We start from the raw sequence: 71,134 nt of genomic DNA, 5'->3' as shown, positions 1-71,134 counted from the left end.
TTTGGATAGGTAAGGAGTTGATTGGAAGGAAGGAGATTGTCAGGTGATCTGTGGCAGGGTGAGATCAGAGGGATTTTAATGTAGAGATAAATTAAGATACAGGGTGTTAAGGTCAAGGATGGTAGATATAGGAACAGAAATAAGCTAATAAAGTTTCAGTTATTTTAGTTTTTTATATAAAATTTATTCACACGATATACAACTAGGTTTTTCGCATTTAAACGTCTCATAATTCACAAGATAAATACTGATTATTCTTTGTTTAATATTTTTGCAGATTTAGTTTCTTTAAGGTTAATTTCAGTGATATTTTTTAATCAGAACACATGACAATCTGAGAAACTTTCCCCCTCTATCCTTTATATTTAAGTTGCGAAATCAAGTAAAGCATCACGGAGTCTCATCTTTTCAAGATTTCTATAAAAGTTTGCGTTTTTTCTTCAGTTCTTAGAATCCGTTATTCTTGTATGAAATAAGATAGATCAAAGAACAGATTTATGTAGAAAAACATTATGCTTAATTACAATTTTCCTAACAACCTAGATTAGTTATGAAGAAACATTATTTCGAAATACTGGAATCTTATTTAAATTTTCAAATTTTGTTTTAGGTTTCCACGTCTAAGGGGAGTATATCACATTTCTATAATCTGAAGGTTATAGTTCCCCGCGCTTATATACTAGGCAGTGAAGAATACTATGCTCAAACTGGGACAGCAATATCTCTCGTCTGCATTATAGAAGATGTAAGATTTTTTAACTGTTAAAAACATGATAGTGCACAGTCTGTTTTCTTATGTCCCACAATATAAAAATATCAATAATTTGAAATCCACGTAGACCTTGGAGCCACCGCAGTTTGTTTTCTGGTATCACAATAATAAGATTATTTCTTATGATACAAGACGAACAAAAGTATCATTCGATTCAGGTAAAAATATTATCAACTTTAAATTGAAATATTCATTACACTTTTCATTTGGTTTTCTTCCATTTATGTTTTGAAACGAAATGAAGAATTAACCTGACTTCTTGTTATAATGAAGGGAGTAGAACTAAGAAGACCAGTACTCGGTTATTGATCAGCAGTGCCCTACTGGAGGATGGTGGAAACTATACTTGTGGAAGCGCAAACGCTGAAAAAGGGATGGTTACGGTATATGTCTCAGATGGTAAGGAATTTCTTATGATTATTTTCGATAAAAATGTCTTTGATATATTAATAAAAAAAAGTTATTTCATTGAAGTCTTTAATCAGAACATCGTTGTTTTGCCTCCAACTCTTATCTTAGACGTGTATCTTCGCTTCCTGATGTCGGACAATGTTAGATTATATATCGAAGATTTACACCATTAGTAGCAAATATATAGACAAAGGAAAGTTACAGTTTAGGAAAGTGATCAGCTCGTTAGAGGAAAATATTTGTCAAAGCATAAAAAAATTTTCCACATTTTGTCAATTTGATAAGTTTCAGGGTATAAAAAATGCATTTGTAAATTAGCTAAAAAAAATAATAAAATGCTTTTTACAATTTTTAATTTTCTTATTTAATTCAAAGTCCTTTGTTTAGGAGAGATGAGAATGCATGTTCGGAACGGAGCTAGACTACTTTATCTTTCCATTCCAATCTTTTTTCTTCTTCTGATTTTCGATTTTTTTTGTAGATCTTTCTGTTTCAAAGCAAACAATTGAATGTTTCATTTCCATTCCTTCAAGAATCAAGAAATCCAACAAGGTCCCCCATCCCATCATTTTCTGGATCTTCCGGACGTCATTTTTACCTATAACCTTTATAAAGCTTTTCCTAACTGAGGGAAATTCTTCATCTTTTACTTTAAAAAGCAAAGGATTCAATATTAAGGACCAAAAGGATTGTTTACCATGTTTCAAAATACCAATAATTTTAACGAGAATCACCACTAAAAGATGTTCCTGATGGCCAGGAATGTTCAAGTTTGTATGTCAAATGCGTATTAAAAAAATTCAGGTTTAAAATAAAGGAATTGAGTCTTTGCCGCCACAAACTCGAATTTTTAAATCCCAATTTCTTTAAAACCAAATGTCGTAGACCGTAGATATTTCAAACTATGATTTAAGGTGGATCAAACAATGTAAGTTTGAAATATCAAAGGTATGCATCATCTGGTTATTGAGATTAAGGTATTATAAAATTGGGATTTGTGGCAAAAACTCGATTCCTTTAATGAATTTTTTATACTTTCAGTGCACTATATCTACTTGTTAGAAAATATATACTTTTTATTGTATAAAATATATTAAAATTGTTACATACCTCTGAAAAGATGTAAGTTTCCAAAGCTATACCATCCTAGCCACCGCTCGGCTCCTATTGCAGCCTGAGGTGCATCAGAAGGCATAAACTAACCTTTTAGAAGTTGGCGATTAGGAAATTCCACAATTTGGAAATTGCCACTTGGCAAATTGTCATTTGGAAGTCACCCTTGGGAAAATGCCTTTGGGAAAATACCTAACACCTCTGAAAATTTTAAATGTCCTGTATTCCAATCCGTTTCAATGCGCTTTAAGCATTCTTTCACAAAAATGTTTTCTTCTTTATTTTGGCATTCTGACATTGCCGATTTAAAGTTTTTGATTTAAGCATTGTTTACATGTATAATTGTAAATCTAAAAAATAAAAACAACGTATGTTTAGAAAAAAAGTAAAGGGATTTTTTCTACAGGAACTGAGTTTTAGCCAAAAACTCTGATTTTCTGTTCCCTATATCTTTGCAACACAATGGCGTAGACCTTTGATATTTCAAACTATGAATTATGATTGACCAAATAATTTAAGTTCGAAATATCAAAGCTTTACACCATCAGTTTGCAAAGATACAAGGATTAAAAAATTTGAGTTTGTGGCAAAAACTCACTTCTTTTTCGAGAATTATGGTATTATAAGTATCTAGAAATAGGTGAACAATCTCTTTAACAGTGATATCCTTGTCAACCCGTCTTAATATCTATTAATACGAAGAATGCTTAAATATGCATAGAAAAGTTATGAATAATTTTTTGAATGTAGTATTTTAAATTTGATGAATATAGATAAAAAATGTTTGAAATGGCTAATCGTTAGTTTGGATCCAGACTATTGTACCATATTTTGAAATATAAAATTTCTTTGAATTAATTCGTAGGCAAATTTTTCAAGGCCAGCTGATTTATGAAATTTTTCAAGTTGAAATTCATATTATATAAGTGTGTAGTAAAAATAAAAAATATTTGTTTATTTTTTCAATCTTGAGAAATATTGACACATTTTTAAAGGGCTTTTTTAAATTTGTAATGCTTATTTGTCTTTTATTAGAGATTCAAACTTTGAATAGAAGATAAATCATTCATTAACATCTAAATAAATGTAAAGGAATTAAAACTCAAATTTTCTAGACTTTGCAATCTGATGGTGTATTTGTAAAACCTTTTATATTTCAAACTTAGATTATTAAATTCAACAGAATTTTTTTCATTATTAAACTTTTTTGTCTTTGCTTAGAGATTCGAACTTTGAATAAAAGATAAGTCATTCATTAACGTTTAAATCAATTTAAATTTACTCTTTAACCATGTTTACAATATCTACAAGATTTTTTAGTCTGTGGGCTCATTACGTCAAACTAAAGTAAAATGCACGTAAGATTAAAATATATGATTTGAATAATACATCCTCTTATTGTAAAGCTATTTGAGAAATCCATTTTTTTTAAATTTCTGATATGTAACCAGATAAAATTGCTTTTTTCAAACTTGTGCATAAGATTAAAACTAGAGCAGCATCGAGGTCACAAATTTGTACCAGTCGCATAAATTTTAACTTTTACTATTGTCTAGTTTATAATTTATTATGCTGACCTATTCAAAACTTTCCCTTGATCTCTTCAACCTTGTTTTGTTGTTTTATTATCTTCAATAATTCCCCAGGGGGAAATATTCAAGAATATACTTTCTTCAATATTCAATATTAACAGAAAAATGGAAATATATTAATTGCAAATTCAATTTATCTAAAAATCTTAAATACAGTAGTAACATCCTTCTTTTTTAATCCTATTCATTTCAATATCAATATTTTATTTATCTTTTATTAAATTAGGAGTCAATTTGTTCTTTTAGTTAAATAATCTATTTTTTTAAAAACCTATATAAATCCAGACCATCTTTTGTGCGAGTGTGCACTTGTGAGACAAAATAAATCAAAACATTTTTGAAAATATTTGTCCTGAGTCAAGATATTATTAACAGCGGAAAGTGGTTAAACTAGACATGGCTAGTTGAAATTTGTACTATCCAGTAACACGTTTACCTTAAACGCTTCTCGCTACTCTGTTCGAAGATTTTTGTTGTTCTTTTTTATATAAGAAACATACAATTGTTTCTTTTGAAGAAAGCAAAATGATAAAAATATTCTATAAAACATCAAATTAAATCTAAAATCACCAGTTTTTTTAATAAAGCGTAACATTTTCTATTTAACATCCAATTCAAGATAAAATTGTTTTAAAACCCTAATTATCAACATTTTCTGTGCATACCTACTTTTCTTTCGGTGATCCTAGGGCTGCCACAATAACCACATTCACTGATATCTAGACAACTTGAATGTTTTTCATCAAAGTTTTAGACGTCTTGAATTTTAAAGCGTCGCAACGGCTTAGACTTAGGTTTTACCTCATCAACTCACTTGTACTTTTTTGTAGCCCAATTCATATACATTTTTAAACTGCAAAGCGTAAGTTTAAAAGGAGTAGTTGGCAAAATACTATTCGATTTTTCGTGAGTGCTTACATTCAGCTGATCCCTGTTCTCATGAACAGATTTTCAATATGTTCCTTTTCAAAATTTCACTTTATGGCACTTTGCTTTTCTCTCTCAGCTAAAATTTCGAATTTATTAATTTTGAATAATGATATTTAGTTTTATCCTAATTGTTGCCCCAGGTGTGTTATGTTCTTTCTTGATAAAAAGTACTTCTTAATTATTAACTTCTTCATATCATTAATCTCAAATCTCTCTTTTCTTTAATTATATAAATCTATGTAGAATTTGACAATTTAAGTATGCACGAAGAGATTTATTAACATTTCCCCCCAAAATATATGCAGTTAGTTGTAAAATATTCTGTCGTTTAGATCCAATTTCTAGGGTTGTTTCCCATAAAGCCGCTTTCTTATCAGAAAGGATTATTATATTATTGATTGGTGTAGCCTCAGATTATTTTTATCCCAAAAATATTTTTCACAAATTAAAAATGTAATAAAACTTTGTTATTTCACATTTTAAAAACCTCAAATTTTTTTTTTCAATGTAAACTCACAACAGATTTTATAAATTCACTACTTTTGAAAGATCACAAATATCATGGAAAGCATTCTTTTTTGAGGTTTCTGAGTCGACCCTCTAATGTCACTGTCATGCCATCTGATTCTTCCATTCTTATCTCTCTCTCTCTCTCCCATTTCTATTCCAGTCTCCCATTCTCTCCCATCGATTCCCATCCCTCCAGTCCAGTTCCAGTCCAGTTCTAGGAAGGAAGGTAGCACAATATTCATTTTTGACAACTTTTGGATTTGAAGTTTGATTTGCAGATATTTTTACAAACTAGTTTAACGTTACACAAAAAGCTAGTAAAATAGAACAAAATTTTAAATATTTAGACTTTGATTTTTCAAGGCAGATTTTTCTTTTTGATATTTACAATTACTAATTTTCTGTATACTTGTAATTAAAAGTTGAAAATAATTTTGTAATTTTTGAAAACAATCACCTTCACTAAATTAAGGGGAAACATTTTGTTTATTTTTCCGGGGGATTGAATATATTTAAATTAAATTAAATTATTTAAATTTATTAATTTCTTCTTTATCTTTGAAATGTTTATTAGTTGATTAGAGACGAATTCTCCAAAACAGGTCGGTAGACACTTATAGAGGCGTGTGTTATTTATTTCCGCCTGTTCATTTATTTATCAGTTTTACATTGAATTAATGATTTTGTCACTCAGCGCTATAATTTTCTTTTCAACTTTACAAATAAAAAATAATTTTGTTCCTTTTTATTTTATTTGAACTTGGTATGATAACTGTGAACAGAGTCTGAATTTAATGAATTTGAGCCAGCCACGTCTCAAATCTCCCAAAAACCAGTTTCAATTGGGCGCCGGCTTAAATCATGAAACATTGAAAACAATTTTAAGTGGAACCAACCATATTTGAGCAGTGGATTAAATTTAAGCCTCCGCGGCGCAAATTCTTTAAATTCGGCATCATGTTTGATTAAAGTTCTTTTTCATTTTTGTGAAAATATTGTTTACTTTATTATTCTTCCTCATTTCATCGCGAATTTCATAATGAACGTGCTATAAAGTAATCATCGTGCTTGTTACGCAACGTTTTCGTCACGTTCTCATTTTCCCTAGCCCCTGAATACTCTGGAGTAAAGCTGTGAAGCCCCTACAGACGGATTATAGTTACTCCTGCTTTGTTTCAAAGCTTATTTGATCTATAATAATAGCTATTGAAATAAGACACAAGCATTTACATTTTGTCCCATCGCTAAAGCTCGGTTCAAAATTGAATCTATAAGGCTTTAACCTTCTTGATAATGAGAAAATATCTTTTAACTTTATAACACTGCGAACCAAAATAACAGTGTTATAAATAGTTATTCTGTATTTCCATTCAAAGATTTTTAATACGTTGAAATAAATGTCCGCAATCATACAATGTTTGAATATTTTTGATCAAGTCAGAATCTATTCTTTAGTTTAAATGTTATGTATAGCTAGGTTTCATACCTTTTGAAATATCTAAAGTTTACAACCAGGTTGCAAAGATGTATATATTAAAGCACTCCGCTCAGTGACCAATCCAAAAGGGAGGATCACCCTTTTGGAAAGAAAGAAAGAGTATATTATTTCATATTTTACGAAGGGTTCTTTTCCATATTAGTGAGGTTTAAGGCAAAAATAAATAAGAAATATAAATTTTGATTTAGAAGAGTCTTTTTTTACGTTTTGCTTTAAAGTCTTTAAGGCTAAATGTAAGAACGAGTACTACTTAAAACATTAAAAATTAATTATATTTTCAATGTTGAGAACTATTCACAATAAAAAATAAATATATTAATGTAAATATGCAAAATTAGGCGACATTGATTATTACTCATTACTAAACATATCTCTTTTTTAATAAATTCACCATCAAATCGATTCTTTAACCATATAAATTATTTATTCTTTTTTTAATTCTTATAAAATCGGAATTTTCCATGCATGCTTCAATGGGACATCAATTATTTCTTAACTAGCGTTTTTCTCAGATCAGACATATTTACAAAAAGAATCAATAGAAAATAAATGCAGAACTCCGAATTTGCTTGAATAGTCGTATAGGAAGAAGTACGTCAACTAGCTAACATAGCTTTTACATGTTAATTGTTAATATCCTTGAAGCCCTGTTATGGGACAACTTAATCCAAACTAAAATATTGGTTTACAATGTCCAACTTCAAGTACAAAATATATAAACAATAAACTGTATACATGAAGTTCGGTAAATCACAGTCTAAAAATCTATACCTCGGTCAGTTGGATAATTTAATAATAAAAGCTTCTTTAAAAAAACAAATGATTCTGCCTTACGTACCCAAATATATAAATTTTTTCAGTTTTCAGATTTCTCAACTATTACTACAATCTTCTCAGATTGATAAAGATAAAAGTTAAAGATATGCTTATGATAAGATTAATTTTCACCAACTATTCTCATAAACTATATTGAGAGATTGTAAAATAAATACGATTAATAATATCTTCTAAAAAATGGTATTAAATAAAATTCTTCATTGCAAGGGCTGGGGAGGGAGAGATACAGGGCGGCCATGAGCCCCACAAAATGACCTCCGGAGCAGAATCACCTCAAAGCCCCGCGCAAACCGTCTCCACGCCTCTCACTACGTATCCAAGCCTCCGCCATTCTGTCTTCACGCCCTGCATTTTGGTCTCCAATAAAAGACATAATTGGTTTTACATCCACGAAACAACATTTTTTTTAAAATCTCAACATGATAAAATAGTTTTTAAAGATGCATGAATAATTTCTATTGAAAAGTCTATTTTAATTTAGATTAAGGCATCTAGTTTTGTTTTCTAAATTTCCCAAATTCCTGAACTTGTTAATGACTATTGGATATAAAGATAGGGAATTATTATATTACTAGAAATTCAAGGCGCTTCGCGCCCTTCTTTCTAGGCTTTTAGAGCGCTTCGCGCCCATCTTCTATTTAAATTGTGAACATGTTCTTTTTGTTTACATTTTAAAACAAAGAAGAAAAAAATTTTGCGGATTTTTAAATTTTTTTACAAACTTAAAAATCTTTAAAACATATTTTTTTTTATCATTCATAAACCTTCCCTGTGGTCACGTGACGTCCCCAAAAAAATTTGGGCCCGAATTAGCCGTTTTGACGTTTATTGGATACAAACAAACAGACAAGCCAAATTTATATATAGATTTTACAGGTGTATCATGAAAGAATCAAACAATATGAGCACCAATTCACCAAACAAAGTTGTTTTTGTCAAATACTTTAATTTGTGCTTTTATTGAATGCTTTGTGTAAACTTTTCATAAGAAAACTAGTTATGATTAATTGAATGAAGTAATATTTGAAATTTGTGGATTAAACGATTCTTTAAATTATTTGGATGTGAAGAGATATATTTTGATTTTTGGTTGGTTAAGCTATAAAACAATACAAGTTAAATCAAAAGTAAATACAATAAATGGAAATTAAAATGCGGGGTGTGGAGACAGAATGACGAGGCTTGGAGATGTAGGGAGAGGCACGGAGACGGTTTTGTGGAGATTGGAGGTGATTATATGTATCAGAAGGCTCCCGAGGTCATTTCGCGGGGCTCAAGGTGGCTCTGCACCCCCTCCCTCCTGGGGGAAGAACTAAAATTGAGAAAGAAATTATTTGAAACTAAAAGCTCAAGAACATGAATGGGGTTTTAATTAGCCCTTAGTTTTCAACACTCAGAAGAATATGAAGAATGAAAATTTAAAATTTTTAAGAATAGGTATGACACCTTATATTCTTTTCGGATAATATTTGTTGGGACCTCAGCTAATCTGAATTATGTTCTATCAAAATATAAGTTGGGATCTATCAAAAACAGCCGGAAAATAAAATTAAAATATGGACTATATTTACAAACGCATCAAAAAACGAGAAAATAAGTATTTGAAATTTTTCTTACAAAAAGGAGTCTTTTTAAAACTAATTTTAAGAATGCTATTGCCATCAAAAGGATTTTCTAAAATGTCGTCCTCACAATTTTTCAATGGGTTTATACCAAAATCTCAGTAATTGTAAAAATAAATAAATAGCCATGAATATTAGGGAACAGATATAAAGAGATTCATATAATTATTCAATTTAAAAACTAAAAATCTACAGGATTCCATTATCAGAAAGTTAAAAATACGCCTTTTTATAAATTCTTTCGATGTCTCCGAATGACTGGATTAAACTGTAGATAATACATTATTGGTGACAAAAACATCATATTTTCATGCTAGTTAAAATATAACCTTTCGTTTGAAACTGAAAAAATATCAAATGTTTGAATTTCATTTTCCCATTTTGGCTCACCCCTGTCCCAATGTCGGCAAGGTGGGTTGTGAGGTTATGAGGGAGGGGGGGGGGGGGCCTCACCTTTCATTTAAACCAAAGTGTTTGAGTTAAAATCAATTTGAATGAAAAACATCGAGGAGTCAAATTTCAACTCTTAAATACAAATTTTCTATCTTTGATACACTTGTCACTTCGATTTTAACGTATCCTATGAAAGGAAGGGACCGATAAAACCTGTGTCAGCGGTATTTTTCCTTAATCAGCTGATATTGACATCAGTCTTTTAAATCAGTTTCTAGAGAAATATGTTATTAAGTGCAGTGCCGATATAGAGTCATAAACATTGAGTAATGAAGGGGACAAAAGGAGGAATAGTAAAACTTTACAAGGAAGACAGATATAGCAACTACCGGGTGTTTTTCATTTTATGAATTTTTATATTTCATTTCGTTAAGAGATGGGTAAAAATTCACCAAAAAGGATAGAAAATCTTCCATTACTTCTTCAAAAGTACTGAACGATTATCTGTCTTTTTTGAGGACTTTTATCTAACGAAATGAAGAAAGAAAACATTTTATTAATACTTATTACGTTGAATACACTAAAAACAAGTTTTAATTCAGCATATGTAGAAGATATATAAACTACAAAATTAACCACACAGTTTGACAAATTTCAGATATCTTGATCCTACATATACTTATATCCCATATGGTATAACAACTCATCATTTTTATATCATTATTATTTTCCAGTTCTCTTTAGTTATCTTTTTTAAACTTTTCAGATTATGTAATCGGAAAAATGGCAAAGTTAGAGAGAAGAAATAGTACAAATGCTCATGTAAGAATGAAACATCATTTCTAATCTCTAGACATAACAAATTCAACAAATTCCTAAGTTCAATTAATGAATCACAATAAAAGGTTTAAAGGAACTGAGTTTAGCTCGAACTTTCCCATCCATGTATCTTTGCGATGTTACCTTTGATATTTCAAAATTTAGACTAAATCTAATAGAATTTATATTTGGAATATCAAAGGTCTGCAAATGGTTGCAAAGATATAGCGGTTATAAAATCAGAGTTTGTCTTAAAAACTAAGTTACTTTGCTTAAAAAATAAGAATAATAAAAATAATCTTAAAACCACACTTGGATATTGAATTATCCTTGTAATTCCATCATATAGCTTTAAATATATTTATTTCTGGCAGAACTCTACTTATATCCTTGGAATAGATATCGGCACCACCAGTGTCAAAGTGTGTCTACTCAATACACAAACAAGGGAGGTCGTAGTTAAAAACGTTAAGGTAATAAATATTGAGAGCAGAAAAAGATAATATTATAGCTATTCCTAAAAAGAGTAAAATAAACCATTATGTAAAATGAAATTAACTTCTTGTATATCATAATAAAGATTAATTGCAAAAAATCACATGTGTTTGCTTTTTCTGTTATACGATTAGATCAGATTAAATTATTTATATTTTAGGTTCGTTATATTAATCTTTGTCAATCCGGATTAAGAACCTCTTTTTTTAATTTTTAAAAATGTTATCTTTAGAAAATACTAAATTTAATAATAAATTGTTGTTAGGATACGCTGTCCAGTACTCCTAGTGAGCTAGGTGTGAGTGGGGATAAACAAGATGTTTCAAAAATATACTCTGCACTCCACTCTTGTATTTCTAGAATATCAAAAGTAATTTTTTTAAAAATTTCTATTTACAGAATAAAAACTGGTTAAAACGGTTCTAAAAACTAGCTTACTTATTTGAATAAAAACACTGTAGACAAGAATTAAAAGTAGTGTTTTTCAAACAAAAAAATGTTGAATTAAGGTTCACTAACTGTAACTGTATCTGTTTCTAAACTGTGATAGTAAGACCAATTTTATTATCACCATGAAACATTTATTTCTGGGCTTACGATGTTGAAAGGCAGTTAGTGAGTCTTATTTAGCAACTAAAGTAGATTGCAAATCTAAAATTACAATATTAGATTGGAAAGGAAACTATTTTGAATCTTTTCTAAAATCCTTAATGTATATAAAAGATTTTACTTTTCTTTCATCCACTTATTTCTTCCAAGGAATTCTTCATATATTCAAAAATATTTGTTTACGAAATCAAAAGTTCTTTACATTTATCCGAACAATATTTTTTTTTCTTAGTTTCAAGCATAAATAAAACATATATATGAATATATATAAAGATTTATTCACACACAAAGATATAAAAACATATATAAATGGTGTAGTTTAAAGGAATTGAGTTTTTGCCCCAAACTCAAATTTGCTTATACTATAGGTATACCTGTAGCATAAGAAAATGGTATAAAGCTTTGATATTTCAAACTTAGATTATTTAATTCAACAGAAGTCATAGTTTGGAATATCAAAGGATTTCACCTCCAGGTTGAAAAGTTAAGGGGATTAGAAAATCAGAGTTTGTGGCAAAGACTTAATTCCTTTGTCTAAATAATTTGAATATATAGTTTTACAAAAAAAAAAGAGAAAAATATGCAAAATTATGCAAAAATAGGCGACATTGATCATTACTCATTACATAACATATTTATATATAACATATTCCTTCAATATATAAATAATTTGTTCCTGTATTTAGAAATTCTTGTCAAACCGGAACTTTCCATGCTGGTCCAATGGGACATCAAAATATTTCATTTGTTTCTTAACTAACATTTTACTAAGATAAGAAAGATTTACAGAACAATGCAATGGAAAATAAATTTCTGCCAAACTGCATAAACTAGAAAGAAATCTAATGCAAAGCTTAGAACTTGTTTTAACAGTCTCATAGAAAGATACACATCTACTAGCTAACAAAGGAATTCAGTTTTTGGTATAAACTCTTATTTTTTACTCCCTATATCGTTGCAACCCGAAACAACATCCTTTGCTATTTCAAAATATAAATTCTGTCATAGATCAAATAGTACAAGTTAGAAATAGCAACTAAAGAAAGGACATCAGGTTTCTAAAACTACACTAGCAGCGAAAGGGCTCCCAAATCAAATAATAATAATCTGTGTACGTACCAAAGTAAAGGATGATGGAGAAAGAAAAGGCTGACAAGCAGGGAGAGTGATATAACTATAATCTATGGTTGCCAGCTATTCTCAAGTGCAGCCCCTGAACAGCTGGAATCTTGTCAGCCCTGTTCTCAGGAGAAATGAATCATGGATGGATGAATGTGCTGCCAAAGGATGGACTTTTGTACGGATACTGTTCATCTTGAACATCAATGTGGACACTTAAATTTGAGGATCAATGCTTGATCCCTTAGTTAAAGCTATTTCGTCAGGGATGGCTAACATGGAATATCGGAGAGGAATTATATTGATCCGTAAGAGATGGAGATCAGTGCTTGATCCTGAGATTCAAAACAAAAAAGTTCTGAATTCAGTCCACAACCTCTGTCATATCAATAAAAGCCATAAAACACCAACCTTTTCTAAAAGAAAGATTCCGAGATTTGATCTTTACAACCGGATCATGTCCTGGGGACAAACAAATATCTTCTAAAAGATTTTAAAATAATTTAGCTGAAACAAACTTTGTGTTTCTCTAAAGGTTTTTAAAAATCAATTTGGTTTTTGCTTTTAAGTCAGAAATTCTTTTACAATAAAAAGCTTAATGAAAGATTTAGTCAGATAAAAAAATTATTTAGTAAATATTTAGGAGTTACTTCGACGTGTGATTCATATCTCGGTTTGCGGTCAGATGCATGGAGTAGTTTACTGGAAACAAGAAGAAGGGTGGACAAGGAACTCTAAAGATCAAGTGGAAGTAGGAAAAAATAATTATAATAAAATATAATTACGAAAATTAACATTGATTCCGCCTTTTTAGGGATAATTATTGTCATGTCGTAAAATTAGAAAAAAATAATCTAATCTGAAATTTAATTATAAAGGTTGGCTCCGGAGTTTCTAGCCTGTACACTTGGCAGGACGGACGTTGTACGCCAGACTACCTTAGTACACTTCCCAAACCAAACTCCCATCTTACATTAAACAGGTTATAGGCACAAATATTATTTATTAAGTTAAAACTGAATATGTAATGTTATGTATCTGGTAAAAGTTTGTAATTTTTTCACTCTTATCATCTAGGGTTCCAAATTTATTGCATCATCAAGTCAGTTGATTTTTTTATTTAATTAATTTATACAATGTGCATCAATTAACTAAACTTTCTGCATTAACAATATCTTACATTTTTTAAATTAAACATTGCAACATCCTTTAAATGTAGATGGGACAAACTATTTTATGTATAACTATAAAGTATATTCCAAATCATTATATTCATTTCATTCATTCCAGTACTAGCCTACATTAAGTTTAATATTTAGATTGAAGGACTTTTACCTGAAGATATTTTTAGACGTTTTAGCTTTACTGTTATTTACTTCGTCTATATATGCGACTGAATCTCCTAGTGGTGAAATGTGATTATTTGATCTGTTATATCGTTATTTGCTCAACTCTCACTGCAGTTGATTAAAAATGCTTCTAAATTATCTTTTTATTTTAAAATAGTTAACGGTAATAATTGTTTTCATTTTTGGTCTTCGATTTACAAATGCATACTTTGAGGAACATACAATTGATCTCATTTCGAAATGTTAATTTAACCTAATTAAATTATATTATTATAATATCGATATACAAGCTTTTAATTAAATTTAGAGGAATGATCTCATTTAAATTTAGGAAATTATCACTTGATTTAGCAAATTTGCAAATTCATAACAGTACATAGTTATTCTCATAATTGATCTCCAACCTACATTTGGCTAATACATATTTAATTCAAAATATTTAACAGACCAGCCCTTATTTCTAGTTGTTTCGAGCCTTTCACATTATAATACAATTTCTGATACTTTTTTTTCAATTAAATTTTCGATGATATTTTACTTATATATGACCAATCTTTCTATATAGATTCGAAATGCTGTCTAATTCGATTTTTTTTCTTTTAACATTGTAGTTAATTGTTAAAGTTGAAACAAAAATCATTTGTAAAATCTAATATCTTTTTTAATAAAAACACATAAACAAATTGTGATATTTAGTAATTGAAATATTTTTCCGTTTATCGTTGAACTTAGTGTTTAAATAAGAAGTTATTTACTTCACAAAGTTGATATTCTAGATTTATTTAGAAATATTAGTTGTATTAAGATGAACCTGTTTTAGTGGATACGGTTGTGCAACTACATTTTGGTTTCTGCACAATAGAACTGAATATATAAAACAGTTTGACAGGTATGGCAAATATAAATAAAATTTGAAGAAAGTACAACATTCAAATCTAAAAATCAGCAAAAATTTGACGATTTTTAAGGGGTTTATCTTTATTTCTCATGGGGTCTAGGTCATTTTCAGGATATCTTTATGATAAATAGTAATTTTTATTCATGGACTCGACCACTTTGAATTCATTTATAACTATTTAGGTTTGGAACAATAATGGATTTTATTGTAGCGATGATTCTAGGTCTAGAATTTCCCGTCATGGCAGACCAGGTAGAAGAAAAAATTTAAGAAATTTTCCCAAAATCACATTTTAAACGGTTTCGTTTACTTCGTGCAGATTTAATTCACGATGTGACGAATAAACAGAATTTAATTTGATGGTTGGAAACTTCAATTTTGTCATCATAATTTGATAAAGATCTCTACATAGAATGCAGCAAGCTTTGGGTACTTTGATTCTATAAACATGAACTGGAATAAAGATCTTCTACAAGAGGCAGGATTTTCAACTAACCTGCTACCTCAGGTTATGCATTATCATAAGTTTTTTAAACATTCTGAACATTTTGTTAATTAAGAACTAAAAAAATACATTTTTGATTTAATATGATGCATGCAGGTAGTTAGAGCTGGAATATCAGCTGGTAACCTTGTAAAAGACTGGTTTGATGTTCCAGCTGGTACACCGGTCAGCGCAGCTATGGGAGATCTACAGTGCAGTGTGAAGTCTACTTTAGGTTAATGTATATCTATACACTATACAAATATAATCTACTTTTAAATTCAAATAAATTTTTTAATTTACTGAAGGAATTAGTCAACACCTTGCCTTTAATCTAAGATAAACTTTTACCCATTTACAGAAACCCCAGAAACTGATGCAGTTGTTAATGTCTCGACAAGCGCGCAGATGGCCTTTGTACAACCAGGAATTATTTTCTTAGAAATTTCGGCTCAGACATTATGTTCAATAAAATCAACAGTATTAGATAAATACAATTGTACAGTAAAATTACTAACGACAACCAAGTTTATGTTAAGTAATTTTAAAATTGAATTAACATTGTGTTACAAATCTGAAAACCGTTAAGGTGAAGCAAAGGCTTTTTTTCAGGGAATAGTAATTATGGAGAGAGAAAAAATCCACTAGACTGTAAATTAACCTTATGCTAATACAAATTTTAAGATTGATGCAGTTTCAATGAAAACAATCAAAGGTTAGATTTTACATTGGTCGATTTTCTAAAGAAAACTGATCACTGCAGAGGGATTTCAGCCCAAATTAATCTCCAACGAAAACCTTCATAAACCTGTAGAATATTTTCCATATTTTGAGGTGAAATTTATGAACAATCGTATTACAGTTATAAGTTATTATGTATATATTTAATACCGCTAAATATCCATAGGACCGTTATATTGCGGTAGCAGCGTCTATGACTGGAGGAAATGCTTTAGCTGCTTTTATTAAAATGATTCAGCAGTGGGTAATACAGCTTGGGGTCAACGTGACACAGGTCATAAAAACTTTCAAATATGTTTTCTATATTTTTTTTCAGAGCTGTCCATTTAGAACGTTCATCTGGGTTCAGGTATTCTAGGCAGCTGGGAATATGTTTAATTTAGGTAATAATAAAGTTGTTCTTAGTCGAAGATCTGGGAAACTGCGCTTGCAGCTGGTTTTGAGGAGAAGAATGAACCTAGTATAGATATACTTCCAACTATATTTGGAGAAAGGCATTCTCCTGAGCAGAAAGGATCAGCAGTCAATATCAACCAGGTTTCTTTAAAATCAATTATAACTTTCAAAGAACATTGGAAAGGTTGCTACAAAAAATATTTAATTTAGCGGATTTGAGTTTGATTTGAATGTGTTTCTTCAAAGGAATTAAGTCTTTACAACAAACTCAGATTTTCTAATCCCTATATCTTCGCAACCCAATAACGTAGACCTCAGATATTTCAAACTATGAATTCTGTTAGATTCAATAATATAAGTTTGAAATATCAAAGATTTCAAATATCAGGTTCATACATACAGGGATTAAAAAAGTTAGGTTTGTGGCAAAAAATCAATTCCTTTGTCTGATCGTTGTGAATCGTGCATTGAATCATCTTTGCATCAAGGAGTGTCACTTAAATTTACGCTTACATTAACTTAAAAAGATAAAGAAACTGATAAGTGATCATTTAACTCAATCTAATTCTTATATATTTATACTAATTAATTATAATTCTTTAAGTATTAAAAATATTTATAAATATTCAAAAATGCAAATATATTGTGAAAAAAGCTCTTCAAAACAACGATAATTAATTTTAGGGTAACCTAGGCCTGGGTGAGGTGACTAGATCTGTTTGTCGCGGTATAATTGCAAACCTAGCAGCTATGATGCCTCCTGAAATGCTTAAACAGCGTGGAATAACAAGGATAGTTGGATCAGGAGCTTGTCTAATAAGAAACCAGGTTATAAAGGATAATATTTAGTTCTTGTATGCATGAAGATATTTCATTAATTAAAAATTCCCATGAATGATTCCAGAGCCATTTTAATATTCTTCCAGCGTATCTTTGTTTTTCTACTTAAAATAAGGCCAGGACTTTCTTCACTATTTTTATCTAAAGGGGCTGTAATTGTTATTTCTCCTCTATGCAAAGAGAGGAGTGTCCGATTTACCCTTTGAAATTACGCTTACCATCCCTTTAATAGGTATTGAGAATTGCTAGTATATGTAACCAAACAGGGTGTAAAATCAAAACTTGAAGAGGTTGAAACACGGTACCCGTAAGTTGTATAAAGTTGACCATCTGTCTATTGGAATGTGTGCGGATTTCTGCTTTACAGGCAAATAAAACATTGCGGAAAGGTTTCCCATTCCTACAACTCTTTGGGAAATTTTAAGTCTCTAAACCTGCATTGTTCCGTAGCATTCTTTTAAAAAATCATAAATAATTCTATATTCTATTATTTGGTTCAGGTGTTACAACGTGAGATTCAGGAGCAGTATAGACTCCCTGTAATATTTGAGGACGAGGGAAATGCTTGTATCGGAGCTGCTTTAGCTGTCTCAGACAAGTAATTTTTACTGCTTTGTTTTTTAAAAGATTATTAAAGGGACAGTAAAGGAAAAATTAAAGGGGGTATAGGCTGAAAGCTAATCACTTTAGCTCTTGATCGCGACCCATGAAAGTTTTATCTGATGTTCCTGTCTCGAGAAATTGATATAAAACTGTGTTATAATTATACGAAAATTCATATACGTAAAATTTTGAAAATCTGAAACTTAAATCACGTGACCAGAACTATCACCAATGGCAGAACAGTATACTGGTCACGTGTCTCCGCCTGTATCACGTGATCACTTTACTGCACTGCCATTGGTGGAATTTCTGGTCAAGTAATACGGACGTAAAAATAATATTATGAATGAAATCTATTGAAAATAGAAACAACAAATATAAAAGTAAACCTAAATTACTATTAGCTTTCTCTGGGATATCATCTTTTTTAGATTGGTTGCTGTTTTTCTGAGCATGGTCTGTTTAAACCTACTATTTCTATACGAAATTGTATATATATGCATTTTCGTACAAGTTTGAAACAGCTTTATATCAACTCTCGAGTTAGGAACTTCAGATAGGCGTCTCAAGGGTCTCGATGAAAAGCTAAAGTGATTAGCTTTCAGCCTATACCCCCTTTCATTTTTCCTTTACTGTCCCTTTAATTCATTTGTTCAATGATTAAAAATTTTTGTTTTTCAGGTTTTACCCAACTGTGATAAAGAAAAAATAGTCCGGAATTCTTTGGACATTTTTTAGCTAGGTTAGCAGGATTCAATAAAAATTATTTCATACCACCAACAGCTTTTTTATAAAGAAATGAATATTTAGTATTCTGTAAATATACAACATACAATATTCTATGTATACTGTATAGAAATACAATATATGTACTATTTAGACAATATAAAATCACATCAGAAAAAATAACTAAGCTTAAGATATATTTTTTCATTAAGAAAATCACAATCTTAGTCATTTAATTTAGTAATTGTATATCATTCATGTAACGTCATAACTTTGGCAATTATTTTATTCTTGTTATTTTCTAATGTAAATTCATTAAATCTATTGAATTGGATTAAGATACATAAAATTAATAGTATTTTATTATAAAAATTGTATGCAAGAAAAAAACAGCAATAAAAAGTTTTAATTAAAAACTTGTAGGTTAGGTTTAATTATTATTATCTATCGAATCCATTGTCACGTTATGTTGACATTTTAATTAAAAATGTAGGTCTAAGATGAATTATCATTCACTTTCAACCCAGTTTTTACAGTTGGTTTGATTGCTGATAAAAATAGATTAAAAAGCAACTGAGTTTAGTCTAAAGGAGTTGAGTCTTTGCCACAAACTCGAATTTTTAAATCCCAATTTCTTTAAAACCAAATGTCGTAGACCGTAGATATTTCAAACTATGAATTCTAGTGGATCAAACAATATAAGTTTGAAATATGAAAGGTTTGCATCATCTGGTTGTTGAGATTTTGGTATTATAAAATTGGGATTTGTAGTAAAAACTCAATTCCTTTATCTCAAATGTTAATATTTGGTTTAGTATATCTAGCTAGGCGTTAGGGGCACTTCGCGCCCGCTTTCCTTTTAACAATTTCAGACATGAAAAAAATATTCAGATTTAAAACAAATAAACAAACAAAACAGTTTGCTTGTTGTAAAAATATCTAAAGAAAGTTTATCATATTTTTCAACAAAGAAACTCTGTTTTTGTAATCTCTATATTTTTTCAAACTTTGAGTATTAATTTTATAATTAAGGTTTGTTCAGTTAATTACACAAAACTGAATTAATGTTGTAATAATTGTTGATACTTAAGTCAAACTTTTCAGTTTGATAAGGATTCTCTACAGAACTCTGGAAGTGGATATATCTGGTTGAGTAAAAGCATTGTGTTTGCTCTAAGCCGACTCAGTCTCTTTTTCTCCGCTCTTAAAAAAAATAGTAATATAAACAAACAATTATAACGAGCGTCCGGACAAAGGAATTGAGTCTTTGCCACAAACTCTGTTTTTCTAATCCCAATACCTTTATAACCCAATGTCGTAAACCTTAGATATTTCAAACAATTAATTAAGCTAGATCAAATAATTGGGAGTTTGAAATACCAAAGGTTAACAGCATCAGGTTATAAAGATATATTTTAATTATCAAAATATTAATTGCAATTATTTTGCTGATGGTTCAATAACAATAATATGGTCTTCTTATTCAAACAGATACAAAAAAATAGTTTAGTTCTGGGACATTCTATTTAACCAAACCTAGACCCTTTCTAAAGTTCTTCGAGAATTTATCGAGTTTACATACCAAAACCCGTTTTTATGACTTGGGATATTTCTTTAACTGTCCCAGAGTTTTCATGGAATACAACAGAAAATTTAAATTTCATAAAGTATTTATTTTTAAAAAGGCATCTTATTGAATTTAAAATGACAAAATTTATTTTAAAAAGCTTATTCTAATAAAAATGCATAGTTTAAAAATAATATTTGTTATATAATGTTGGAACAAAATCTCACCTAAATACTGAGAATTGTTTGAGATAAAACTCCCCAGCATCAATTCCCTCATTTCTACTTAAAACCTACAATTATAGTTCGTTTTCTTTAGTTTAGTAAGTAAGTAAGTAAGTAATTATTATATAGATACAACTGGTGGTGTATTTTTCGACGATGAACTAACAACTTTTAGAAATAAAATTGATAGATTCATTTGTAATGTTAAAAATAAATTTAATAGGCTTTATGCTCTATGCAAAACGGGCATTTTTAAGCATCTTTTTAATTCGCGCCGATTTTTAACATCCTTAATGTTTGATTTTATCTCTTATTCTTTTTAGTCTTTTCTTTGTAAAATATTGTTTTGCTTTCTTCGATTCCTTTGCAAACCTAGCATATGTTAGAATTAAAACATTTGTTTTGCTGATATAAATCTTCAATCAAATTCTTTTAAAATTCGAAATAAAATTAAGATATTTGAAAGCTTAGATAAGTGCCGTTTATTTTCATACCATATTTTAGGGAAATTATGAGGAGGAAGCAGTTGGATTTTAATAGATTTTACTAGCTCTAGGAATATAAAACCATTTCTGTTTCTAAGAGTTGCGGTTTTAATATTTGTGGATAAAATGAAATCTATTTTAAATTGAAATAAAAATTTGATAACATTAAAAAATCCCAATTTTCTGAAGGGGAGTATGTTCAACGCCCAAAAAGCTTCCGCTGTGTGAAATATTCTAGGTAACCCCATCAATAGACGAATATCTTTCTTTTGCAATGATTCTATCTTATCAATATTTTTGTTTGAAGTTAGTATTTAAAATGTTGAACTGAATTCTAAATGAGAGTGGAAAAAGGAGTAATAAAGCAGTTTCATGGTTTCAAAGCTTAAGAAGTTTTTGATTTTTTCATAGCATAAAAGGAGTAAGTTAACCGCCTGTATATCTTTTTAAAATAGTCATGAAAGTTTATTTTAGTATCCATCAATATTCCCAAGAATCTAACTAAATCTGTTTCTTTTATGCATTCATTTTTTCGTGTAGTTTCTCCTAGTTTAGAGAAAACATCGCGACAGTCGTTTTGTGCATTTAGAGAATTTGAAAATAAAATTGCATTAGTTATCTTAAAGTTAATAGTAAGTTTATTAAACATGTACCAACAATTAATTTTTTCTAATTCTTAATGTGAGATCACCGTTGATTTGGATATTTACTCTTTGGTGTTATTTTTTTCATTGGACAGTCGATGATCGGTATTGTTTCGGAATAAACCACTTGTGTTTAGCAGCATTAAGAGGGTTTAAAGCAGGGTAGCTGTGCGTGATAACCTTGGCTCGAATAGATCTTGATAGAAAACGTATGAATGAGTGATGGACCTGTTTGACAACGTCTTTAACCAGTTGGAGATGAACGTAATGGAAGGATATGCCCTTGTTCAATAACTTTGTTATATTCTGGTACTTGGCTTAGTTCCCCTTTCAGCTTTTGAAATTCAAGAGTTGGTTGGATTGCTTTGGTATATACGTATTTCAGGAATTCTCTATCTTTGTATTCCTTTGGTACATGCAATCCCTTGATACGGAAACTGAAGTTCCTCTGATGTTGTTGCGTATCGTTAATTTTGTCTGTTAACTATTTGATTTTGTTATCCTTCTGGGTGTTCTGTGTTTCAAGAGCTTGAGTTCGATCCATGAGTGATTTAATGTCATCCTTGTTTTCTTTAGCAGTAGCATCTAGATCTTCGATGGATTTTTGCAGCTGACGAATTTCACCCAAGACATGGTTTTCAAACTTGAGTTAAGCATTGAGGCTGGTAACTAGTTTACTCAAATCAGCTTTTGTGACCGCCATCTTGAAAGTTCGCAGATTCCTTTACTGATAGATATAGAGTAGATTCCCTCACTGTTTACAACTGTTTTGAGTTTAAAGACGTCTGTTGGGAGTGGAGGAGGAGGGGGGGGGGGCCAGTATACTCTGCTTGTTCCGGACCCCTTCAATAGAATTAATTAAAAACTTGTTTTTGCAAATTGATTTTTCACAAAATTACACGTATTAGCTTGACCTTAGAAACACATTTCACGTGTGAGAGAACTTTTCTGTAAACGTGCATCCTAATGCACATTCTACACTACACTATTTAGAAAGGTAAGCAGATTTTAATTCTTTTACTTATCATCTGAGCAATCGATAATTTGTAGATCTGTTTAAAACTGATTATCCTGTTTAAGGGACTGGAAGCATACTTTTAAGTGACCCTCTATATAAAGAGGGCAATGTCCGATGTACCCTTTAAACCTATGACTGATAAAAGAGCTTCCTGTGTAAATCTCTTGAAACCCGCTTAAGTTCATGTAAAACAACTTCTCGTTGTTTAAATGTTTAAATGTTTCTTCTGTTTGAAAGCAATTGGTAGAAATCAAAATTGAAATAGAAAGCCGTCTTCACTGTATTGAAAGATACTACGGCGACGACTGTCTGTAATTAGAAGAAAAAAGCTGAACGATTATCATATTTAATGACTTGCACGCTATGCAATATTTTTCTGCATTAACAATTTTTTTCGTAAAGTAAGCACTTAAAATATCATGCATAAATAAAAATTACATTCTTTAATGATATGGGAATGTTTTCAACCATTCACCCAAAATACGTATAAAATAAAATCATAGAACCCTCCATCTTAAATTTGAAAAATGTACACTTAAGTCCCAAACCTTCAAGTTATTCGCAATCTAACTTTAACATCACGCTTAATTTTTGTATAACAAACTCATAATTTTGAAGAAGAATAAAATAGAGAAAACGTATATTTCTAATATACTTCCTTACCTGGTTATGTCCTGGTAGAATTGTTTCTACCTACAGAACATAAATATGTTTATTAAGTCTGAAAAAAATTTAAAACTTATTTATGGAAACTTGTTGAAAAGGTTTTGATCTAAAGGAAGTATATTTTTGTTCCTTATGTTGCCTGCAAAGATTAACCAATTTCTCAACACTACTCCTCATCCTGCAACGAAAATTGAGATTATGATATACATATATATACTATATGTCATACGAATTGCACAAATGTATAATACAATCATTAGGATAATAATGTAATGTCTTGTAATTATTATTATTATTATCTATCACTAACGTCCTGTGAGACTTTCATTTTGATTTTTATATACTTAGATTACAAAGTATTAAAAATTTGGCTGCATTTCTTATTACACCGGGAACTCTTCTATATTTAGAAAAAAGTAGAAACCTTCAACGATTTTCCTTTTTTTCTTTTGACAGTACAGAAAAACTTAGTGTCCAGGCATGGTTGGAATTATAAGTTAGTGTACTTCTTTACAAAAAATGTAGGAACCATCTTTAATTTTTTTGAAACAAAAGAAATCCATTCTGACATCTGGGTGCGGAATACTTAAAGGGACTGTAAAGGAAAAATGAAAATCAGAATCTTGGGCGTTGAATGATACATATAAGACTTCTATCTGATGTTCCTGTCTCGAGAAATTTATATAAAACAGTGCAGTATCGTTGTCACCATAGATATAAAGGCGTGCCCTAGTATATTGTAGATAAGCAATCTATATATAGTCACAACTATGAAAAATTACAATGTCATAAAGATAAATTTTTATTCACACAATTAAACAAAGACCTGAATCTGATTACTGTGTGAAAAAAATGACCGAATAAATTCTGTATTTATGGCTAACCCATGTATGTTACCTGTAACAACTGCTTCCTGGATACCAATCAATCAATCCATGTGAAGTCTTGTAGAGAGTATCTCCTACAACATAAACAAAAATCTGTATCTCTATGTTCTGGAAGAATACATGCATAATAATATAATTAAGTATTTATAATACATGATTTGAGAGATAAAACACAAACTAGTTATGTGCAAGTTTTATTTTTTATCTATTTTTCAGGAAACTTTAAAAATAAAAAATTAGAATTGTTTTTTTCTTTTTGTTGCACAATTAATGGTATTAAAATTTGTTTAGCTTTTCTTCTTTTTTAAATGTCCTTTAAGGAGAACATTGAAAATAGAAGAAAAAAAACAAAAAAACAAGATAAAATAGGAAAATATTTTTGGGTCAATACAATTTTACACATCACTTAACCATGAAGTCCCTAAAATGAATCAATTAAGAAGGAACGGAAGAATTCTTATCATTTAATGTATCATTGATTAGAGAGATCAGCAATTAATATCAAAATGTATATCTTTATAGTTTAAATATAAACCTGTAATTAGAACACCTATCTCATCTATTAAAGCTATCGAACCTAAAATAAACTAGTTGTATCATGTATGTACTATGAAGAGTCCAGAAATAAAAAATTGCTATATATTGTACCTGGAGAGTGTCCAGGAATATGTAAAACCTTAAATGTTCTGTCGCCAAGATCAAATTCAAAACTTAAAAAAGAAGATAAAATGGATTTATCGCTTCCATCGTGATCAAATAAATCAACTTCTCAATTTAATAACAGAAATAATAACAATAATAATAATTATAATGCTAATAATAATAATATTGATAAAATTTTTTTAAAATTATAACATTAATTTTGTTCCTAATTCCTGGACAATCTTTTTATTGTTCCTAAATCCCTGTCCTAATCCTTTAATTTTGTTCCTATTTCCTGAGCAATCTTTTTATTGTTCCTAAATCCCTATCCTAATCCTTTAATTTTGTTCCTAATTATCAATTTTTTTGTTCCTAAAAAATCTTGCCACCCCCTCACTTAAATCCTGTGTCCGCCCCTGCCAGTACAAACGTCGGACTTTGTTTGAGTTTGAAAGAAAAGACCATTTCTATAAAAAATAAATTAAAAATCACTCACTTATTGTGATAAAAATCAAAGAAAACATAATAAAGTCTCATCCTTTGAAGGTAGCACTGTATAAAACAACAGACAAAAAAGGACTTGGGTTCAATTGTCACAAACTCTGATGCTTCAAAATGCCTATATCTTTGCAACCCAACGTCGTATAACCTCCAATATTTTAACCTATGAAATCTATAAGATCGATACAGTTCAAGTTTGAAAGTATTAGATGTTAATACCATTAAAAGATTACAAAGATATAGGGATGAGAATATTTAAGTTGGTGGCAAGAACTCGGTTCCTTTGGATAATTTTTAATTAGACCAGTCGATAAAAGGAAATAACTTTTCAATAAAGAAAAATCTTAAAAATTCAAATAATTTTTTTTCCTTAGTCCGACGTTTTTACTGGTCCGAGGTTTGTTCTGATCCGACGTTTGTGCTGTCCGACGTTTGTCCCAGTCCTGTACTAGTCCGACGTTTGTAAGTCTTAGGTTTGTACCGTCCGAGGTTTGTGGGTCTGACGTTTGTACTGGTACCAATACTTTAAGTGAGCGTATATTATCAAATGCATACTTATTTTCAATCGGAAACACTTTGGATGGTAGAACTCTTTAAAACAACAATAAAAATGAATAAGAATCATATTATGTATTTTGAATTCATACAAATTTCCAATTAGGAAAATAATAAAAAATTTAATGAAACAAAATTCGAAGGAAAAATCTAATTCTAAATCTGATACATTGCACGAGTATGTTAAAATGTAAAACATATAAAAATTGTTTTATTTTCAGTAAAAAGAACAGTTTTGTTGTAGTTCCTGTATTCTAAGTGATTCCAGGTTCCGGTTGGTTTAGGAACAACTTCTTCCCTAGTTACCCAGCTCGCTGTCATTCTCCTACACTCAAAATTTTTACAGATATTTATTAGATAAATATCTGTAAAAATATTTATCTTTAGAGAAAAAGTTTATTTTGACTAATGCATTTTTAGAATTTTTCACTTGAGAACTTGGTTTTGGAACAAAGTTGTTTAGAAAAAAGACTTTTTCATCTCTGTATTCCTAGTTATACAGGGTTACCCACAAAGAATGAGACTATGATGAGAAAATAAAACTCTACAGTTATAACGATCTGAAGGTTGAATTTTTTCCGCCAAAATGTAAGACAAAAAGACTAAGTTAGTTCTATATAGCCGCCTCTGAAGTCCAATCCTATGCGTGGGTAACCCCCTCCAATGTTACCTGTTTCCTGTTTTTACAGTTTCATCTTCCAATTTATGTATGAAAACCTATAAAAAGTCGATCATAGAAAATAGAACTTGTTTTTGTCCTCATTGTTTTCATGCATTTCTTGTTTATTCTTACTTTTGAGAACTGATGTGCTCCTCCAGAATGATCAAAATGAGCGTGAGTAAGAACAACATCTAAAGGCTTGTCAGGTGCATTTCTCAGCTGCGCGCTGGTCAGATAAGCTGGAAGGTTAAAAATACCTACTCCAGTATCCACCAGAAGATCTCTAAAAAATCGTAATAAAACATGAAAAAATTAGACGACATAAAATCGTATTTGAATTTTGAAAATTAAATTTACAACATTGCTCTTAAAATTTATGATTGTTTTGAGTATTGAATGTTTAATTAATATTGCGTATTGTCCCTTGAATCAACCCAGCTGGTTGTTTACTTTTGATTTTTCGCAAACATTTTTAAAGAAAAATATACCTGTCTGATCCTCGAATAAAAAATATGTTGGCAAGGTTCCAGGAAATGAAATATTTCTCCTGTGATTTACTTTTTATTTTATCAATATTATAGAAAACAACTAAAATAATACACTCAATGTGAAATTAAAGTTTAATCTAAATTTGATTTTGATTTAACTTTAAATATGGTTTTAAATTCAAATATTGTTCTAACATCATAAATAAAAGAAATTTTCAAAAGGGTTAAAAGGAATTGAGTTTTTGCCACAAACTCAAATCTTCTTATCCCAATATCTTTGCAACCTGATGGTGCAAACCTTTGATATTTCAAACTTAGATTACTTTATCTATAAGTATTAATAGTTTGAAATATCTAAGGTCTACGACATTGGTATACAAAGATATAGAGATTAGAACATCAGAGTTTGTGGCAAAAACTCAACTCCTTTATAGTAATTGGCAAACTTGATAACAAAAAGTCATCCCTGGATTAAAAACACGTTTTCTGATACTTGTGTGTGTTTATACAACGGGTGAATCTAAATAAGAATGTTTATTATCTTCTATTTCTTCTATTATCTTCTGATAATTCAACTCTAATTTCCAAATTCAAATCTCAATCTATCTATATATATACTTTGCTTCTTGTCTGTCCGTTTGTATCCAATAAACGGCTGAACCGATTGGGCTCAAATTTTTGTGGGACTGCTCTTAGGCTTTTGGAATTGCTCCCACGGTTTTGGAGTAAAATGTGAAAATTTATCCGACTTATTAAAAGTCCTTTAAAAGGGAACTTTAAAACCAAAAATTGAAAAAAGGGCTCTGCTACCCCTTTTGTACTGTCTTTGTTCAGATATTTACAGAAAAAATCGCAAATTTCAGTCCAAGTAGCCTGTGGCGATCATATAGTATTGATTAGCCAAACTGACGACATTTGTTTCAGCTTTCACATGAAAGATTATTGCTAAATGTTAAAAAAAAACTTTTTTTTTAGCTAGATACATAAAGGTTTCATTTGAGCTGAGCTGAAAACTTTAGAATGGGATATCCTTAATCCCGATCGTTTAATTAATCTGGAGATTAATAACAAGAGGAGAACAAGCATTATTTAATCTGAAGATTAAGAAAAAGAGGAGATCAAGCATTAATCTCGATATCCACCATTCTAAAGTTTTCAGCTCTTGTCTAATACATCTCAACATCTTAATAAGTTATCTTATTTCCAAGTTTTTTTTTCAGAAAAATCAAATTTTTCGCCTAAAAAAATCTTTAATTGATTGGTGCCATTCAAAAATGCGTTTTTACTCAACAGTCAGATCAATAAATTTCGCTAAAATATTCTTAGGGGTACTTCATAGAAGTCTCTGCTCTAAAAATATTTCACTATATCTATACCGTATACATTTTTGGCCAGGTTCGCATCAAGCAGATTTTTGTTGTGATGTAAGGAGTGTTCTCCTGTTGGTGGATCAGCTTCGTTGTCACAGCATAGAATATCAACAGGAGCAAGGGGACACTTTGGAGGCTCGGTTACCAAAAAATAATTTTATTAGACGATTCAAAAACCAGGCGGAACTCTAAAATATGATCCATAACGTATTTTAAAACGATTTATAAACTTTAATGGTAGTTTAATGGGGTTAAGAAGGGAAAAATGAATATTTGAAGGATTATATATTCATAGAGCATGGGTTCCGGAAGTATGTTTACCGGACAGCCTATAATATATGATTTTACATTGTAAAGAAAGATGTAAAGCAAGATTTTGGTTAAATTTGTTTCAAAGTCTCCGACAGATGTGCCAAGACATTACATTGATTATGGATCTCAAAGGGTCTAAAGCAGACTCTGATGAATCAAGTTTGAGACCATTCTGAAAATGTTCTTGCTGTGATGACCGAAGCTGATTACTTTCGGGAGAACGCTCCTTACATTACAACAAAGATCGGATTGATATTAACTGATCTGAAAAACAATCCGGTCTAAATTTAGTAAACTTGCAACAAAAAAATTACACAGCTGAGACTTCTAAAAGTACCCCTAATTTTTAGCGAAACTTATTGATCAATGATCACACTTCGTGCTTTGCTTGTCTGTTTGATTGTATCCAATAAACGCCATAACGGCTGAACCGATCGTTCCCTAATTTTGTGTGGGACCTTACTTGACCCTACGGAAATTCTATGGATGCTCAAAATTACAAAAATTTTATCCAAAAGCTTTTGATCTTTTAAAAATGCGCGAATGAATATTTGAAAATTCGCAAACTTATTTTTGTTATTGTTTTATACTGGACAAAGAGAAGTTGCGATCAGATAGAGCCACAATTAAAAGTAAAATAGAAGGGAGTTTTTGTCACAAACTCTAATTTTTTAATACATAGAAACCCTTGTCGTAGACTAATCATTATATATGTATAAATAAATTATACTATACTATATTTTTCATTCATCCTTTGTCCATAGACTTGCTATAGTTATTCTTGTGAATTAAAAAGTATCTGATTGAGGGGGTAGGGACCAACTTGAAGACTTAAGTCAAAAGGAGAACATGTTCAGGTTTCATGGATAAGAATTTGTCGCGAAGCTTTTAGATGGAGCAAACTCAAATTTTGCCTTTGACCAGAACCCCTGCAGAGAAATATTATTGAAACCCAAGATCTACTTTTTGACGGGACTTTTGGATATCGTATATAAAATATCGTCAAAAGAAAAAGATTAATCACCTTATTGGATACACTAGAGGAAAACCTATTTACGCATGAGAAGATTTTCAACGATGGTTTCAAAAGAGTCATGCTTTCCTAATTTAACCTCACGATCAGAGTTACAATTGGTACTGGAGTTATCAATATAAAGGAATTCAGGTTCTTCTTATCTTATGAAATTTAAACCAAACTTGATTTGATTTCTGTAATGCAAGACAAGAATGTCGTCTTACAAAATAAGTAACATAAAATGGTGGTGTATTTTTCGACCTACACATATCCGCTATACTCCACTTCTGACCTACGCCAAATCCGCTATACAATACATCCGACCTACTAGCACGTGGTTTTACAGCTGCGATATGGACATGTGGCCGCAGAGCCCGGCCCCCTAGCCTGTCCTAGCCGCGGCGCTCGGCCCAGAAATTGTCTTAACCTAACCTAACCCTCAAATAATACAAAAATAAACAGCTGACGTAGGTCCGATATTGCAGTAGGTCGGAAAGTTAGTAGGTCGGAAGTTCAGTAGGGGAGATATTGCGTACAGACGATGTAACATTACCCATAAAATTCATAAATTCATGATATTGTCCTGTAAAACTTAAACTTTAGTATCTCAATGTTTTGCATTTTCTTTGACATTCCAATATAGTATTCACTGATATACACATTTTATAATTGTTACTTGCAGGGTTCTAACTTCGGTGTAAAAGGAGTAATTTGACAGTACACTAATCAGTTTTTGTGTAAGAGCGTGACTATCTTGGCTTTCAGTCACCAGCGTAGTTTAGGGATTGGGCATGGATTGGGGATACCCCCCCCCCCCCTCCATCCCCTATAATCTCTTCCATCCAGGTAGACGAAAGAAGATATTTTTTAAAAGAGGGGTAATTCTAAAAATCTTAAAATTTAATTAGTGACTGCCTTGCATCTAAAATGTTGTATGTACTCTGCAGTCATCTCTAAATTGTCATGTTGAGTGCAGGGACGCAACTACATAAATACATTGTATTTTTTCTCATTTTTATAATTTCCAACCAATTAATTCAAGTATGCAACCTCAATAACTACACGAAATAATTCTTAATAATTTATTAGGGATAATTTTATCCCGTGGATTAGCTATTCCATAGATTAAAAAATAGCATGATATTTTTATACAAACATTTCTTTAAAAGGTACCCTTCAAAATTTAAGTGTAATTTATGGTGCTCCATTTTTTATGAAAATCAGAATTTTGATTTCAAAAAAAGTTTTGCAGTTGACATTATGAGGAATCATCCTTTTTTCATATTAACACTTCAATATAAGATTTAATTATATATTTTTTGCGTGACGCGGCTGGATTTTTGAAAACCACACTTTAAAGGCCCTATAAATATATCATTTAAAAAGAGTTTTGCCCGGAAGAGTCAAATGTGGTGGTACGGAAGAGGAAATAGAACGATTTTTTAAGACAGGGGGAGGTGGTCTATACGCCCTCTCCTTTGGTAATGGAGGAAGCAGGGTAGAGCAAAAGAAAGATGTAGTGAACTGTGAATGTATTGTATATTGCAGACTGCAGAGGCTAAGTTCTCGCGCTAAGGAATAAAGGAGATGGGGACAGTGAATAGATGGGTGAGGGGCCCGGGTAGAGTATTAGATATGATCATATGAATGAAACCCTTTATGATGTATGTTATATGAGGAATACGGATGTATGCATATGACTCAGAAACAAGATATGATGAAGGCACCCACATATGTAAGCGCGTGTATTTATAGATTGTAACTAAAACTTGGCTAAGCAGCCAACAAATCAACCAATGAGAGATTATCACACCAAGGACTGGACCAATCCTAGAGAAACTAGATTTACAGGAGAGAATACTATCGGGACGGGACAAACAGCGTATTCTGCCGGAGAAAACAGGCTTTCAAGTTCAGCTCATTTCGTAAAGGTCCAGTTAAAATATTTTTAATCTAAATCCTATCTCATAGTAGTTTTAGACTAAGCACGAAAATATCAAACATTCTGAAACGTGCGTTCTTAAAATTTTTAGTGAAGTCGGATCGATTTTGAACATAGAAATAGATATTTAAAATTACAGAACTGATGTAACGAAGTGATAACTGATTAAACTGATCGGATAGAACTGATGATTATTAAAGAGAACTTGATAGAAAAGGACATGGGTTGGGACCTAGAGATGGTAAGATGTTTTATAGTAAATGAAGGACGATAAATTATGTTTTAAATAATTCCGGAAAATGGATCATTCAATATTATGAAGGTTCATGAAATTATTGAAGTTTATGTATAGAACTACAAACCATGGGATAAAAAGGGTAATTGCTTGGTAAGAAATCATGTAGATTAATGGGTGTAAACAGCAGGCTCAGCATTTTAGTCAGATATTGGAATCGGTTCAAATTTTTTACCTACAGTTGGCCATCGTAGAGTTCATTTCACTATTTGCGGAAATCTTCAGCATTTTATCGTGTCCGGTCTTTTTATCTCCCCTTCTTCCATATGTGAAACCCCGCAAAGGCAGGTCTAAAATCATGAGTCAAGGAAAGAAAAATGCGTTTAGCTCTTTGTTTTTCAGGCGAAATAAATTTAAAACCACAATTCCAAACGAATAGAATTGTAATCTAATTTATGTATTTTTACAAATTCTGTGTCAAAGTTATTATTTCTTGGAACTAGGCCGCCGCGTGACATTTATAATCTTCATCTTCAAATCGTTTAATCTTTACTTTTTCCTCAGTCATTAGTCATCTAGTGTCTTTATGTTATTAAATGCATATTTTTTCAATATATATACGTAAAGAGATGAAGGTTCATGAAGTTTCATTACGATTTTGCCCTAGAAAATAGAAGAAAATAGACGAAAATAGACGGAAATAGACAGAAAGCGGTGTTACTTAATTATTGAAAATTTACAAATCTGAACAAGGTCCTTTTTTAAGGCCAAAGGTCTGAATCTTTGTATAATTTCTAGACCAACTCAGTAAAACAATTAGACCGCTAATTTTAACGGTAGGGATGCTGGGGAGGTTTTAAATAAATAACAAAATAAGGTTGGTAAAATGTGAAAAAAAAAATTTTAAAATTATTTTTGACAAATAATAAGATGTGACAAATGTTTTTTATATCCATCTTTCAAGTGCTTTAAAACTTTTTAGCTTAAATAACTAAAGTTATTAGATATTTAACACCCTATGCATGCAATGAAAAGATTATAGAAAAAATATATTTAAATTACTATTTCATAAAATTCAAGAAATTTGAAGGTGAAAGTGTCAAATATAGGAGTGGTATAGTGGGGTGGCAAACGCTCCCTCCAGCCTATTTAGAGTGAACTGGAAAAGTCTATCGTGACTAAGATTAAAATGCGTGTTCGATAATTGGTATGGTACCTTAATCATCACCTAGAAATCTTACCATTACAAATGAAGCCATTTTTCAACAAGACACACCAAACTCTACTTTTTAGGCAGAGGTTTAAATGCTGCAAATAAATTGGAACGTTCTTGTTAAAAGTTTTAGAGTACATCAAATAAAAAATTTAACGCAAATCTAGTAAAAGCTACGCAAATGTTGCTAGAATGCATAGCCTAAATTTCAGACATTTTTGTCTTACTCTATGTCGGCTTAATTCGTTATCAAGATCCGGAGTCGAGTTTGTCGGCCCGAACCTCCTTGGCTGTACTCCAAAGTCGACCCTCTCTGCCCTCAAGACTGAGTCTGGTGTAAGCTAAGACTAAAGTTTGAGATAGTTTAGTTTGCGTCTTCACCACATGTGTGATAGAGTTGATACAGAGCTAGTGTGAACAGAAACAAATCTTTTATAAAATCCTAAATAATCAAAGATAACAGAAACAAGTACTATCTTATATGATAAATGCACGGATAACAATCATGTGTCTGGGGTATGACATGAACTCAAGGATCGGGTCACATGTTCACATAAATTTTGAAAGATTGCAAGTTAATCTAAACCAGATAACGAACATTTTCAAAGAAGCTAGATTTTATAACGAAGAACATTTGTTTTCTCCAAGAAAACGTGAACAAATCCATTTGTTGTTTCTTGGCTCCCGTTCTTCTTTGATTCCTTAGATTAATTTTCCTATGGAATGTAAAGAAGTATGGAGAGTCAGGGTGCTCAAAACTCATCGTCAACTCGTAACCTAGTTAAATAATATTCATATTTAAAAATTATAATTTATGCTTAATATTTTTCGTTGCTTTATGGGTTAGTTGTAGTTTTGTTTTAAGTCCAATTATATCAACTTTAAGTAGACAAATATTTTCATTTTGTTTGTAAATTTTATGTAAATATTAATTAAGAATATAATTTGTTGTAAATGTATCCATATTTTTTTAACTCAAACCTAGAGTTTTGATTTGTTAAAATTTGAATTTCGTCTAGATAAAATAGTCAAATTTTGACATCAAGTGTTCAGTTCATTTAATTTTCCTTAGTTTTTTTAGTTCGATTAAAAGGAATTGAGTCTTTGCCACAAACTCTGAATTTAAAATCCCTATATCTTTGGAACCCAATGTCGCAAATCTTTGATATTTGAAACTTATATTATTTGATCTAAAAGAATTCATTGTTTGAAATGTCTAAGGTCTACGACATTGGAATCCAAAGATATAGTGTTTTAAAAAGCAGAGTTTGTGGCAAAGACTCAATTCCTTTATCATATTTATATATTTATATAATATTTATTGATATTCATTTTTTATTATCATAGTCATTTTTTAGTATCAATATTTTCTTACATTTTTGTTACAAGTCGCATCTATAATTTACACCTGAGAAACAGTGGTAAAACATAATTTCCAAATATGGCTTTTATTAAGTACATGAACGATACCCAGGGGCGGATACAGGATTATATTGAGTGGGGGGGGCAAGATTTTTTAGGAACAAAAAATCGCGCCGCAGTCGAAAATTTTTTTGACTCAAAATTAATGACTAAAGACTAAAACACTAGATTTTTAACTTTTAACACATTATAGTTTATTAAGACAGATATTTTTCCTGTTTTGCACTAGGGTTTCTTTCCCTTAAGCATGCTTTTGAGAAGCTATTCTGAAAATAGGAACAAAAAATTCTAAATTCAGGTGGGGGGCGATTGTCCCCCTTGCCCACCCCCCCTGTATCCGCCCCTGACGATACCTTGAATGTTGTATACACATTTATAAACATTTGTTATCCTTATTCTGGAAATATGAACAACAACATTAAGTATATATAATATATATATTATACAATAGTTTAGAAACGTTTTAACAATCTAAATCATTCTTTTCATCATTCTTTATTGATATTGCATTTACAATATACTTCAGAAAGACATAATGGATATTTTATCTCATTTATATCTATTTGTTTATTTATTTAGTTGTTATTTTTTTCTTTTTAATGTTTAAATATTTTATATTAATTATGTGATAAAAATGTTTGAATACAGAATAAAGATATTCGAGAAACAAATTTTGTACTTTCCCGTGTCGCTAACGCTTCTACTCCTCCTACCGTCCCCTGGCCCGGTCATATATATGCATAGCACACACGCTAGCGTCATCCATACATCCTTTCATGTATATCAGCCGAGTCCTAAGACCTGGCTTTCTCATTTAAGCAAAACAAAGTCTGTCTCAAAATAATTTTAATTTAAATGTTATGCCTTGAAAACTTTGAATCCTTCTTTCTGAAACCCATTTTTTCGACAACATGGAACACATAGAAAAGAAGAAATAATGGAATAAAGTTGGAAAGAAATAGAATACAGTGAAAACCTTAATAACGAATACATCGAAAGAATTCATCAAATGTCGTATTCTTCACTTTCTGATAATGGAATGTTGCAGATATTTAGTTTTTTAATAAAATGATTATATGGAACTCTTTATAAACTGTTCCCGCATATTCATGGCTATTCATTTATTTTCGCAAATACTGAAATTTACGTAACTTGGTATAAAACTCATTGAAAAATTGTCAAGACGACATTTGATAAATTCTTTCGATGTATTCGTTATCAAGGGTTTCACTGTAGTTAAAATATTTCAATGAGAAATATTACCATCGATTGAAATAAACAAATCTAAAATTCTGATTTTTTAAAGAGAGATTAAAATAGTTTTGACCTTTACAGAATTGCTAAATTTTATATAAAAGTTTTGTCAACGATTCACTAAAATACTGTTTTTACGTTTATCTGTTTGAGATAGGCTGATAAAAACTCGTTTTATCTTAGATTAGAAAAATATTAGTCCTTTTATTTCTTATTTTTAGATGTCGAAGTACAAAAGTCACTTTAGAAAAGCATTTGGTCAGAAGAAAAATGATTATTATGCTTAGAATTTATAAGTTTAGTGTATCTTCGGGATTTGTTAACAGCACTTTGCAATTTTTATAATGTCGGCTAGTTTTGAAGTAATTTATCAATATTAAACTAGTCTTCTTTTTCTTTTATTCAACTTTTTCTACAAACTTTTTTGTCGCTATGTTCTATTATATTTAATAGTTTAAGATATATTAGTTATTCACAAAAGATTTATAAACATTGAACACATTTGACACTAAAAAATCCCTGAAAAATGCCTTGGGTATGTTTTTTTGTCTATCTGCATTTTGATATTTAATATAATTATCAATTTAATTAATTATTATGATTTTTCATTCCTTGAGATAACATTTAGCTCAAGGTAATATTATCTGGAATGAAAGACAAAATTAAAAAATTAAAAACAGATTTTTATTCTTAAAGGGACTGTAAAGGAAAAATGAAACGATACATATAAAACATCTATCTGATACTCCTGTCTCGAGAAATTGATATAAAACTGTGTCAAAATTATGCGAAAATTCATATATATGCAATTTTGTATAAAAGTTGTAGGTTTAAAGTTTTAAACAGATCATATTCAGGAAATGCTCAACCAAATCTGAAAACAATTTTATCCCACGGCCACAGGAGCCTGAGAATCTCAGGTTTGCTCCTATAATTTTTTAATTTTTATTTTGCATTTTTAATAGATATAATTGATAATATAATTACATATAGTCCGTTTTCTCCGTATTACGTCACCAGAACTTCAGCCAATATGGCAGTGCAGTATCGCTGTCACGTGATACAGGCGGAAAACACGTGACCAGTATACTGCATGCACTAATATGGACTATACGGACTTTATTTATTAATATTATCAATTATATCTATTAAAAATACAAAATAAAAAATGCAATAGGAGCAATTACCTATAAGATTCTCAGGCTCCTGTGGGATATCGTCGTTTTCAGATTGGTTTTGAGACAGGAACATCAGATAGATGTTTTATATGTATCGTTTAACGCCTGACATTCTCAGGTTTCATCATATACCCCCTTTCATTTTTCCTTTACAGTCCCTTTAAAGAAAAGTGGGAAATTTGCACGAAAATGTCCCCCCCCCCCCCGATGATTTTTGCCGTAGTTAAATTCAATATATTTAGAAATTGAACAACATACATCGAAATGAGTGTGAAGAACATATTACTGAAATTAAAACTAAACTAAAAATAAAGATGGTTGATTCGTTTTTTGTAAAAGTATTAGTAATAATGATAAAAGTTGAAAAAGTTTGCATAAGCCGTCAATTAATTTTTTTTAACTTGTTACATGACCCGTTGTAGTTCTATTTCCGAAGGGGGGGGGGGGTCTGGAATGTCCGGGAGGTCAAGAGGACTACTGCCCCCGGACGTGAAAAACAGTCCGAGTTTGAACGCCTCTTTTTCAAACTTTACATTCGAGTACTAAAAAATACATAGTAAAAGTTTTTTGCATTGATCACTTTGGACATCTGCAATCTGCATAAATACTTAAACATAATGAACTATAGTTTACCGTAAAATAGAATACTGAGATCACTTCAGGAATCATTAACCTGAAAACTGATGTTCGTTGGGAAACCCAGTTGACAAGGATACAGGATATTTATCAAATATCAGCTTACTTTCCGAAATAGACAGTCTAGTACTGAAGGGGGTTAGTCTAACCCTTTCCTCAAAATGTTGCGTGGGGTATTTTGAAACTCTACACCTCCCCCCCCCCCCCTCTATTAGTGTCAACTTAATTAACACCGCCTCAAATATCTCAATTTTTTCAAAGTTTTCCAAACATATGTGTTTGGCCATTGGATTGTACCCGGCCCAATTTATTTTTTTTCTCAAACCTTTAAAATTTTTAATTTTCTCATTAACCTTTGAATTTGATAAATTGAATTAAAAAATCAGAATTAATAAAGATAATGGTTCTGGGCTTCTCAGCCTTATCTCTTTTTGATTTTTTTTTAATAAAAAATAGGAAATTTGTGATTGAAGTCATCTTTATAAAAAAGTACAAGGTTAACCCGCAAATGATGAGGCTGTAAAGACGACTTGAAACTCTTCAAATATGACGTTCGCAAGTTAAAATATAGTCTTTTGCCATGAATGTGATCTTTATATGGCTTATTTATTGATTCGGTAAAGAAAGAAAGAAGTTTATGGTTGCAGGGGATCATAAATAAAAGAAAACAGCCAGAATAAATTCCGTAGAGTCGTCTCTGAAGTCTCATTTTTTATGGGTAACCCTGTATCTGTAAATCTGTAGTTTTATAGATAATTCTGCTCCGCTGAATTGTGTGCCCAAATCACTTTTATATTGGACCTTAGCATAATTTGTTTGCTTTTATAAAAGAGATATTTTACATCAAAGTGTAATGTAAAAATTTAAATGTTTTGCAAACTGATTATTTTGTAATTTGTATTCACAATTCATTCACAATGATAGAAATTCGAAAAAATTTGTAAAAAGATACTGCAGTATTCAATATATTATCAGTTTTTAATACCGATTCTTAAAGTGTAAGAAATATATATAGTTTAAAAGGAATTGAGTCCTTGCCACAAACTCTAATTTTATAATCCCTATATCATTGGAACCCGATGTCGTAAATCTTTGATATTTCAAACTTATATTATTTAATCTAACAGAATTCATAGTTTTTAATATCTAAGGTCTACGAATCTAAAGAAATAGGATTTAGAAAAGCAGAGTTTGGGGTAAAGACTCAATTCCTTTGTTTTCATCATGATTTTCTAGAAAGAGAGAAAAGTTCATGCCGATTATGAAAAAGTTAGCAACTATCAACAAATTATGTTTTGCATTTTATTTACAATGTATCGACCAATTTCAAAACGTCAGAGATCGAAGATAGTTTTCAGGTTGTAAACTTGTAAATACATCTACAGCAACAGTTTCACGGATTTTTTAATTACTAGAACTATTTCTTGCAGAAGAACATTTTTCTTTTATAAATATTTAAAACCCCATATCTCAATAAATTTCAATGTTTTATATTAAAAAATATTAATTTAAAAGAAAATTGTTATCACGATTCAAGCATAACATAAAATTCCGAAACCTGTTTTGCATTGAATTGTTTAAAAATTAAGTCCCACCCCTCACATTAAATGTTCTCGAAGTTTACCTGGCATAAAGCTTATAGATTGTCACAGAAACAAAGCATGCAGTTATGTATAGTTCTCATATTCCTTCATATACTTAACCAGGTAGTATACACATACACTGACTCCATTTTTCTTTCTATATCTGCATATATAAATATAAATATAAATATGCATACAAAACTAATGAGAGCAGGAAGGAAAGAATTTTTATTTATGGAATTTGTTTACCGTACAAATATTGTATCTCATTCCTAACTTAAAGCCGTTGTTAAAATGGCTTGTTTTTCATTTGGGATTTTTTTTTCGAAAGGTTCTGAGAGTATAAAAAAATATTTTTTTGCTATTGCACGCATTTCACTTAAAACTCCGATTTACTTCATGTCCCAGGCCGACTTTTAATAAGATAGAGCAAACTGCACAGTATACAAATACAGACTTCTAGTTCTGAATTTTTGCCACAAACTCAAATTTGTTAATCCATATAGCATTGCAACCTGATGGTCTAAATATTTGATATTTCAAACTTAGACAATTTGACCTAACAAAGGAATTGAGTCTTTGCCACAAATTCAGTTTTTGTAAAACCTATATCTTTGCAATCTTATGATGTAAACCTTTGATATTTCAAACTTACATTATTTGATCTAACAGAATTCATAGTTTGAAATATTAAAGATCTACGACATTGGGTTGCAACTATATTGAAATGAGAAAATCAGAGTTTGTGGTAAAAACTCAATTCCTTTCATTGTTTGAAATTTCAAAGGTTTAAGACTTCGGGTAGCATAGAAATTGAGATGAAAAAATCTAAATTTGTGACAATAACTCAGTTCCCTTATGTGATTAATTATAAAAAGAAATTTTAAATGAAAAAATTGCAGCTAGTTTCGTTTTTTATTGTTTTCGTGCAAATTTAAAAATGGCATTTTAAGTTTCAACTTGATTTAATTTAGGGCTAAAAGGTTGCAAGAGTGCAGACATGAAGTGTGTATACATTTACTTTTTTTAAAGGTCTTTGAAAAAAGTGTGTTTTTCCGTACAGTAAAAAGACGTTTAGTAGGGAAAAAAATACTTTGAATAGATGAACGATCGATATTGTTTGATTAGATTTGAGTTTAAGATATGAAGACCTGCAAATTTTTGTTGTTGTACATTTAATTTAATACTTCCAAAAAGGACTGCATATTGTTTTCTCTGCTTTTCATCGTAAAACTTCAAAAGATGTCCAACGACTTTGATAATCGATACCGCCTTTATTAAGAATTAGCATATTATAGCATTGTAATGTCTAATTTCAGGGGCGTTAGGTCATAATTTAGTTACGTCTGCTAAAGATATATATTTATGCAAATGATTCTTTTATCATTCTACGAAACTGTATGATGTGCCTGTAATATTCCTTCAATTGATGAACAGTGAAGAGAGACAACTGTATAATTTGTATCCTTTTTGTAATCAAGAATTTTTCCTTTTACTACAGTACTACAACAGTATATGCCATTAAAACAAACACAAACAAATTCCAAACGTATAGCACAGAACATTCTATAGGATTACAGCTTTCCTTTACATCACCAATTCTAAGTCAATAATTGTAAACAAAAAGGATCTCAAAATCGTCACACAATTCCAATGTTTATTGGGCTTGATTTGAAACTAACTTTTTAAGTATGAATTTCATATTCATTTCATATTTTTATTCAACTACAAAGCAGGAGATAATACAAATAAAAAAATCACAATTTACTATGTAGTTTGGACCCGCCTAACCAGAGTAGGTTGTTTTAATTGGTTGGCCCACTATAAACGAATATTATTACGAGGAATTTAGAAAATATAACAATGGCTTATCATGTATAAAGGCTTGCATTTAGAGATAACAGTGTTTTTTTTACTTAAATGTTCGTGATTAGAATTACGTGTTTTGTTAACCTGAGGACTACATTTTCAATAAATCGGACGAAAATTAAATGGCGAATACAATCGTGAATTTAGAATTATATAAACAATATTTATTTTGGGACTGAAGCAAAAATCTGGGCCTGTCATATACCGCACAATTTCGACCTTTAGAGTTTTTTGTCCAAGACTGCTCAAAGGAATAGAGCCTTTGCCACAAACTCAAATTTTCTAATCCCTAAATCTTTGCAACCTGATGGTGTAAACCTTTGATATTTTAAACTTAGACTATTTGATCCAACAGAATTTATAGTTTGAAATATCTAATGTCTACGACATTGGGCTGCAAAGATGTAAGAATTAGAAAACCAAAGTTTGTGGCAAAGACTCAATTTCTTTGTATATAAAGCAACTTTAGTGGACTTTAAAATTAAAATGGATGGTCCACGCAATTACACCTATCCCATAATTCCCTGTCTTTTTATGGTTAAGGTTATATACGTATATATTTTGTACTTTTAGAATGCACTGGGCTTCAGGGGAGCAAGAAAAAGAGAGGTGTTGGATAATATTCTTCAAGATCTTGAGGAAATCAAGATGAGTTTACAATCTTCAGAAGTTGGTTTCAATCCAGAAAGAATCCTGGAGCAAGCAGCACAGCAAAACAATCTGGATGCAAAGAAAACTCAGGGTGAAACCAGATCAATTAAACGAGGCAAATTCAGTCCACTGCCATTACAGTTTTCAATTCCAGTGGATGAATCAAGAACTAAAGATAAGTTCGATAAATTGAGTAGGCAAGAATTGATTTATGGTGATGAGAATCTTGGCAGTTACATTTCGAACAAAACTGATCAGTCACAAAAAAATGTTTCGAACCAAATTGTTCAGCAACAAAATACTGTTTCAAACCAAACTGAACTGCCAAGGAAAAATGTTATGTACCAAAGTGGCGAAGCGTTTAATTATGATGAGCATCTTGGCAGTTACGGTTCGAATAACACTGCACAGCAACAGCAAATTGGATCGAACCAAACTAAACAGCAATGGAATGGTTTGATGAACCTTGGAGAACTTTCACAGAATAGATTTTTAAACCAAGAGGAACAATCACAAAATAATGTCATGAACCAGAATGAACAGCCACGGAGGATTTTTTCGAAACAAATTAAACAACTTCAAAGTAATAATTATTCAAACATTGATGAACAACCAGAAAATAATGACATTGAAAAACAACTACAAAATGATGATGCGAATAAAAAAGGTGTTAATAATTTAAACCATGCTGAAGTGTTTCGGAGTAGTGGTTGGAAAAAAAATAAACCTGTTTTAGATAAAGATTCGAACCAAACGGAATTAATCGAAACTCAAGGTTTAAACAAAACTAAGAACGTGGAAGAAACCCTATCTAATAAAACAAGGTTAAATGAACTGTCAACCTAGTTTTAAATGACAATTATTTAATACAAAACGTATTTATTAAAAAGTTATGGCGAAGATATCTTCGTTTGGCATTCAAAAATTCATGTTTATTGGAAAGTTTGGAAAGCCATGATGAGTTGAAAATTGGCTAAAACTTGTCCTGTGCCAAAAATGTAAGGTATCTACACCATCGTTTCTTTAAAAAGGGTAGTTGTGAAGGAAACCTTTAAAAAAATATTAAATAGTCATTCTAAATTAAGTTGACAATACTTATAATGTCTGGAATGTTGGAAACAATTTTGAAAAAATATCCACTTAAACATGGGGAAACTAATATTCCTAATAATAATAAAAAATTGTATATTCTCTAAATGTCATGTAGGAATTTTTTTTCTTTTTTGAATATTAGTTTTGACAGAGATGAACGCACCCTCAGAAAGGTAATGCTATTTTTCACTTTAGAAAAGTTAAGTATTGTCAATAGTTTTAGATGAGACCAAGTGCATATTTGCTTACTAAAAATTACTAAAAATTATTTATGAAAAATATTTTACAAATATTGACTGACTAAAAAAATATACTTGAAACTAATAAAAAAATTGAAAATAATATTTGCAATTATGTCGCACTAATAATTCAGTAATATTTCCCTGTTTTAGTAAATTCAACATTAAAGGGACAATAGAAGTAATTTTAAGTTATCCTCCATTTGTAGAGGGATATATGTTCTATTCACACCGGTACCAATTTATCATTTGTCTTATCAAGTTATCCTTATTTTAATAGCTGACAAATTGCATCCACAGATACGCATACAATAATTTATAACTTAAAAAATACTATCATTTAATTTCACAGGAGTCACAGAAAATAAATATTTTATTATGATTTTCGAAAACCGCATTTTAAACGTTATATAGGAATTAGGAACTCCAATTGTTACGTCATTTGAATGAGTGTTTAGACTGTATTCTCGGTTCAAATCTTCAGCGAAAAAAAAAAAAATAAGGATGATGATAAGTTTAAGACCGAAAAAGAGTACAGCTACCACTCTTTATATGGAGGGTAATGTTAAATTAAGTCCCTCTCGATCATGTTTGCCACACATGTTTGCATAATAAAAGATGTCCATTATTGCACAGTTTTGAGGTGGTTCTTTATAGAAACTTTGTTTTTTAAAGAACGAAAATAGGCCTTGGATATACCTACAATTAAAAATTACTAGTTTGATTAAGTAGGTGCACATACAATTTCTGGTATATTTATCTATAGTAATTCCTAATATCAAAAGTCTAAGAAATTTTCTAATCTTATCTTAGCAACCTGATTAAGTAAACCTTTGATATTTCAAACGTTTTTATTTGATCTAACAGAACTATTAGTTTGAAAAATCTAATGTCTACGACATTGGGTTGCAAAGATTTAGGGATTAGAAAATGAAAGTTTGTATCAAAGACTCAAATCCTTTGAAATTATTGTTCATAAAGTTTTTGCTCAAATAATTTTCTCATTGCACTGAATTTTAGGAATTATTTCCATTACAGTCGAACAATAATTAAACGATCTTAGTAATGATATAAAAAATATTACAAAAGAAAACACCAATATGTATTTGACATTTCCAAAATTGCTTTGATTATAATTAATTCAGTTTGGAAGCCCTATAAATAGCTAGTACTGTCTAAGGGCAGTTATTATCAGTTAAAAGGAGTGTATCGGGTTACAAAATGTATAAAAATGTTAATATTTAGATACAGTTGAATAGTAAGACAGAAATTAATACAGACAATAAATCAGTGGAGACTACAGAAATCCCTGATATAAAATCTAAGATTTCTGAATCTGTGGACGGACAGATAAATCAGCAGATATCTGTAGAAAACCAGATCTTCAGTGAATCCGGTCATTATTTTCCTCAGATAATAGAACTAGATAACCATACGAAGCTTGATCAATTTGATAAGAACGAATTTTCAAATCCTTTCTACCTAAAGTCTGAGGACGAGCAGAACATCACTAAAGACACAAAGTTGACTTCTAAAATTTACAATTCAACGATATATAACTCTGAAAATGGAAGAATAAATGATCAAGAAAGAAATTCAGAAACTTTAGAGGATGATATTTGTCTTTCAACTCCGTGCCCTGAGACCACAATGTGTGTTTCTGTCGGAAGGTTAGCAACTTTTAATAAAATTTGACCACAAATTTCAATTTGCTTAAAAATGTATTTTATTACTGCCTTTTCTATTTGTTGAATAAAATATTGTTAGATAGAACGAAGCATATTTGTATATGTCCCTACGGAACTATGGAAGATACGAATTCAACTGAATTTGCATGTGTAAGGAATATCAGGTAATTGAGAGTTCACAATAAGCAATTCAACCTGATTCTAAAATATTCTAAAATTAAACACACATACTAACCGCCCAAAATCATTACTATAGTCAAAATTTGTGAAATTTGGAATTTAGATTTATATAAGTTGATAGAGTAAAAAAATCCTTTTTAGAGGAAAGACAAAATAACGTAAAATAGAAGGATGAAATCACCGGAATGCGCTATTTTTTTCCTAGCACAATATACGGAAAAGGAAGGATATTATGGGTTTTTATCACAATATTATTTCAAAAACAAAGATTATTTTCCTCTTAATCACCAGCTTGTTATAAAAGTTAAGCTTTAATAGAATGTATTTAAATATATGTATCACTACTGTAGACAAAAGTTTGGAAAAGTTAATTTTTGAACCGAGCATAGCAGCCGATGATAGTTTAAGAAGCCTTTCCTATAAGGTGGTATAGCTTAAGATTTGGAACACATAGTTTATATTCACAATATTGCAGTATACTTGACATTAGTCGAATGCAATTTTTTTAGTTTGGAACATTTGAATAGCGGAAAACTCTCCCATATTGGAACGTTAAATGGTGGTTTAAAGGTAATATTTTTGTGAATTAAAAAAATATTTTCATATTTGATGTGTAAAGTATCATTTTAACTTCTGAATATAACAAGATTGGACAAAGAAAAGAATAATAAGGGGAGAAATGAAACAAAATATAGGTCAGGAAACTCTATTCTGGACTCTAGAATGCATTTCCCCCTGTCCTTACCATTCACCGCCCCACCCCCCTTTCATGCATTTTCCCCCTCCAAAAGGCCGATGAAGCTAAAAGCCTTCTGACTTTATTTCACTAGTAATTTCTCTCTAATTTTTTCATACAGGCCTGATTTGTGATTTAGTTTTAAATCAAAACCAAAAGTGGGAGAAAAAAATTTCCGCCGCATTTTTTGGACATTTTTTTCAAAAACTGTGCGTCCGTGTGGGGTGTCAAAAGTCAACAATTTTGAGTAAGGAAACTCAATTCTTGACTCAATGTCCCCCGTGTCCTTATACAATTACCCCCCCTTTCCGCATTTTCCTCCAAAAAGCCGATGAAGCCTTCTTTCTGACTTTATTACTATAGATTTCTCTCTGAATATTTGCCTGAAGGCCTGAATTGTGATCTAGTTTTTAAACACCAAAAAGAGGGAACAAAATTTTCTCCTACATTTTTCCTGCATTTTCCCCCGCTTTTTTTAACTTTGAGTTAAGGGGAAATGCATGTAAATCTCGTCCAGAATTGAGTTCCCGACCCAAAGTATGATGACTTTTGACACCCCACATGGACTTGACTCAAAGTTTTTGAAAAAATGTCTGATTACGCTGGAAAAATCCCCCCCCCCCCCATTTTGTTGTTTTATTTAAAAACTGAGGATTACAATCCTGGTCTGCATGCAAAAATCAGAGAGAAATCTCTTAAAACGAATTCAAAGGAATGCTTTGTATGGAAATATGGAAATGGAAATCCCTTTAAAGAAAAAGTACACGTACAATATTGTTAAAAAAATCCTCTTTTTCTCTTTTCTCCCTGGCCGATCCAATACAAGTTCAGCTCTTCTTTTAATCCTTATCAGGATAGTTTTTTAGTCCTCTCATTTTGTAAGAAAATTATTTTTATTAATGCATAGGTAGGGTAAGTGGCGGTAAAAAGTACGGTCTGTGTAAAAAAATCTCAAATATAGCCCAGAACTTTTTTTGACGAAAGAGCTTCAGATCTAAAAACAATATTTTTGAAAAGTCCTTGAAAAACATATGGCACACTTTCTTATTTGTATAAAACAAAAAAAAATTTTTAACATTTTTTCGACCATGTTTTTGGCGGTTTTTTTCATTCCTCGCTAGTACCCAAACTATTAAAGTTATCGGTCTAATTTTTTTCAATGAGCTGGCCTTAAAAAACATTACACCCGTCGTTTTTAAAGAAAAGTAAAGTAAAGATGTTTATCGTTATGTTTTTGTATAATAATTTAGAATAACTAACTGCTTAATGTTTTTTTAATATAAAATTTGAACTAAGCAAGTGGAATTAGAATACCAATAAACAGACATTTTTCAAACACGACATTCAGGTTTTTGGCGATAGCGAAGATGAGGACGATAGTTCTGATGATGGAATAGAATATGAGGAGTATGCTGATAGTGGTAAACGTATTATATAATACAAGAGGGGGCTGGGAGGGGGGGGGGAGGTCAAATGTGACTTGGCCGCTTTAGATTTTTTTTGTGTATAAGAATATAATCCTTAGCTGTGTAAATGTGTTTTTTTCATTAAGGTACACAATGAACCCTGCAAATTTACGCACTTGGTTATAGATTTGCAGCGAGCAGGATTGCTTCGTTAAGTTCAATTTGGGGAGAAGGGCCAGCCGCAACAATTTCTCGTCCGAGTCACCTAGAAATCCTCGACTTTCCCATATTATACAGGGTGTCCCACGAAACATGACAGTTGAGAGACGACTTAAATCGTGTTTGATCATAGATCTTTGTCGAAATCAAAACGATATATTCTATAATTCCGGTAATTCTAAAAGCATGAAAAAGACACATTTTAGCATTGCAAAGTCTAGGACAATTTTGTGATTATTAATTTAAGTATTTGACTTCTGAAAATGGTTTATAAGTTATTTTTAAGTTAATGGACGACCTACAAGTCGTCTTTTCACTGTGATGTTTCGTGTGAAACTCTGTATTTTTTAGCGTCCAATCCTTGAAGATCAAACATTTTTTTCAACTCTTTGCCACGTTAGGGCATAATTGAAATATTGAATTTTTGTATTGTTTTGAATTATTTATTTATTTACGCGCATTTTTAGATATATTCCTGTATAGAATGCCACAAATTATTCTGCGATCATAGAACTTCAATTTTTTGTTGTTGTTAATTATATCGAAAACGATAGAATTTTTCCGCATGTATGCCATGGGAAAAGTGAAAGGTATGACAAAAACTTACTTTTTATCATTCAGGGTTATACTTTACGTAGACAGAAGAGACTTGATTTTCACTTAAATAAAGTTTGACATCATTCTAATAGATTTATAGATTCCAATATGATGTATAATTGCAATACGATTACTTCTAACCATTTTTAATGCCCCGACAATGTTATATTTTCTAAAAAATAGTTTTTTCTTGTAAGGTTGAATACTTTAAAAACATAAAAATGGAAAAACGAGAATTTCGAGTTGGCTCGGACGAAAAATTGTTGTGACAGGCCTTCCTCCCCTCATTGAACTCAAGAAGCAATTCTTCAAATCTACCATACGACAAGAATATATTAGAACTTACATATACTTTCTATAATAAGATACAAATTAGTATCTTTGATACTGGCTGCTTTAAGATTTAACCATTTGTAGTAACACAACCAATATAATTGTTTGCAAATGCAAAATTTAGTTGAAAACATTTTGAATTTGAAACCAAGTTACAACTTTGAAAATTGTGCCGACCCAGACCAATAAATTAGTGATTCAATGATTGTCTGGTAAAACTATTTGCTTTGTAACAACATCAAATACACTTGCTATAATGTCGTCTTCCTATTCCATTTTTTTCTGGTTATCACAGTGTTATAATTTCTTTTAAATTGTCATCCAGCGCATGCATAGTGTATAATATAAAATGAAAAATTAGTATTTTACAAATTACTTTATTTGGTGGCAAATAAAAGTGGTTTTATGTTCAAACTGGTAGATTATAAGATTAAGAACACGTTAAAAAATCAGAATACATATTTTCAGTCAATTCTCATCATGAAAACAAGGCATGTGCATTTTGAGACGAATATTTGGACAAAAAACAGTCAACCCCCCCCCCCATGACCCCCACAGAACCCCATTGTGGGCCGATGGATCTAAAGTTCAAAAAGAATATAAATCTTAAATGTTTGTAAAGGATTAGAAATGCTGGAGGAACATTTTGAAGAACCAAAGTACGTATAAAAATTTCTTCATATTTTGATATTTTGAAAAAATTGAGGTGTTATGCCATTTCATAAAGATAGGAAATTTGATTTCTCTGTCGATGAAATCTTTGAAATGTCCCAACAACATAATTTATTATGCAGACATTTTGCCATTCATCTTTCTGGCCTGGTACCACTCAATCAGGTCATATTTACACTATTATTATTGAGGATACGAAAAGACATTTTTTTTCATTATTTAGGCGGAAAAGCCTTGATTTTTTATTTTTTTCATTTTTGTATATAATTTCAAAAAAAATTCCTCTATAGGTTTAAAAATTTGTTTTAAAAAGACATTAAAAAAATAAACAGAAAATGAAAGTTATTAATCTCATATATTAGCAGGTTGAAAGCATATTGAATACCCCTGCTGGAATGGATATAATGGACATGTTTTGATTAATTTTATTAAAATGTCAATATTTCTAAAAGAGTAACTAACTAACAGGACCATAGGCGCAATTGGGATATCTAATAAGAGGAACCTGTCCTTTAATTTGAGTGAAAATGTAATATATTTATATTTTTATTGCTAAAAATACACAACAGTTAAAATGTTACAGGCAAAAAATGTTAAACTATTTATTTATTGTTTACATATAGTATGGAGATTAGTTTTCGCCGTTTTGGGTATTATACCCTTTTAAGTAATATAAAATAATTTACACTGTACGTATAAACGGAACAAGTTTAAGCATGAAAAATCTACCAACATTGATATTAATTTTTTTGCAAGAATAGCAAGAGGAATTGTTTCACTTTGGGGGAAGATATTCTATAATGAGCCCTCAATATCAATTTGATATTTTCTTAGTGTCGGTAAATGAGAAGGGAAGAGGGTTAGTCGTATATTTATTCACTTAATTGAAATCAGTCATGGAACTTACGCATTTTTTACTTATACTATATACAAAAGCTGCTTTAAGTAACTAAAATTCGAAGGGAGTTTGAAAACCATGTCGTCAGCTGCAAAGATCCAACTAAGATCTAGTTGCTACTGCTAAAGAAAACAAGGATGACATTAAATCACTCATGGATCGAACTCAAGCTCTTGAAACACAGAACACCCAGAAGGATAACAAAATCAAATAGTTAACAGACAAGATTAACGATACGCAACAACATCAGAGGAACTTCAGTATCCGTATCAAGGGGTTGCATGTACCAAAGGAATACAAAGATAGAGAATTCCTGAAATACGTATATACCAAAGCAATCCAACCAACTCTTGAATTTCCTAAGCTGAAAGGGGAACTAAGCCAAGTACCAGAATATAATAAAGTTATCGAACAAGGGCATATCCTTCCATCACGTTCATCTCCAACTGGTTCAAGACGTAATCAAACAGGTCCTACGTTTTCTATCATATCAAGACATATTCGAGCCAAGGTTATCACGCACAGCTACCCTGCTTTAAATCCTCTTGATGCTGCTAAGCACAAGTGGTTTATTCCAAAAGAATACTGACTGTTCAATGAAAAAAATAACACCAAAGAATAAATATCCAAATCAACGGTGATCTCACTAGAAGGAATTCTGAATTGTTGGCTGCCCTGAGAGTTGAAGCAAAGAAGTAGGACAAGGTGCCCAAAGTCTAGACAACTTTCAACGGGAAGATTATGTACTCTAGTGATCCAGAAATCAAGAACACAAAAATCATGAACTCTCTATTTCAGAAATATTAAATCTCAACTCTTTTAAATTAAAACTGAAAAATGATTTACTGAAATTAAGTTACTACATTGAAAACTTTGCAGTAGTCCTAAGTATTGCCCCTTTTGCACGTTGTGCTTAAATATGTAAATGTATTTTGTACTTTTTCAATTTATTTCTCTCATGATTTCTTTCCAAACCAAAGATTAATTGTCTATTTTTTCTATTGAAACCCATTCCTATTTAAGCATGTTTATCAATATGCCACACAGTTTTTTTTCCATCGCTTACACAATTCCATCCTCTTCCTATCCCCTTCTATCCCTTCTTGGTGGATTACATGCATAATGCATATTTCGACAAAGATATTACAACTTTATCATTTCTAAATTGAATCAAAAAGGACCACGATGAATTTGAAGATGTAAAAAATTATATATCTAGATTCACAAATATGGGTCCCGATTTATTTGCAAACATTTAGCTTAGAAATACATCCCAAAATTGAATGGTAAAGATTGACGGCTTTTGATAAATATACAGTAATAAAATGGTGAAGTAAAGACGACTTTTCTTTAATATGCAATCTTTTTTCAAGATCATTTTCCTTATCATTTTGGGGTCGAGCACTAAATATTTAGAAAAGTCGTCAATGCTTACCATTTTATTTTGGGGAGCACTGTATGTAAGAAAAGTTTTTAATGCTTATTATTTTATTTTGGGGAGCACTGTATATTTATGAGAAGTTGTTTTCATTTACCATTTTATCATGTATGATTAAGGTTAAGTAAGAGTTACAATTCTTTTTATAACCCAAATAGACCATGAATAAAATCACCCCCCCCCCCTCANCCCCCCCCCACACACAAAATTTTTGTTTATTTTCACGTACTGCAACCCAATAACAGCAATGATCAGTGTAGTTGATTAAGCTAAATACACACGTCAGAATCTAGCGTACATTTTCCTCCTAATATCCTGACGGGTTTTAAAAAGATTAACAGGCGATTAACTTTTTCACTTTATGCTACGAAAAAAATTTGAAACTTCTTAAGCTTTGAAACCATGAAATTGCTTTATTACTCATTGCAAAAGAAAGCTATTCGTCTGTTGGTGGTTACCTAGAATAAGCCACATAGCTTTTTTTGGTTTTGAACTTGAAATTTTATTTCAATTCGAATGAGACTAATTTGCCCCCAACATTTGAAATAGATTTCACATTATCATAAAATATCAAAAACGCAAATTTTAGAAACAGAAAAGGATTTTTATTCAATTTTGAGAGAATTTTTCACACCTAATATTTCCCGTTGTAGGGCGAAAAAGTTACTTTATCGCCCTACAACAGGGCAAAAAAGTAACTTAATCACCCTGCTTTTAAAATTTCATTTAATATGTTTATTGTGTATTGACAGAGAAAACACATGGTTTACATTTAGCAATGGAAGTTTTCGATTTTGTTTATGTAGAAAACTTTAGCTCCAGACTCTCTTCATAGGAGCCCTATAAGCTGAGGTTGCTCCGCTCACCTCCTCTCCAGTTGGGTTCCAATAATCCCAGAGTTCCCCAAAGTCGCTAACCTGACTCTCTTGGGCGACCTCTGCACTCTCATTGCAAGCTTTGAACTCTCCTTGCAGGCTTTCTCAGCAACATTCACATGGCCAAGGTTGTCCTTTGTCTCAGTATCCTGGAGCTTCTGGGTGACCTTGATAATGGCTGCTTTGCTGGTGGTCATTTTGGCACCAAAAAAGTCTTGCATTTGGTCAGATGTAGCTCCGGCATCTGCTACAGCTGTAGCAGCCGACCTCCTGTAGCTATGGAATGTATACTTTTTTTGGCTCATTAATATGGAGATGTGTAGCCATATCAGAAGGCACTTCTCCGACCATATTCTTTTCCAGAGGAGTTTTGGTGAATGAGATCCCATTTCCTCTCCACAAAAGGCGCCCAGTGTAAAGACCCAAATCCCCCTTGACTTGCCTCAGGTAGAGGTCCAGGACGTCTGCAGCACTAACTTCTCCAGTCTTCCGGGGAATCAGGAACCTGAGATTACTATACATACATACATATTACATATATTACATATATAAAAAACTAATTAAATTAGAAAATAAATGTGTTCATGTCATATCCCCATGTGCACATATATATCATTTTTGTAGGTTTTTTACATGAAAAATGTAATCAAACTTGGCCCTCCTGAGTTTTCTGTTATATTTATATAAAAAAATTTTCTTCTAAAGACAAAGGTTTTCTTTTACCTTGAATTTCTCTTGTCACTTCGCTGCTTTGCTCGCATATGGGTCACATACACACCAGCTGGAGTAGACTCGCATATGGGTCACATACACACAAGCTGGAGTAGACTCGCATATGGGTCACATACACACCAGCTGGAGTAGACTCGCATATCTCTATTTTCAAGTTCATGTCTCTACATGTTGGAGACCTTCATAATAGGTGAGATAAACAGTAGCCTTCCGCACAAGCCAATAAGGGGACGATATCTCAGGACCCAGTACAAACTTGTTTATATCCATAGCGGAGAATAAACAGGCTTTAGTTTTTACATCAATATCGAAGCTCTTGATTAGACTGGTAACCCGGCAGCACTGCTTTCAAGTTGCAGGAAAATTTTCCTTTGCACATTCGATTTATCATGGAATATGTTGTCCATAGGCTAGAAGATGCCATTTTTTTTATCTTCTCTGAGGTGCTTGAAATATTGGAGAAATTCTTCTTCAGGTGGTGAGAAATCTTCACCAACAAACTTCCGCAGCTGTCCAAACGCTCTTAAATAGTTTTTTCTGCTAGCCTACTTTATCTGGATGAGAGACTCCGAGTCGGGGAGGATGATAGGAGTTGACATATTGGAGCCCATACAAAACATACCGTTACTAAACTTATCTGAGACAAAACTTATCACCACAAAACATATCAAAAAAATCTTATCTGAGACAAAACTTATCATCACAAAACTTATCAAACTACAAAACTTATCAAACTACAAAACTTATCAAACTACAAAACGTATCAACTACAAAACTTATCAAACTACAAAACGTATCAAACTCAAAACTTATCAACAAAATTCATGAATCTTAAATTTCAAATCATAGAAATGTTCCAACAAATGTTTAAAAATCCGCGAATTTTCCAAAAAAAAATCGGTAAACTCGCAGTTTCCCAGCCCATTTATCCGAGATGGAGGCTAACTTTGTTCTCTCTCAGAAGGGTACAAACTTACATAAGGATGATGAAAACCAGCTGTACAACAAGTACAGAGAGAACAAGGACAAGACCCTGGTGACCTTCCTGTTGAACACATTTCAATATTACCAGCCTTTTTACAGATGAAAAATGATTTATATATATAAATTCTGAGTCATGTTTCAGTTGTACAACGTTTAAAAATGTTTTAAAAAATTAATTTTGTAGTTATTTTAATAAGTTTTGAGTTTGATATGTTTTTAAGGTTAATGAGTTTTGTAGTTTGAAAAGTTTTGTGATGATAAGTTTTGTTTTGATAAGTTTTGTTGCTAGATAAGTTTTGTTTTGATAAGTTTTAAAAAGATATGTTTTGTGGTGATAAGTTTTGCGACGATACGTTTTGTATGTGCTCCAAATTATTGATGAGCTTGAGCTTTTTGTTAAAAGGGACAATGATTACCACGTACACCTTTGATCAATGCTTTTGAAGTACTGACAAGATAGAGGATTTTTACCTAGTTTTGTGGATTTTTGGGTAAAATTTTAACGCATTTTTAGAATTTTCTTTCATTATCTCAAACTTTAACCAGTTAAAAATGATAATTTCTTACCTAATAAGATTAATCATTTTTATATTTTCAACATTTAAGTCAAAACAGCAGTATTAACATTGTTATATATGCATATGTATATATTGTATAGTTTCTAAACATATTAATTAAGTTGAGTAAAATTGAATAAAATTATATATGCCATTGTAATGAGTATTATGCGTGCAAAAACACCTCATTTTAATCTCAAACAAACTAGAAAAAGTAAAAATCCCGACAAAAACTTTTTCGCACTTAATAATACCCATTACAATGACATAAATATATATTAATATTTGCTTTGAGAAAAATCTATTAAAATCGAACTGCTTCCTCTTTACAATTTCCCTAAAATATGGTATGAAAATAAACGACACTTTTCTAAGCTTTCAAATATCAATCATCTTCCAAAGGAATTGAGTCTTTGGAACAAAATCAAATAGTTAAACCTCAATATCTTTAGAACCCGATGTTGTAAACCTTTGATATTTCAAACTCAGATTATTTTATCTAACAGAATTCACAGTTTGAAATATCTAAGGTCTGCAACATTTGGTTCCAAAGATACGGTGACTAGAAAATCAGAGTTTGTGGCAAAGACTCAATTCCTTTTAAACAGAATTTTATTGAAGATTTTTATCAGCAGAACAAATGTTTTAATTCTAACACATGCTATGATTGCAAAAGAATTGAAGAAAGCAAAGACGATTTTATAAAGAAAAGACTAAAAAGATTAAAAAGGATGTCAAAAAACGGCGCGAATTAAAAAGATGCCTGAAAATGCCCGTTTTGCGTAGAATCTATATCTTTTCACAACTCATAAAGCTTATTTAAATTTTTTTTAAAAATTACAAATGAATCTATCATTTTTTTTCTAAAAGCTGTTAGTTCATCGTCGAAAAATACTAACAATCCTCCACCAGTTTATATTAAATATAATGTAAACAATAAATACAGTGGCGTTAATAGGGGGGCTTATTAGGGTTATTTACCCCCCCCCTAGAATCCTGGGGGTAATTACCCCCCCCTCCCCTAGAATCCTGCATCTCCCTTCCTAGTAGAGTGAAAACAATAAAACCTGAAGATATTCTTAAAAAGACGGCTTTTTCATGGAGGAAAGAGTTGTTACATTGTTTTTGTTTTTAAAAAAAGGTTGATTTTAAAATTGAATAACTTTAGAATTTGCGCGAAAATAATTTAAATGTGCAGATACTTCAGATATTTCAGATTTTAAGTCAACATATTCTAAATGATTCTTATAAATTCTAAAGTAATTGTCAATGTCATTACAATTAGATGTTTTTTAATAGAAAAAAAGGGTATGGGCAATGAAGAATACATTTGTACTTCTAAATAATGTAATTTCCATATTAGTTTTATTTATGATCTTAACATACTACATTGACGACAAGAAAATGTTAGAAATTAGAAATTAGAATATAAACAAAGACAATATTTGTTCAAAGTTTTGCAGAGTAGCTTTTCTAAAGATTTAAAAAGGTAACATATTTTTCCTCTTAGAGTAAAACTATTTTTATGTTACTTAAAATAAATTCAGTTTTTTTACAGATCTTTGTAGTTAATGTAAAATGAATGACTATAATGAAGGGTATAAATCAAGGTGAAAGCTGAAAGGTATGTAATGAAGCCTTTATTAGATTGAGTTTGTAAATCCCAGAAATGAGTGGAAAATGCAAATCAAACCCAACTAAAACCAATAATTTAATATACACCATGATATTTTTCTAGGGGTAAAAAATTCTAGGTAAATTATTTACGCGCCTGAATAAATATGTAACTTTACTTTTCCTTTGATTTCAATTCTTTATATTTTTTTTGAATCGGGAGAAAATATTCCCACAACCTCTATTTTGGGAGGTTTTTAGATATTTTCTCTTTTAACACTTAATTTTGTATGTTTTTGTTATATTTCATAAATAAATAATTACTTACTTAAAGAAAAGGGGATCATAATGTGAAGCTCTTTTTGCATTAGGAAAGCAGGTTGTGTGCCGGCCTAACTGAAGGCAAACAATTGTGACGAATTCGGGAGGTCATTTATGAGAATTAAAAATAAAATGTTGCCTAATATTTATCCCCATGGAACTCCGCAAAATCAAGGAGATCTGCTTTTATTCCTATTCTTCTCCTCCAGATCCTTATAACTAGCCTCTTCTGCTCTGATAATTAATTGATCTGAGATAACTGGCTTAACACTGCCTTTAAGGGAGAAACCGGCTATACCATGGTGACCATGGTAGCAGGCGCGTACACAGGGATTAAGCCAGGGGGGGCAAGTTTTGAAGTCCACGGACTATATATTTAAATGTATCCTTCAGTATTTTCGGGAAAACATGCCAAACGCTTGCATAATGCATGCTATAGTTGTTTATTAAGTATGCGGGGGGGGGGGGTGTAGATTTTAGATAAAAGGGAAATACTACGGTAAAATTTGAAAATAAATGGCGCAAAGCACCAAGAAAATTTTCAACTATACTTTTTAAGGGGGAAAACACCCCTTTGATGATGAGGGCAAGATCTTTTTTATTAACCAGAACACCTGATTTTTACCTTTGCTGATAAATCCCAGGGGGGGGGGCACGAGGACTACTGTTTCCCCTGTGTACGCGTCTGTGCATAATGCATATAGCTCTCTATAGTTGTTTATTAAGTATGCAGTAGGGTGGAGATTTTAGATAAAAGGGAAATTAAGGTAAATTTTGAAAATAAATGGCGCGAAGAGCCAAGAAAATTTTCAACTATACTTTTTAAGGGGGAAAACACTCCTTTGATGATGAGGGCAGGTTCATTTTTACCCAGAACACCTCATTTTTACCTTTCCCCAAAAATCCCAGGGGGGGCAAGAGGACTACTGCCCCCCCCCCTGTGTGCGCTACTGCATTGAAGTTGAGCTGAGGGTGCTGTATTGTAAATGTATTTTTCAGGATTCATTTGAGACCTATGAGACGTTTTTACGGTGTATAATTGTTCACCAAGAGCGCAAATTCAATCTTTCATTTTCTAATTATTATATATCTTTACTTGCTATTGATGAAAATCTTTAATATTTCAAACTTAGATTATTTGATTTAACATAATTCATAGTTTGAAATATCTAAGGTTTGCGACATTGGATTGCAAAGTTAAAGGGATTAAAAACCAAAGTTTGTGGCAAAGGCTCAATTCCTTTGTTCGCAGCTTTCTTCAAATGTCGTCTTTTCAATACAAACTCCAGGAAATTACGGAAACCGATAACTGAATTACTTATTTTCGATGACATCCTGAACAACTTATTAGTTTTCTGTAGAATTATTCCTTTGGAATTATTGCAGGGATGCATGATGTCTTAAAAACTGGTTTTTTCGTGATCAATAATCATTAATCATCCATAATTTCACTAATTTGTCCAGACTCAAGAGAGCTGAAGCTGGGATATAGCTGAGAGAATGTATAATAAAGAATTGAGGTCCAACCTGTCAGTCGACTCACTGATGGTTTTTTTTTCGGAAAATGCTCGAAAAATACTACTTTGAACCCCTTTCCATTCCAATGTATAAGAAGTGTCCGGCAAGCTAAAGAAACGTCTGAAGATAAATTTTAGAAGGTCTACTAATAATAATTTTCTACTCATTTGGTATTTATGAATGCCGAACTATAGGTTTACTTAATCATTCCCTAGAAACCCTTTAATACAATTTAATTCTGAAAAAAACTTATAATTTGTAATGGATGGCTCCTACAGACTGAGGAGATTGAACAACGTGGGGTTTGCTGCAGGGCATCGGAATCTTTACAGAATACATCTTCAGAAGCTCCCGTGGAATCTTTTTGCCTACTAATACAGGGGTCAACTTGGGTCTGAGGAGCCTTTCCAGAGAAGAACAATATAATTGCTATTGTTGTCTGTTACTTCTGATAATTGGCCATTTAGCAACCTGAAAACAGTTAAGACTTTGATAAATATGGGTCAGTTGACAGATGTGATTTGATTATTTCAGTTTTGGGTAATTGCATTTTTTAAAGTTTTAATCTTTGCATATATTAACTTTTGGGTCAGTAAATACTAAATATATATACAACATATCTAGCTTCAATGCTGTTGGCAACTAAGTATCTAAGAATTCATGCGTGTTTTGTAAAAAAATTCCATGTATTAACTTTTCAGTCAAACTATACATTACAAGTACGTATACGGATCCACGAGGGATCAACTATACATTACAAGTACGTATACGGATCCACGAGGGATCAACTATACATTACAAGTACGTTTACGGATCCACGAGGGATCAACTATACATTAAAAGTACGTATACGGATCCACGAGGGATCAACTATACATTACAAGTACGTATACGGATCCACGAAAGTACGTATACGGATCCGCGAGGGATCAACTATACATTACAAGTACGTATACGGATCCACGAGGGATCAACTATAAAAATTTGTTGCTCACACACAAATATCAATTGTAAACTAATTATTAATAAAAACTTCTTTATCTCTGAATGGTTCATTAAGTTTCTGTATAAACAAATGTTTCTACACTCCCTGAACGTGTTGGTTAAAGGTTACCCACAAAGGATGAGACTTCAGAGACGTCTGAACGGAATTAACGAAACCTTTCTCCTTAAACTCATCTTTAACATAATTCTTTCTTGTCAAATCACTTTAACATACAGGGTGTCCCACGAAACATGACAATAGGAAGACGACTTGAAAGTCGTCTTTGGTATTTGAATTTATTTGTGACATTTAGTCTTCTATCTACTTTAACATGTATGATTCTGGAAACAATTATGACATAATTCTCCTAGCCCTGGCATTTCCAAAAAGTGGTCTGCGTTTTTTGTGCTTTCAATATTACCGGAGATATAAAGAGTTTGGTTCAGATTTCAATTTTGTTAAATAAAAGCAAAATTGTCGAAATCTGAACGAAATTCTTCATATCTCGAGCAATATTGAAAGCACAAAAAAGGCAGACCACATTTTGGAAATGGCAGGACAAGGGAAATTTTGTGATTATTATCTCTAGAAATTTACTTCTAAAATTAGATTGACAAATAAACGCAGCAAATTATATCAAAAATCAAGACGACATTCAAGTCGTCCTGCATACTGTCATGTTTCGTGGGACACCCTGTACCATTTATAAACTTTGTGGGCTCAGAAGACACATAGTTATAATTTTAATTCCTTGTAGTCATTAATGTCGGATTCTTTGTTGGTTACTAAACTAATTTAACTCAAAGTCCAATTCATCCAATAGAAGATATGGCATTAGGAATTTATCCGAAGTGTGAACGTACACTCCGTACACTTGTACATTACGTTATCAGCTGCAGTATTGGTTTTGAATTCAAGCAATCAACATTAAAACAAATTATCTAACAAATTTTTCATATGTACAGGGTGTCCCACATCATATTAGACCGAGAACGGGTCTAAATTACGATTTTCGGGACTAATTAGAAAATTTCATTAGAATGAATCATTTTGAAAAATAACATAAGGCTTATATAAGAATTTTCTTGCGGAAAATGATAAGTTTTTCGAGTATTAAGGGTTTATTTTGGTGTTAAAGATTGGAGATAATCTAATATGATATGGGACGCTATGTAGGTGCTAAAAGAGGTCGGAAATTAATTACGTAAGAAAACAAGTTCTTGCCGAGATGTATGCCTAACATCTTTTAAAATTATAGAGAAGACCACATTCTGTGGCTTCTTAATTAACCAAATAAAGCGTCTGGTTTTGCGTAGAGATCCTAATGCCTACGCTTTTATATTACCAAGCTCTATGATTAAACTTATTAATGGCTCCAGTTAACAAAGGTAAGTGGATCAGAATCATACGTGCAACTAATCAAATTTACCAAAAAGTTTAGAAGGTATTTATTGAAGACAGCACAAAAAAACAAACATACTAGATTATCACTAGTTTTAAAAACTGATTCTCAATAAAATATGTTAATATGCTTAGAAGGGGGGGGGGGGACATCTAAGTTTGCAAAACAACGACAAATAAATATTCAATTATATTCAAAACAAAAACTGAATGCAGAAAATCTATTAGAAAAATACGCAAATTGGTTATACTTTTAGTTTTAACACAAGATCTTACAGGCTGGCCCAGGTCTCGTATTTTCACCAGTTATAAAATTGATCTTTATAATTTTAAGATATTTACATATTTGAATACTGATTATAAGAAGAATACAATTAAGCCCAGATATAACGAATATGAAGGTTCACACCGTCCTAAACCGTCAATACCTACGGTTTTATCTTAGAATTTACAATTTTTGTGAAAAACTATCAGATAAATATTAAGGGTAATGCCTCTAACATAGAATAACCGAAAACCTGGGTAGTATTCAACCATGGTCTGAGAATACATTAAGAAAGACAAAATTGTGTTTTTTTTTTCAACTTCTAATAGATTATATTCGACCTACGATTTACAAACGATTACACAGTTTTAAGGTCTATTATACATAAATTTTTTAGAGGTAACATTCGGAAACAATTGAAAATTCTAAATTGAAACAATAGTCTATAACATTTTTATCTAATGCCTGCGTAAATTGAATATAAAGTAATGGTTACAAAGTGAAGTTAACTTCACTAGATATATATCAGGGAGCCGTGTAAAATCACAGCAGCTACAAAAGAAAAAAGTTCTCTCCAATGAATTTACTCCTGACAAATAAGATAGAAAAGAAACAGGATCAACATCCAGTGTCACTGGTCTTAGTTTTCTAGGTCTAGAACAAACTAGCATTTTAGAGCTATATCAGCCTCCAAGAAGTGCTGTTCACTATCATTTTCTTGAAAAATGCCACACAATATATTCTTAATGCTGGATAAAGAAAACTGGGGTGGTGCAATGTTCTTATCTGATCATTACTGCCTAAAAAAAATAATTCAGAGTCAAAAGCATGGATTTATAATTGAGAATTAACCTCAAAAGTCAAAATGCGAGTTTGATATTAAAAGAAAATATACAGTACACCCCTGATCAAAAGTTCTTACTTATCTAAATATGTTTCTTTTTCGTAGAAGTACGTTACCTCAAAATTCAAATTATGTCATAGGTTTACACAATCAGGTTTCCAAAATGAAAAGAATATAAAAAAGGGTTTAAGACAAATAGTCTGTTGATAGTATAATTTACCTAATTAGTTTGTGTTGAGTTGCTGGTGTGAGTGTGGTAGGATAGCTAGAAGAGAGTGCTGGCTAGAACTATTATTTATCATAGAGTGGTGGGAGGGGCTAGGTAGAAGAGAATGTTCATTGGGACTTTCAGGTTCCTGGCTCCCTGGGCTAGAGAATCTGTTTGCTGGGCAACCATATTTAGATTTGTTAAGATGGCGCTCCATATCCCAGCGCCGAGAAAAAGCCTGAAACAAAAAACAGACTGTTAAGTGTGATTTCAAGTGACCCTCCGAGCAGAGATGGCACTGCTCGATTCACAATGGTGTCCTTAAAAGCTTTGTTTGATCAAGTTTTATTATATCAAAGAATATATATAATTTGGTAAACTGGTAATTATCAGTGAAGGTTTCCATACAGTTTCTTCTGAAACATGTAAAATTCAATTATCAGATTTAAACACTTTTAAACCTAGAAAAACGACAATATCTTCCACATTATCAATCAGATATGTTTTAAGGGTACCGACGCGTTGTGAACCTGGCATTAAAACAGGCAGTATCTATCTATAGTCTTTACTTATTAACTTTAAATATCAGGAGTATGTTTTCCAGAATTTTATATCTTAAAAAAGTAAAATTTCTTGGTTAACATTTTCCAATCCCCAATGTTTTTAGGTCATCGCCCTAAATTTTTTGAATTATGTTTTATTTCACCTTTCCACATGAAGGGCATCTATGAGTGCCCCTGTGAATATGCCTGTGGTGTTGAAGACTGCCTGGATGCCTGAAAAGTTTACCACACTCGTCACAACTATATCTTCCTGAGCCTCCTCCCATCATGCTCTTGTTTAAACAGTCTACAATACACAACATTGATTAATGTACGGGTAAGCAATAGATTTCGTATTTATACGACGTTAAACAATATGAAATAATACATTACTACATAACTACAAAATACATATATTTTTTCATCTACGTAATGTTAACTACCTGATAAATTATCTGAGAGGGATGATACTGGTTGTATGTTCCCAACCACTATGTTCCGGAAATGTACCAATCTCTCGTCGTGCTCTACAATTAACGTTTAGTTACAGTTTGACGCCAACAGGAAGAAGTGCTGTTAATAACGGAATAAAAGATTAAATTTGTTTCAATGACTTAAGATAAGTTTTCCTTGTAGACAGATAAGTCAACATTTAATTTTAAGTCAAGTTTAAAGTTAACTGCAAATAAATGCTTCTAGAAAAAAATAAGTATATATGTTGAAATGAAAAATTAGTAAACGAAATCCCTCTTAGCTTCAGGGTCATTAAACGCCTAAATTTAAAAGGAGATTATTGAATCGGGAAGAATAATTGAATTACATGTTTGAACACATTTATTTATTATGTTTAAGATAAGGAGAGGCGGATTGGGGAGGATTGGATTCCGGGTTGACAACAATGATGAGTTATATCACTGCATAGATAGCACAACCTAGACTTCTTGACGACTACATTTACAGAGCTGTTACTAACCGACTAGGCCGACCCTAAAACCTCGCACAGATACAGATACAGTAAAACTTTAAAGATATTTAATTAATTTTATCAGAAGCGTCCCTCTTAAACACGTTTATATAGATATCTTATAATCTTGTGACAACATTGAGTAAGGGAAAAATAAAAATAAGAAAGGATAATAAGCCTATGTAGTTCATCTTGAAGTTAAATTAGTATTAAGAGGGATTCTAACCCGAACCTCGGATCTCCTAATACAGACAAACTTCAAGTGAAATACCCTTCAGAGCACACAAGCCTTAGGTTTGATTATGAACAGGTGAAAGCTTGTTTATTGAACGAGGTGTGGGTATAAAATATCCGGAAAAAAATCAACCATGTCATTTCAGTTGTCTGTCAGATTATCTCAAAAATAGAATGCGTGGCCATTTCGCAACTCGTAACTAAGATTTCGTTCAAGAAGGATACTGATTAGGACACTTGAAGCTCTAATAACAGCATTTTATGCTTCCTTAAAATAATTTAGTAATAAGCATGTGACCGCAATTTTTTTTAAGTTGTAAAGTTTTTAACAGTATTTTCTGAGAGAACGGGATCCAACGAGCTTTATTCATTAAAATTTTGTATTTTTTGGATGGTTGTAAAGTTTTTAACAGTATTTTCTCCAACGAGCTTGATTCATTAAAATTTTGTATTTTTTGGATGGTTGTAAAGTTTTTAACAGTATTTTCTGAGAGAACGGGACCCAACGAGCTTGATTCATTAAAATTTTGTATTTTTTGGATGGTTGTAAAGTTTTTAACAGTATTTTCTGAGAGAACGGGATCCAACGAGCTTGATTCATTAAAATTTTGTATTTTTTGGATGGTTGTAAAGTTTTTAACAGTATTTTCTAAGAGAACGGGACCAAACGAGTTTGATTCATTAAAATTTTGTATTTTTTGTTTGCTTAGATTAATTAACAGGACAGGACACAACGAATAAATAAATACTTCTTTCAAGTTTGGCAACATTCCTTGCTATGTACCCTCTATTATTCATAAAATCCAAGACAACATACATGTCGTGTTAATAAGAGTGTGCCCGGTCTTAAATATACTCTTTAATTTCCTCCTCCAAGAAGTACGTGTCTCTGTGATGTGTTTGTACTCTGTATGCGTCCGAGTGACCAGGTTTAGCCGGTCAGATACGCTAGGATTACGCCGGGCTATAAGCCGGCTACCCCTCACACTTTCAGAAAAGGAAAGTCGGAGAAAATGTGTGAAACTAGAAAAAATAAGGAAAAGTCAATCTCAGGCCTGTGGTCACTCACTAAAGCAGTGCTAAGGATTCATTTCATCTTTAGCATATCTATATCAAGGCGAGTCTCTCGAAAAAGTTTACTATAGAATTTGGTCTAACTTTCTAACATTGTGAGAATCACTTTACAACTTGGAGAATTAAATATAAAATATATTTTCTTGACGAAATCCGAACGGAAACAGAAATTAGAGAAAACACAAAATAAGTACTTAAGTGTCCAGTTCTGCATTGGTCAAAATAAATAGATAGTTAACCAGGGGTGTATATTTTCTTGCAAAACTATCCCCCTCCCCCCTTAAAATTACATTTTTCCCAAAAAAAAGTACCAAAAGGAGAAAAAAACTTGCCTTTGATGCCTAATTTTTAATTCCCCCCCCCCCCCCCCTAAATCATAAAAATCATCTCGGGAGAGAACACAGGATCAACTGTCCTTGTTAACTCTACCTTGTTTATGAATACCGTCAATACTGTGTCTGCTGCCTGTGTCCGGGGACATGTCTAAAACTGTTGGAGCGGATTCAGGTCTAAAGGCCAACCTTTCGTGCCGAGCCTTCTCCTTCTCAAGCTCGACCTAAAACAAATATCATTAATTTGAAAGGTTTTTTTTGCTATTAGCAATTCAGCAATGATATTCTTTGGATCTATTCACCTTACGAAAAATTATACTAATAAAATCTGAAAAAAGTTAATTAAAATATTTGATATTTTTCAAACAAATGAGATGCGCAACAAAATCCCAATTTTAGTATTTGGCTTGATTATACAGCATAAAAAAATGTATAGACAAAGAATTTTTTCTTTACATTATTAGTTTTGTTTAAATGTTGATTCAGATTGTTTATTTCAAAATCAAGCGTGGCCTATGACGTCATATACAAGTGTACGCAGAGTACAAACAAATAACAAAATTTCCTCGTGTCATATCTTCTACCATTAGGTCTATCTTCAGTAAAAAAACAATATTTTAATGTTTATCCCCTGTCAAAACTACAGTCGGTCCCCAAAATGAAATCTGTTCAGCTTCATGATTTAGACAAAAATAATTTTATTAATAAAAATCTACAGAGAAAAAAATCTTCAAACCCCACATTCTTTTTTTATTGTTGACAAATGTAGTAAAAATTACAGAAAATTTTAAGACACCAAATTTTAAATCTAAACGCTTTTGGCTTGGAGTTAGGTCTCCTTACCTCGGTTTGATTTGCAACTTGAAACCGGTAATCAAGAGCATCCTGCTCAATCGACTCCTCCAACCTAGATATTATTAAACTATATAATAAAGCTTTTCGGTTATATACAAAAAAATTGTGATTAGCGTGGTCTTCTTCAGAACTTATTTTTTTTCCATAAAATTTATATTTTTGGTATTTTGCAATATTTTGGAATATTGTCTGTATCTGTTTGAAACTCACAGGTACCACCAAAAAAATCCACGAAAAGTGTGATATGATTGCTATCCAATCCTAGAATTTCATTAGAATCGGTCTGGCCAATTGAGAGATGTATTGATAAGAATCCCAACATTTTACTGAAATAGATCCGATTTATTATTCACTTTAACATAAAAACAACACAGTTAACACATTAATTAAAATATCCTCTATTCTTTTAGTGACATTATTACCGCTCTAATTCTTAGATCTATTTATTGATAGCCCTGCGTGGACAGGTATACACTAGAACTAAATTGTGAATTTTCCTGATACTATTTTACGACTTTTCTCCATTTCCATGAGTCTACTTTTATGAAATATTAGGATTAAATAGAAATTATACATTAACACATTTTTTCTTTTCTTCACATTTGATTTTGAGAAGAATTAAGAAGGATTAAGTTCACGGATTTTTTTTGTGGTACCATATGAAAATTGAAAAAATTAAAACAATATTCCAAAATATTGGAAAAACTCCATGTGTAAGAATTTCCTGAGAAAAAAATTGTTTTGATAAAGACTACGCAATATTAATATTAAAACCAAGCAAAAGTAAACTGCGGGATTAACATTGACCAATAATAATAATATATACATGGGCAACGCAAGGGTACTCAAGCTAATATATTATATTTAGTGAACTTGTGAATATCTTGTTTTCTTACTTACTGGAGAAAAATATTTCTGAAGGGGCGAGGGAACAATATGTTCACCTGTCGCCTAATTTATTTACACGTATGAAATGTTAAGATTCTAGTTTTGCAATAAACCAGTGCTTAGGATCCGGATACGTTTGATCCGCAAGATTTTGGCTTCCTGGATCCGGATCCAAGGAGTAAATATCAACGAAAAACTGCAAAAAAAAACTTAATTACTCCTAAAATCCAAAACTGAACTTTTGAAAAAAATGCTGACTTCTGAATGGTTCATCAAGTTTTAGGAGAAAAATAAGCGAAAAAATAAAACAAAAAATTTGATTTTTTTTAAATGCAGTAAATCTTTGAGAAATGACCTGGATCCGGATTATTTTTTTTTCCAAAAATTAAATGGATCCTAAGCACGGCAATAAACACTAAGGGGACTCTGATATACTAGCCTCAACCAAGGAAAATACACAAGGTATCTCAAATCGATGCTTCAATTTTGTGGGGAAAAAAACAAAAAATTAATTTAGTTTAAGGGGTTCCGGGTGTTTCTTCCTTGGATTGAACTGTTTGGCCGGTTGGACGGCTTTACAGAAATCCAACAGACAGTTACCTGTTATTATGATCAATTCTGCTGTTTTCATGAGCTTCCCTTGGTTCTTCTAATCTGGCAAGATGCCGCAAGAGACCGAGAGAACTGAAGTTCCTGAACAGGTCAGAATGATTTAAAACCTGATTTCATAACATAATATTGTTTATTGATTCAATTTATTTGTTAACGAGTTATCCTTTTCCACTCTCTGCATTTATTTTTACATCTTTGCAAATAAGTCGTTATCATAAAAAATCGTTAATAGTTACATTCAACTCAAAACGGGGAAGACAAAAGAAATTCAAGGGATGTAAAATGAGCTCGATGAGAAATTTCGTCTTCCTAACTCTATAAAGGATATCGTCCTGTCGGTATCGCAAACTATTCCAGAAATCTCATGAAAGGGAAAAATTCGAGGGAAAATTATTTTTGTAATGGATCGATATTTAAAAACAGAAGCTCCAGCCTCCGTACTCTTTATCCGGGAGTTAAAATCAATCTTAGCTCGGAGGATTTACTCATCTTCTTGCATTATACAAGACTTTCAATCAGAGGGGTGATTAATTTTTTTTCTACAAAAAAAAGGAGATATATTTTAAAACAACCTTAATATAACAATCTAGTCTGGGTTCAGTTTACACAAAGTGTCAAGTTTAGACTGCATCGGGTGGTAATTTAAATGTTTAACAATCTTTCTTTTCATACAAGAATTGTTAAAAATTAAAATATTGTCCATTTAAAATATAACATTTTTGGTAGGAGCACCTAAGGACTTACCGTTTTGCGTGCTATTAATTTGTTTTTTTTATATCGCCAATAATTTCTTTATATCCATGGCCGACTAATTTCAATTAATTACCTATGATCAAGCATAGTGGGACTGGCTGGCATGCTGTGGGGTATCGGTCTCGGCTCCGCAAATCGACGCGTATTCGAATCCGCTTCCATAAATTGTCTCTCGCTATCGGTGCTGAACCTCTTGGCGTCACAAAATCTTTTAGCCTCGGGTTCTCCAAAGTCGTTAGAATTCTGTGTCAATCCACTTTCGTCGCACTCATCACCTCGGGACATGTCGAAAGATCGTTTCCATCGTTTGTGCGGCGGGGTTCTGGAACTGTGTGTTGGAGAAGATGGTCTGCTGGGTGTTGAGGGTCGGGTTGAGGGTAGGCTGCCTGGTGCCCGGGCAGACCCCGGGCCTCCGACTAAAAAATGGTCGCTAAATGGTTTAATGTCGGAATTATAGTCAAGGAATGGTTTAACGTCCTGTGTTTGATCTGGGGCATGTCTATCCTGGGAGGAATGGACGGAATTGGGAGAGTGCGGATGGGATTGTGGCGTGTGTGGCCGAGTAGAAGGAGTGTGTGATCTAGTCTGAGGAGTGTGAGGGCGAGTAGAAGGAGTGTGTGGCCGAGTAGGAGGTCGACTTCCTCCCCAGTGTTCAGACTCGTGATCATTGGAGTGACTTGTCTAAATAAAAAATAAAAAATAAAAAATATAAAAAATTAAAGTTCAGGAATATTCTATTTGATTTCTGTGTTTTAGGAAATGCTCTTAAATAAAGATTTTTAAATTTTGCAGTGACTTCTCTCTCTTAGTCTAGTTTAATATGTAGCATCATGCCGTCAAAATGGGAAACTTTACTCTGAAAAATTCTCTTTATCTAATTATGGTATTGGCAGACGTAATCTTGATTAAGGAATTTTTTTCTTCTTTAAGTTATAAAATATATCAAGGGGGGGGGGGCATGAAACGTATTACTCTCCGGAAAGTTTAAACATTGTTTAAACATAACTTAGAATTGTCGTAGGAGGCTGATTTTTTGCTTGCAAACTCAGAATTATGTATATTACATGCATTTTTTGGTTTTTAAGGAATCTGAGCAAAAGTGTGCGCGTGCGCGCGCTTTTTGTGAAAAATGCGACTTTTTGACAGTAAATCAATGTTAACTTCATTAATTGCAATTGATCATTCACCTCCAAAGGCGCATGCGCAATACAAGAAAATATTTTTGAATACTTAATTTTAATTATTCCACCACTTCAGCCCCTGACTGAATACGATTACCATGCGGGATACCGAATAAGATTAAATTAATCTTCAGATTAAAAAAAAACGCATTATTAAGCGTAGATCTCAATATCCACAATAAAAGAGTTCCCAGCTCTGAAAAAGCCGAAAATTCCATTTACAAAGAAAATTGGCAGCTTGGAGAGCATCGCTTAACAGCTAAACCTTTTATCAGAGAAGGGGCCCGCAAGGTAAAAATATGCGTTGCTGTCAGTATGAAGTCCTAGTAAAATATATTTGCTGTCAGTATGAATACTTACATTAAGATCTAAGAGCCCAGGAGGGGTTTGAACGTTGTCTAAACCTTTAATCTTAAAGCACTTCGCTGTATGGAGTAGACTAGGCAATAGATCTTGACCGACATTCACCTTAATCAAGTCTATTAGTACAATATTTTAACTTCAGTTGAAATTTAATTTATATAAATATAATTTATGAATTTGAATATTTCCACCCGTTCTGCAAGCAGCAATTAAAATCTTTGGGTGTGAGCACTGAAAGATCATTTAAATGCGAGGTTAGTTAAACAAGAATCTTCCAAGGAGGACCAAGAATGTCGAGTTAATTTATTTCAAATTACTTGGTGTTGAACATTTGGGTTAAGATGATTTAACATATTTACCCCTGCTATCAAGATCACATGTCACGTTCTAATTTGTACAGATGTTGATTAAAGACTTATTGAGGAAAAAAGTTAGCAATTCTCGAAAGCTGAATTAATTAATTTGTAGATTCTTTATATTGAAGGAAAAGGACCTATTTATTATACTCTGTTCTTTACTAAAAAACACTGATTCAAATTAGCTCGTTAAAAATATCAAAGACGTATAAGAAAAACTTAACGATTCTGCTGTGTTTTTCGTACTTAAAATGTCAGATTAGTAATCAATTCCTTTGCAAATTTGTTAGAGGAAAGTTTTCATCTTTATGTATCAGAAAACATTCATGATCTCCACTTTGGGAGTATAATAGTGGTCGTAAATTCACGTTCCGCCGTGAAACACATATACAACCAGACTCTGAAGCAGATGTAGGAGGGAAATATTAAATCTCTGTCCGATATGAACTGGCGAGTAAAAATTCTAGTTCAGAGTTTATAGGATTGAAATTCATTAGCAAAAGTTTGGCTAGGGTTCAGAGTAATGGGAAAAACGGAGAAAACGTTTGGCTCGTTTCTGACCTTAGTCAGTGTTAACCGTAATAAACCTTTTCCCGTTCAAAACCTTGCCAACAAATCTAGTTAATCATTAATAAAACTGTAAAAATGTTATATAAAAAATGTTACCTCTCCAGTGTAAGCAAACTCCAGCATTGCACTTGCTTCCTCCCTACAGGTATCTTTAAGAATGATAATGGGATGCTTACACGGCGCATTCTGGAAATAAGGATATTGTCAAATATATTAATTATCAATTATCTCGATCTCTAAGCTTATTTATAAATCTTTCTTCAGTAATATTCTCTTCGTCACCGTGCTAATCTGATTTTTTTGTTCCGAAATAAATCTGCCACCCCCCTCACNAAATTTGTATAGAACTTCGAATGCGTCCAATTGCATTGTTTCGTTTCCGTCCTTACCCATAAACAAGAAAAATTGCCCTTTTTAACTATCCAATGCTTCTACCATTTGTCTAATCATTATGATTTAATAATGTTAATTGTGTTACAAAACAAATTCTGAAGATACATAAACATAAATCTCTCTTTAGGTCTGGTATTTAGTATTATTTAGTTCTGTCAAAAATATGAAATAATGCTAGCAAGACCAAGATTTAAATAAAACGATTTTAAATGTTATCCTACATGAATGTACAACAAGCGTTAAGTAAAAAAATAAATCCGAATCCTGTCTCTTGTTTTCTACACTAATATTATTATCTGCAGTGGATTCAAAACAGTCGACTAGAAACAAACAACTAGTTGGTCTGATAAATGCTTTAACTGGCGGAAACAAGTAAACCCCAGACAGTAGTGAATACATAAAATATAGTTTTATATTTATGGTTCAACTCGATTACTGTT

The 71,134-nt window shown here is 31.5% G+C and overlaps 6 protein-coding genes across 25 annotated transcripts in view; 3 read left to right on the top strand and 3 right to left on the bottom strand.

The window, feature by feature from the left end:
• Nucleotides 1–610: 610 nt before the first annotated feature.
• On the top strand, nt 611–2,035 carry LOC111696951 (uncharacterized; the record flags this gene model as incomplete). The annotated part of the gene is made up of 4 exons (XM_023466769.1): nt 611–745; nt 840–930; nt 1,046–1,171; nt 1,571–2,035. Coding segments are annotated over 4 exons (474 nt in total), but the record flags the coding sequence as incomplete, so codon positions are not given.
• Nucleotides 2,036–10,424: 8,389 nt separating this feature from the next.
• LOC111696933 (sedoheptulokinase) lies at nt 10,425–21,143 on the top strand. Of its 5 annotated transcripts, none has more exons than XM_023466743.1 (17): nt 10,425–10,500; nt 10,872–10,970; nt 11,258–11,362; nt 13,364–13,471; nt 13,599–13,702; nt 14,890–14,958; nt 15,150–15,219; nt 15,380–15,475; nt 15,569–15,686; nt 15,813–15,878; nt 16,215–16,285; nt 16,359–16,466; nt 16,598–16,729; nt 17,273–17,416; nt 17,929–18,026; nt 18,713–18,773; nt 21,053–21,143. In XM_023466743.1, the coding sequence occupies exons 1-16, from the start codon at nt 10,462–10,464 to the stop codon at nt 18,741–18,743; spliced, it is 1,458 nt and encodes a 485-aa protein (XP_023322511.1). In that variant the 5' UTR covers nt 10,425–10,461; the 3' UTR covers nt 18,744–18,773; nt 21,053–21,143. The 5 variants fall into 5 exon arrangements, with proteins under 5 accessions (XP_023322511.1, XP_023322510.1, XP_023322509.1 ...); XM_023466742.1 differs by lacking the exon at nt 21,053–21,143 and adding an exon at nt 19,862–19,949; XM_023466741.1 differs by lacking the exon at nt 21,053–21,143 and having other exon boundaries at nt 18,713–18,930.
• LOC111696935 (metallo-beta-lactamase domain-containing protein 2) lies at nt 19,849–33,398 on the bottom strand. Of its 5 annotated transcripts, XR_002764191.1 has the most exons (15): nt 29,802–30,026; nt 27,562–27,615; nt 27,096–27,154; nt 26,740–26,890; nt 26,617–26,663; nt 26,194–26,271; nt 25,947–25,982; nt 24,897–24,958; nt 24,784–24,825; nt 24,259–24,322; nt 23,491–23,539; nt 23,359–23,388; nt 21,906–22,520; nt 20,552–20,616; nt 19,942–19,960 (listed from the first exon to the last, which is right to left on the bottom strand). XR_002764191.1 is itself a non-coding variant. In XM_023466750.1 (14 exons), exons 1-14 carry the CDS (start codon nt 33,226–33,228, stop codon nt 19,858–19,860), a joined length of 858 nt encoding a protein of 285 aa, XP_023322518.1. In that variant the 5' UTR covers nt 33,229–33,398; the 3' UTR covers nt 19,849–19,857. The 5 variants fall into 5 exon arrangements, 4 of the variants coding, with proteins under 4 accessions (XP_023322518.1, XP_023322515.1, XP_023322517.1 ...); XM_023466750.1 differs by lacking the exons at nt 21,906–22,520; nt 29,802–30,026 and adding an exon at nt 33,211–33,398 and having other exon boundaries at nt 19,849–19,960; XM_023466747.1 differs by lacking the exon at nt 21,906–22,520 and having other exon boundaries at nt 19,849–19,960; nt 29,802–30,022.
• A 5,911-nt stretch (nt 33,399–39,309) lies between these two features.
• On the top strand, nt 39,310–49,517 carry LOC111696932 (putative uncharacterized protein DDB_G0282499). Of its 11 annotated transcripts, none has more exons than XM_023466736.1 (12): nt 39,310–39,378; nt 41,698–42,442; nt 42,512–42,599; nt 42,875–42,925; nt 43,019–43,040; nt 44,352–44,776; nt 44,878–44,958; nt 45,484–45,544; nt 47,059–47,131; nt 48,888–48,924; nt 49,060–49,102; nt 49,300–49,517. In XM_023466736.1, the coding sequence occupies exons 1-12, from the start codon at nt 39,334–39,336 to the stop codon at nt 49,354–49,356; spliced, it is 1,728 nt and encodes a 575-aa protein (XP_023322504.1). In that variant the 5' UTR covers nt 39,310–39,333; the 3' UTR covers nt 49,357–49,517. The 11 variants fall into 11 exon arrangements, with proteins under 11 accessions (XP_023322504.1, XP_023322500.1, XP_023322507.1 ...); XM_023466732.1 differs by having other exon boundaries at nt 41,698–42,599; nt 44,352–44,392; nt 44,426–44,776; XM_023466739.1 differs by lacking the exon at nt 42,875–42,925 and having other exon boundaries at nt 41,698–42,599; nt 43,037–43,040; nt 44,352–44,392; nt 44,426–44,776.
• A 2,420-nt stretch (nt 49,518–51,937) lies between these two features.
• Nucleotides 51,938–53,596, bottom strand: LOC111696931 (uncharacterized). 2 transcript variants are annotated; one of them, XM_023466727.1, is made up of 3 exons: nt 53,001–53,596; nt 52,872–52,926; nt 51,938–52,662 (listed from the first exon to the last, which is right to left on the bottom strand). In XM_023466727.1, the coding sequence occupies exons 1-3, from the start codon at nt 53,038–53,040 to the stop codon at nt 52,425–52,427; spliced, it is 333 nt and encodes a 110-aa protein (XP_023322495.1). In that variant the 5' UTR covers nt 53,041–53,596; the 3' UTR covers nt 51,938–52,424. The 2 variants fall into 2 exon arrangements, with proteins under 2 accessions (XP_023322495.1, XP_023322496.1); XM_023466728.1 differs by having other exon boundaries at nt 51,938–52,653.
• Nucleotides 53,597–60,291: 6,695 nt separating this feature from the next.
• The window catches only part of LOC111696936 (protein abrupt), an 18,262-nt gene continuing 7,419 nt past the window's right edge, over nt 60,292–71,134 (bottom strand). Inside the window, exons 4-13 of the mRNA XM_023466751.1 lie at nt 70,398–70,487; nt 69,373–69,480; nt 67,905–68,512; nt 67,067–67,159; nt 65,567–65,630; nt 64,821–64,947; nt 62,563–62,646; nt 62,284–62,426; nt 61,590–61,815; nt 60,292–61,325 (exon numbers count right to left, since the gene is read on the bottom strand). Of these exons, the coding sequence (XP_023322519.1) occupies nt 61,594–61,815; nt 62,284–62,426; nt 62,563–62,646; nt 64,821–64,947; nt 65,567–65,630; nt 67,067–67,159; nt 67,905–68,512; nt 69,373–69,480; nt 70,398–70,487 (1,539 nt within the window). The 3' untranslated portion in view covers nt 60,292–61,325; nt 61,590–61,593. The remainder of the gene's footprint in view (nt 61,326–61,589; nt 61,816–62,283; nt 62,427–62,562; nt 62,647–64,820; nt 64,948–65,566; nt 65,631–67,066; nt 67,160–67,904; nt 68,513–69,372; nt 69,481–70,397; nt 70,488–71,134) is intronic.

Source organism: Eurytemora carolleeae, unplaced genomic scaffold (genome assembly GCF_000591075.1).
Source record: "Eurytemora carolleeae unplaced genomic scaffold, Eaff_2.0 scaffold244, whole genome shotgun sequence".
NCBI lineage: Eukaryota > Metazoa > Arthropoda > Copepoda > Calanoida > Temoridae > Eurytemora > Eurytemora carolleeae.
Note: the sequence above shows the minus strand (reverse complement) of the source record. Positions and strands in the feature narration are given on the sequence as shown.

Bases quoted from the DNA above. Each gene is read 5' to 3' on its own strand.
- LOC111696933 (XM_023466743.1), top strand. From the start codon at position 10,462: ATGGCAAAGTTAGAGAGAAGAAATAGTACAAATGCTCAT. The intron at 15,687-15,812 runs GTTAATGTATAT...ACCCATTTACAG, and splicing joins CAGTGTGAAGTCTACTTTAG to AAACCCCAGAAACTGATGCA. The intron at 15,879-16,214 runs GAATTATTTTCT...TGATCACTGCAG, and splicing joins GATGGCCTTTGTACAACCAG to AGGGATTTCAGCCCAAATTA.
- LOC111696935 (XM_023466747.1), bottom strand. From the start codon at position 29,873: ATGACTCTTTTGAAACCATCGTTGAAAATCTTCTCATGCGTAAATAGG. The intron at 27,155-27,561 runs GGATGACTTTTT...AGTAAATCACAG, and splicing joins AAAACGTGTTTTTAATCCAG to GAGAAATATTTCATTTCCTG. The intron at 26,272-26,616 runs GTAACATTGGAG...TTTTGAGTGTAG, and splicing joins ACTGTAAAAACAGGAAACAG to GAGAATGACAGCGAGCTGGG.
- LOC111696931 (XM_023466727.1), bottom strand. From the start codon at position 53,040: ATGAACTTGAAAATAGAGATATGCGAGTCTACTCCAGCTG. The intron at 52,927-53,000 runs GTGTGTATGTGA...CTACTCCAGCTG, and splicing joins ATGCGAGTCTACTCCAGCTG to GTGTGTATGTGACCCATATG. The intron at 52,663-52,871 runs GTAAAAGAAAAC...ATGTATGTATAG, and splicing joins AGTGACAAGAGAAATTCAAG to TAATCTCAGGTTCCTGATTC.
- LOC111696932 (XM_023466729.1), top strand. From the start codon at position 39,334: ATGCAGTTATGTATAGTTCTCATATTCCTTCATATACTTAACCAG. The intron at 39,379-41,697 runs GTAGTATACACA...TTGTACTTTTAG, and splicing joins TCCTTCATATACTTAACCAG to AATGCACTGGGCTTCAGGGG. The intron at 45,545-47,058 runs GTAATATTTTTG...CACGACATTCAG, and splicing joins CGTTAAATGGTGGTTTAAAG to GTTTTTGGCGATAGCGAAGA.